At 38.2% G+C, this 71,761-nt stretch overlaps 5 protein-coding genes across 6 annotated transcripts; 3 read left to right on the top strand and 2 right to left on the bottom strand.

Annotated features, from left to right (window-relative positions):
- Window positions 1-35,613: 35,613 nt before the first annotated feature.
- LOC128859852 (uncharacterized protein C7orf50 homolog) lies at window positions 35,614-36,784 on the top strand. 2 transcript variants are annotated; one of them, XM_054096967.1, is made up of 2 exons: window positions 35,614-35,892; window positions 35,951-36,784. In XM_054096967.1, the coding sequence occupies exons 1-2, from the start codon at window positions 35,739-35,741 to the stop codon at window positions 36,529-36,531; spliced, it is 735 nt and encodes a 244-aa protein (XP_053952942.1). In that variant the 5' UTR covers window positions 35,614-35,738; the 3' UTR covers window positions 36,532-36,784. The 2 variants fall into 2 exon arrangements, with proteins under 2 accessions (XP_053952942.1, XP_053952941.1); XM_054096966.1 differs by having other exon boundaries at window positions 35,618-35,892; window positions 35,948-36,784.
- Window positions 36,658-39,680, bottom strand: LOC128859851 (nucleolar MIF4G domain-containing protein 1 homolog). Its single transcript, XM_054096965.1, has 2 exons — window positions 38,497-39,680; window positions 36,658-38,429 (listed from the first exon to the last, which is right to left on the bottom strand). The coding sequence occupies exons 1-2, from the start codon at window positions 39,386-39,388 to the stop codon at window positions 36,748-36,750; spliced, it is 2,574 nt and encodes an 857-aa protein (XP_053952940.1). The 5' UTR covers window positions 39,389-39,680; the 3' UTR covers window positions 36,658-36,747.
- A 97-nt stretch (window positions 39,681-39,777) lies between these two features.
- LOC128859853 (39S ribosomal protein L23, mitochondrial) lies at window positions 39,778-40,477 on the top strand. Its single transcript, XM_054096968.1, has 2 exons — window positions 39,778-40,181; window positions 40,242-40,477. Exons 1-2 carry the CDS (start codon window positions 39,888-39,890, stop codon window positions 40,398-40,400), a joined length of 453 nt encoding a protein of 150 aa, XP_053952943.1. The 5' UTR covers window positions 39,778-39,887; the 3' UTR covers window positions 40,401-40,477.
- A 51-nt stretch (window positions 40,478-40,528) lies between these two features.
- LOC128859854 (thioredoxin, mitochondrial) lies at window positions 40,529-41,333 on the bottom strand. The gene is made up of 2 exons (XM_054096969.1): window positions 40,956-41,333; window positions 40,529-40,888 (listed from the first exon to the last, which is right to left on the bottom strand). Exons 1-2 carry the CDS (start codon window positions 41,144-41,146, stop codon window positions 40,642-40,644), a joined length of 438 nt encoding a protein of 145 aa, XP_053952944.1. The 5' UTR covers window positions 41,147-41,333; the 3' UTR covers window positions 40,529-40,641.
- Window positions 41,334-44,068: 2,735 nt separating this feature from the next.
- On the top strand, window positions 44,069-49,574 carry LOC128859961 (E3 ubiquitin-protein ligase MARCHF6). Its single transcript, XM_054097141.1, has 3 exons — window positions 44,069-46,014; window positions 46,120-46,314; window positions 47,896-49,574. The coding sequence occupies exons 1-3, from the start codon at window positions 44,434-44,436 to the stop codon at window positions 49,351-49,353; spliced, it is 3,234 nt and encodes a 1,077-aa protein (XP_053953116.1). The 5' UTR covers window positions 44,069-44,433; the 3' UTR covers window positions 49,354-49,574.
- Window positions 49,575-71,761: the final 22,187 nt, after the last annotated feature.

Below are 71,761 nucleotides of genomic sequence, written 5' to 3'. Positions count from 1 at the left end.
CACTGACGACATCAAATGGCAGCAGAGCATTTGGATGGATAGGAAAATGTAGTACATAAAAATAATGAAATCGCCAATGAAAGCCGAAGAGCAAAACACACTACGCAGGCGGCAAAAATTCCCGTTTGATCAAGCCATTTGTGCAGTGCATTGGAGATTTTCATGGTTGACAAATCGTCTGACGCGAGTTACATATACAAACAGTTACATTGATTTCAAAGCCAATGTACCTGATAAATTCGAAGAATTTTTAAATAAAATTGACAATAGCAGTAACCAAATATCAATTTCCGCGCGTAAATCGCGCGCTTGAGCAAAAATCAAAATTGTTTGATTTTCTGGCGTCATGTTGAAGTTTGATTAAGCCGCTGGAGTAGGGTAATTCGCACTTCAGCGGTAGATTTGCAGAGCAATATGTCAAATATATCTATATATGCACTTAAAGAAACAAATATAAATATTTAAAATTTCAATTGCTTCTAACGCTCATCAAAGCGCTCCCTTAGAAACGATCAAAGCAATGAAGACTTCTTAGTTTACCTCATAACCACATATACTCATACATGTGTGTGTGTAAATATATGTACATCCCTAATATATGTATATGTGCATACTTAAGTACTTATGTACACGTAAAAGTCATGCCCCATCTTTCTGCATCAGCTAAACTGGGTCAGGAGAGCAACTGCCAAATTCCATGCCGTGACACACGAGCAATAACATTGAAATTAAAACTGATTTATTTGGGTTATATCGCTCCACAACTGTGTCGGCTAGGAAAGCAACTTAGCAAATAAACAAACAGGGGGCGATGAGCAAATTCATTGGATTTGCAATAGCGTTGTGCAGGTGATAAACAGTAGCGTTTTGGCAGCGTTTTTCGTGTGCGTATGCAAATTTTACCTACAAAATGTGTAGAATATTTATTTTGCTATCGAATTTGGTCTGACAAAGAATGAGGATTTACTTTCTTGTGGGTGCTTATTTTTTATCTATATGTACATTTACATATTTATACATACATACATATACCTATAAGAGCAAGTCGAATCTACCAACGATCTAGGGGTACGGACAGTTTCCAAGAAAACCAGATCCAATATAAGCAAAGAAGGAAGACCCTAAAAAAGGCAATTAAAAACAGTAAACGCTTGCGTTTCCTCCAGCTATGCGACGATGCCGCTAATGATCCTTGGCGCATCGGTTACAGGCTTGTTATGAAAAAATTTAAAGTCTTTAACCCACTCCCAACAACATGCCCAGCTACACTGGTAATGTAGTAAAAACTCTGTTCCCCGTACAAGACACTATACGAGACAACGAATTGGTAAGATCCTGTGAAGGCAACCAAAATTTGCAGCTAACAAACAAAGAAGAACTCCTGATGATCATAAAACGGATCAAAAGTAATAAAGCTCTAGGACCGGATGGAATCCCCAACGAGGCCTTAAGGGGTTATACGCAGTTATGAAGCAAATAAAAGACGGGTTGTCAAGGATTTATCCTGAAGAAACTTCAGAATATTTTAATTTGAAAATTTTTGGCGGTTATAAAAGCATCCTTCAAGAACGTAACAAAATTTTTTATTTATGAAAATGTTGATTATAGAGCGCGCTGCAGGCGATTTCTGGAACCTCCTTTAAAAAAAGACGATTTACGGTGTACATCGTAACTCAGGATTGGATTATCTGAAATGAAAAACCAAACAAATTTTGTTAATATGTTAGATTATCTAGTAATTAATCGTTCGGCTAATCAAAATAGTGAATTTTCACAAAATGGCAGCTTTTAAAAGAAATGATTTCGATTTTTACGTTAAAATTTGGCCGTAAATTGATTATAAAATGGAAAATAAGTATCAGATTTACAAAAGGAACGATTAATTACTAGAAAATGTATCTTTAAAGATTGAGTTAAAACGGTTGGCCGATCAAACAAGCCGTTTTCGAGATATCGTGTACACCGACTTGAAAAATGCCGTTTTGAAAAAAACACGTTTAAAGTTTCAATACCTACCTTAAAACGTGCCGAGGCATCTCTACATATTTAGGTATAACTCCGAAAGTATTGCTTAGATCTACTTCAAATTTCGTGCGCATACTTTTGAATATATGTACATTACAAAAATGCAATAAAAAAAATCGATTTTTTGGAAAGTCATAACTGCGTATAACCCCTTAAAAGTTGCTATTGAAAGTCGTACCGGCATTTTTTTAGATCTCTACAATACATGTTTAAAGGAAGGTACAATTCCAACCCGGTGCAAGTTGCAGAAACTGGTTTTAATACCAAAAAGATCCAAGACTGCGGAAGATCCTACAGGCTACCGCCCCCTGTGTATGCTCGACACTGCAGGAAAATTCCAGGAACGACTGATTGCAGTTCGTCTGGAGGCTGCTATAGAAGATGTAGGCGGTCTATCACCCGGACAATTTGGATTCCGGAAAGACCGTTCAACAATAGATGCTGTGTCTGCAGTCAAAACCATTGCACAGAAGGCAATTGAAGGTACTCGATGGCTTTACGGCAGCAAGGAGTATTGCCTAAAAGCACAAACATGTCTTTCTCAGCTGATTGCATTACCAAAATTGTAATTATATGCGCTGCTGTATCACATAGTTTTTCAAACATAATTTAATTCGCGTATATTAAGTGGTTAGGGGTAGTCAGAGGCCCAAAAAAATGATGATTTTCAATAATTTTTTTTGCTAGTCAATTGCTTTATTTTACAAAAATAAAAAATAGAATTAATACATCATCTTTTGACTTGACTTTAGAAAAAATTAAAAAAAAAAAAATAATAATTATAAAAGTTATCGCTGTTTGTGTGGAGCCCGTTTCTCCAGAAGTGCCTTGCGGTGATCATCACAAGTCCTTTGAGATTCATCTAAAATCAATCGGACAAAAGAAATTAGTTTTAATAATACAATAGATAATCTTGAGCCTGATCGAAGATCTTTATTGGGTTTTTCAAAATTATCAATATGGCGGGCTCAGGAAATATTTTTCAGATTTTCGAGAAACGGACCGACAATTAATTATTTAAAAAAAATTGAAATTTTTTAAAAAAAAGAGGTTGTCTGTAAAGTCGGTTTACTGACGATAGTTTAACGTGACTACGTCATAAGAAAATACTGATGTAAGGGTTGCAATTTTCAAAACAAAATTTTAATTTTATTTGTTTGATAGATATTTTGTATGGATATAGAGGAGTAGGTAACTGGAATCGCAATGGAATAGGTCAAGTTACATTTACACAAACGTGAAAAATGACGAAAGATTTATCAAATTCATGGAAGAAATGTTAAATTTCGATTGTGCATCAGACGTTAATAAGTCAACAACACTAAGAGGCACCATCATCGATTTGCCTTTTTCAAGACACTTTACACTCGAAACACTCCCTTTCATTTCCTACTTTTTCTATCATCGTCCTATTCTCAACAGAGAAATGGTTCATTACCAAGCACACAGGAAGAAGGCATATGCAAATAGAAATATGTGAATTTATATACAAATGCGAATATACATATATATACATACATATATTATATATGCCCACTCAAGTAGGAGAGAACAAGATGTCGAACGTTGTGCTCTTTGTCGTTCGTTCCGCGCTTTCGCTTGCAGTTCATGCAAGGTAACGACCATGAGCAAGATAACGACGAATGAGCAAAATAACGACCATTGAGCAAGATAACGACACATTTTTTCGTGCGTGCAGCCGGCTAAATCGAATTATAAGACGTTATCAAAAAATCCACTAGTTTTTTATGTTTATCAAAATCAGTATAAATTTTATTGTAATCTACCAAGCGGTTTTTAAGTTATAATGATCACCAGCTCAAAAACATAGTTTTGAAAAAAACGCGAGCTCAGGAGCGCCCGAGCGCCCTTTGTTAATTGTTAAATAACTCGAAAAGTATTTGTCGGATTCACTTCAAATTTTCACATAATATTATTAAGATATTATACAAAACTTTAAGAAAATTCAAAAAAAATAATTTTAAATTCCGACTACCCCTAACCCCCTTAATGAATTTTTTTTCTTTTTTTTAAGATCAGATAATCTAAAATTTGAATTAGTTTTATTTCAGTTGCTGAATTTTTTCTCATATTAAAAAAAGTTATATTCGAAGTGAATCTCGCGATTCCGGGTTACTTGAAAAATGTGCCCAAAAGTCGGGAATCAAAATGTTCTGTTAATACTGGCATTCCTAGTGCTTATATTGAATTGTTATTAAAATGAAAATATTCCAGATTTCCTAAAACGACAAAAAAAAAACTACATTAAAGAACCAAATTCACAAATACGGCCTTATGGAGCACCCGATACCCAATCATATAATTAGATTTACCTGCACTACATAATTTCAAACATAAAGTCTAATTAAAGTGACTTTTCTATATGTGTATATGCACGTACATACGTATGCTTCTACATGGATACTTTTTAGTATTTTGCCTGACTAACACACTCACACACACACACTCGTACATACATGCCAACTAAGCTCCTAAACTATTTGCTGGATGTGGATAAGTTTACACAATTTCTTGCTTACTGCGCCATTCACTTTATTAAATCAATGCTTTTAATTGTCTACACAATACAGCACACAAGCATAATGCCGATAGTAGTAAACGGCACTGACAGCAACAGTCCGGGCGCCAACGGGCTCCAGTAGGTGCGTGTCTGCGTTGTCACAAAGGCATCAACAACCTGTATTAGTAATGAAGCTAAATGCGTGCGTACCGACGGTTTAGTTTTACTATTGACGATTTGTAATTAGGTTGTTGTTGTTGTTGGTGTTAACGGCTTATCGGCCACGAACAGCTGCTGCCTGTGTCAATTGGAGTATATCCAAGCCAAGGCATTTTTATGTAGTACGCGCAGGTAGATTGATTGGGGGAAGGGGGGTGGCTTTAAACTTACTGCCGCATTGAGTAATGGTTGCGAGAGTTGTCAATTGAGGCTTAAACGATGATGAAATATGTTACGATATGTTAGATGTTAGATAAGATATTTTTAACTCTTATAATAATTTAAGTTTTGCGACTTTGCTGGAACAAAATGAACCAGTGATTTTAAAAAAGGTATATAACTTTAAGTTTTAATCGAAATACTGATTGAAAGTATCCCTGTAAGAGGTAGTTATTATGAAAAAAATGAAGAACATTTAATTTAGCTATTGATTTTTTTTTTTTTTTTTGCATTATCCATTTGTAAGTTACAGTGCACATTTTTCGTTTTGACTTATTTTTGGCGTTTAAATTGAATTTTGTGCTTTGCTGTATTGGAGGACTTATAGTAGAATTTTCTGGTCTATTAAGAGATTTATAGTAGAATAACTCGCTATATTTCTCTGCCGTTCAAATTGTTTACTCTTTCGTGCAAAAGTGACAAAAAGCACCCATTCGTTGAGGCAATAGAGGGTTAAAATGTTCCACAAAAATGTGGACCGTTGTTTTTTTTCATAGAACTATTGAACACTTAATACATCCACAATGTAAGAAACGGATAATTTTCTATGCCGACTTACCATAAGGATAAAAGAAGGTGGTTTTTGGAACGATAGGACATTTGGTCATATATTTGGTGTTATCTTAAACAGCCAAAGGCTTACTAGCAGCCCATCAGAATTTACTACCGCTACTCTAGACTTCAGAATAGAGCTAAAGGTAAAGCTTCCCACGCGAGAGGAATGGGATTTGAATTCAGTGGTCAAAGAGAACTGCACTTTACACTGACGGATCCAAGATGGATTGCGGCGTCGGCGCCGGTGTATATTCGAAAGACCTCGAAACTTCCAAGTCCTTTCGCCTGGGGAACTGGAATAGTATTTTTCAAGCAGAAGTTCTCGGGATAAGAGAAGCTTGAAGGATAATCAAAAACCATCCACAACAAGTATGCATTTTTTAAGATAGTCAAGCAGCCATTTTAGCTTGCACTTCACCTATAACCAATTCAAAAATCATCAGACAATGCAAAGAAGAACTTAATACTTTAGCACACACGACTGAAATCACTCTAATCTGGGTACCTGGCCATAGAAATATAGAAGGAAAAAGAAAGCTGATGAACTGACCCGACACGGGGCATTCTCGAATGAGTTTGAAGCTGTAGAAATAGGCTGTCCCCAAGACGTGTGCAAAAGTGAGATCTTCTCGCTATTTCAGAAGCAGGCCGTTGGCAGATTGACTAACACGGATACCTGCAAAATAACAAAATAAACATGGCCAAATTTCAACAAATCCAGAACTGAAGAGTTGTTAAGAAAGCCACGAGCAGACATTTTCAGAATTACGTCAACAATAATCGGTCACTGTCCTTTTGCAGACCATGCCAGGAAGATAGGGCGGGCGTATAACAATAAATGTAGAAGCTGTAATCAAGAAGAATCTAGAGAAGGAGTTTTTCACTATCTATGTGAGTGCCCAAGCCTGGGTGCTCTACGACAATAAAACGCTGGGAGAATTCTAGCCATCGAGAAAGAAAGAAATTGCAGAAAAGAAAATTGACAACATAAGCAGATTCGTAGTGAAATCAAGATGGTTCAAATACCACGCCACTACCCGAACTGCATCACCGGTTTGGCAACGCTTGATGTACGAAACGCCTTTAACAGCCTACGATGGATAGACATTATAAAAATACTATTAGAAAGGTTTCGAATACCTGCATACCTGCTAAGGATTCTCCAGAGCTACCTGAGAGCGCGTGAACTGCAGTACGACACACCAGATGGTCAGAAAACAAAAGCGATAACGTCTGGCGCTGCTCAAGGATCTATTCTCGGAATGCCAGAAGATAGCGGACGATATAGCAGCGGTCATACCAGCTCGGGACACTGAGGACGCTAGAAGGAAGATGAACCAAGTCATGATAAGGACGCAAATACGGCTTGAGGACCACGGCCTGGAACTCGCCTAGCATAAAACCGAAGTCATCCTTCTGACACGAGGTCACATGCCACTCGAGGTCAGCATGCAAATAGGCGACAGGTCCTTAGTGACCCAAATAGTAGTGAAATACTTAGGTATTCAACTTGACTGCAGACTTACTTTCTGGGCCCAGATACGGCATGCGGCTACCAAAGCAGCAAATGATAAGTAGACACAAGCTCAATTCTCCTGTACGGCAGCGAAGTATGGGGAATTGTGCTAAACTGCAAAGCTAAGCGTTAAGCACTGGAGGCTGTGCAACGAATAGTGGCACTCAGAATTGCCTCAGCCTACCGCACTGTCTCAGGCGGACCTCATGGCCCGGGAACAAATGGATGCGTGACTTCCAAGAAGAAACACGTCATCACTAGCTTCTCAGAACCGCGGTGTCAAATCATGCTGCGCTGACAAAGCCGATGGGACTCTTAACCGAGTAGCGGGTGGACGGCGAAACTTATTCCATCAATTGACAAATGGGTCCAAAGGAACTTCGGGGAAGTGAACTACTTCTTAACTCAGTTCCTCTCGGGTCACGGATACTTCCGGAGAGACCTATACCGCATGGGCAAGGTAACCGATTTCAAGTGCATAAACAGTGCGTAAACCAGCGATGACGCTGAACACATGTTTTTTAGTTGTGACATGTGGCTCGCGGAAAGAGATGCTCTGAGGAAGCGGATGGTCGACATCGCAAGCTGCTTGAACGTGAGGACAACTGGAACGCGGCAAAGAAATACGTACTACGAAAAAACAGATAGACCTCGCTGCAGTACAACAAAGCGAAGCCGCACAAGAAGACGAGCCTATAGCATGAAATCTGGCTACAAATTTGGTCCACCCAGACGTGGGTGAATAGAATTGGTCCTTTATGGATGCCATTCTGGGCTGTCCTGATTCAGTAGGTTCTGGAAGGAGACGAGGGATCGTTTTAGTGACCACATCGCACGACGCAGTAGACGACGGTTGTTGTAAGTGCGAAGGCATTTTGAACCCTACCTCATAATATAATCTGCCCTAACGCTTAAGGTAGTAGTCCGGTGTAACGACCGAAATTTCTACGTTTTTTCATGAATCTTTTTTAAAAAGAAATAAAAAAAATTTAAATAAAAAAAATTTGTTGAAGTTAATTTTATATTAATTTGTTTAAAATGTTTGACGTCAAAGTGGAATCTTTAAAAAAAAGATGAGTTGGTTCGGGGAAACACACAGCCTTCCAAAGTAATTATTCAAAGAGATTATTATTCTGTAGATTTCATTTTAGGTCCCGAACCTAAAATATATTACATAAAAATAAAAAAAACAAAATGACGGACTTGTGAAAAAAGTTTTCAAAATCTAATTTTTTTTCTTCATAAATTGTTTAAATTAAATAGTTTATTATTAAAAAATTAAATGTTTTAAAGGTCCGGGATTTAGATATGTGTGTCTAGAATAACGGGTTCAATTTTTAGCCAAATCGGTTGAATAGTTTTGAGTCAGTGATTCCCCGAAATCTCGAAAACATGGTTTTGAGAAAAAGGCGTTTAAAGACGGTCAGAGCAGCTGCTGCTGGCGTGTCACCGGCTTTCATACACACTACGGCGCGCTCTCTTATTTCAGCTATAACTTTAAAAATAATTAAAATTTCTGTCTGAAATTTTTATAGTATATTTTTAAGATGTTTTTCTTCCAAAAAATGTAAAAAAAGAATTCAATTTTTTGAACCCGTCACACTGGGCTACTACCTTAATGCAATCCCCCACGCGTTGCCAAATTAATGCAAGGAAATTTTATTCTAATTATACCTCAAGAAAATATCAACAAGAAAAAAATAAAGTTCAAGGCACAAAAAAATCGAAATGTCTAAATTATCTGCAAGTTCAAAATCAATCAAATCACCGAATTTTGCAATTCCCTCATAAACACACTTGCCCTACTTTAATTATACACTCCTGGTTCACAAGTACACAAATACATACAAGTGTGTAAATGGGGCGCACATCGTTGTAACCGACCCGTCAAAATGGTTGGCATATTTTCAAATTGAACATGACAAGAGAAATTTTGAGGTTGACGTAACATTTGGTTAGAATTGCTTAGACTGCATAGACTCGCACACCTTTAAGCTATGAAGCATTAAACATTTGGGCGCCCTTGTATATGTAAAGATTTGTATGATTGACAGCAACATTATCTTGGCAAGGGGAGAAAAATACTCGGATATACATTTTAATACTTAGAGTAAAAGGGGCATTAAATTGCATAGAATTGGCGACCATTTTTAGGATTAAATAGGGAAATTCTAAGAATAACTACCAGATGGATGAATTACAGAGGAGTGTACGGCATTTTAGTTGTGAGTGCGCTGTTTATGCGGGCGATCAGAGCTTTCCATACAAAATACAACAAAAATAACAGAAAATTTTACCTTCAAAAATATATATAATAGTTTTGTTGTCTAATCCCGGTGGAATTCGCCACATAAACACCACTTCCCCTCTGGTGAGGGGGTCGGCTTTATTGTCAGTGTGTACACTTCTACCTGCACACTGGAGTACATCCAGCGCTTATTATTTTTAAGCTTGACGATCTTTCACATCTGTCGCACAGATCTCATTAAAAATTGTTAAATTTTGATGAAACTCTCTACAATGTTGTTTTTTTTAACTGAATGCGGTTGTTAACTTCGAAGTGTTTGGAGCAATTTAAGCGAGATCCGAAGGAATTTTCGCGTAGAGTTGTCACCGTTGATGAAACCTGGATTCATCATTACACACCAGAAACTAAGCAACAATAAAAAAAAATAATGGATTTCTCCCGGTGAATCTCCTCCAAAAAAGGCGATGACAGTCCCATTGACCTGATAGATCATGGCGGCGATTTTTTGGGATGCGAACGACGTCATCCTCATGGATTTTTATAAAAAGGAAGAAGTGATCGTTCAGAAGAAGAAGTGATCGATAATACTACGCTGAGTTATTGGACCGCTTTGACGAAAAATTCAAGGAGATACGGACGCATTTGGTGAAAAATAAGATGCTGTTTCCCCACGTTAACGCACCAACACTTTCATCCGGAGTTGTTGCCGCTAAACTGCATGAATTGCGTTATAGATTGCTGCCGCACCCCCGTATTCATCCGATCTGGCTCCCTCCGACTTTTTCGTGTTCCCTAACATGAAGAAATGGCTCACGGTAAAAAATATAGTTCAAACGAGGAAGAAGTGTATATTTCTAAAAGAGAACTATGTTGAAAAATAAAAAACAAAAATTTGTAAAAATATTGTCTTCATTATTAACACGGGTACTCATTGAACAACCCCCCCCCCCCCCCCCCCCCCCCCCCCCCTCGTAATGAGAATAAGCAACATTAATGAAGTATGGAAATCGTAAAGAGATAGTGTTTCATGGGCATAATGATCAGGTCTGCAGTGCCAGCAAAACTGCTCTAAAGACCATAGAAACCGATCGCATCTCTTCAAAAGTAGACCAAGAATGTAAGTTGAGCCTGAGCTCCTGATGAATTAGCAAACTGCGCTTCTAGACCGGAGCCAATTTTAGCGCCAAACATAGCGGGAACCCTCGATCAATCAAAGTTCTCATTGACGAGGCCATAAGAACCTTTGGCGTGCTACTGACTAGAGATTATATTTGAGATTTCAAAATTGCATTATGTACCGAATGCTAAGGTGTGGCCAACATTACTCTCTTAACCCACTCTCAGCGATTTTGAAAAAATCAGCAAATTTGCTCATGCCATGGGGGTTGTGGCGGCGATTTGTTTGCGAAAAAACTGAGATATACTGAAAAACTCAACACAGTCTCCGCTCATAATACTTCGCTGACACCGTCTGAACAACAACTCATTGGGTCAGTGTGTGAATACGTGAGAAATGAGCGGGCAGAATTCTGCTGCCGAGTACGCGGTGACGTTGCAGCCGAAGTTACTCTCACATTTCTACTTCGGATGGCCAAGCCTGTTAAGCTACAATCTCTCTCAAAATTATACTAAGTCACCAAAAAAAACAAATGCAACCTCAATAACCCTAACCAACCCAAAACGAAATATATAGGTAGTGGGAAATGGATATTCGTTGAACTCAAATTAAAGCTTACTGAAATTATTTATTGATGTTGAAATTGTACTAATAATCGAAAATTTATTTAGTTTTGAATCTCTTAAAATTAATTGTACTGAAAAAAGCACTTAAAATGTCAATACTGGTAACAACACCTGCCAAACAACCAAACGTTTGCTGAAAAGACCTAAGAGGGTGGTAGCACAATTTCTTCTCAGGCACAGAGGGTGCACAATTCCATCCCATGAATGCCCCAATATGACCATCTTACGCATCATCGACGATCCTCTCTGTTCTATGGGTGAGTACACAACTTTTTTTTGCTGCTTATAGACCTTCGTCAAACTTAGATGGTCAATTTTTTCAGCCGCACGTGTTGAAAATGGACGAGCTAAATTCATTTGCTAAGATTCATAAGAATTTGCAGAGGTGCATTGCGTACCCACACCAGCTGTCTTTCTCCATACTTCAAATCCGCAATCTCTAGGCCTTAAGTATCATAGTTATCAAGTTATCTGTTCCATTTTTGTCTTAATTTGCAGATTGATCTTTAAAATTTATTAAAATGGATAACTGGGACACGCAAACAAGAATTTGGATAGTCCGCCGCTATCACGCACTGGAGTCCGTAGTTTTGGTACAGAGAGAGTACAGGCGGATGTTTGGCGGCGATCCCCCGAGCAGATGGACCATAATGAGACTGGTGAATAATTTTGCTGAGCAAGGAACAGTCGCAAGAAGGCCTTATCATCGAAACCCACCAGTTCGGACGGAGGAAACGATCGCTGCTGTAGCTGCAGCTATACAAAGCAATCCAAGGGTTTCAACAAGAAGCTTATCTGCTCAACTTGGTGTCAGCCGACAGTCTTTGCAAACAATAATGCACAAAGATTTAGACTTATTTCCCTACAAAATTCAAATGGTTAAAAAACTGAATGTAGCAGACTTGCCGATTCGCTTGGAATTTTGCCAGAAGATCCTGCAAATGGTGGAAGAAGACCAAAACATGTTAAACTGCCTTTTCATGTCTGATGAGGCCCATTTCGATTTAAACGGCAATGCGAACAAACAAAGCCTTATTTTTTTGAAGAAAATGGTCACACCGTTACGGTTACTGGAGACCGTTATTTGAAAATGCTGAAAGAATTTTTCTATCCAGAACTACGCCGAAAGAGAATTCCTTTCAACTCTGTGTGGTTTCAACAAGATGGGGCAACGTCTCACATAGCCCAGACTGCTATGACAGAGTTGCGACGAAAATTTCCCAATAAACTGATTTCAAGAAACTCCGAATTTCGTTGGCCCCCCAGGTCGCCTGACCTTACTGCACCTAACTTTTTCTTGTGGGGTTTATGTAAACAAGAAGTTTATAAAACAAAGCCAACAAATTTTGATGAACTAAAACAATCCGTTCGGGCAACGTTTGCGGCTATTCCTGTCGCAACTCTCAAAGCAGCAATGAACAACTTTTTACTAAGATGCCGCACTTGTGTCAACGAGCATGGGGGGCATTTAAATTCAATTATTTTTAAAACTAGTTAAGCTACATTTAATAAAATTTAATGACCTTCAACTTGAAAAAAAAATAAATGAATTCCATACACTAAAAAAAAAGTTATTTGAGTTTCTTAATGTAGCAAAATTCATCAGCCACCCTGTATAATCGAATCCAGAGATGCTGGACGAGGTGTTTGAAATCAGGCGTTCTTTGATAAAAGCGTGAATAGATATTTACGGGTATGAGTATGGAAGTGTGAAGGTATATCTTACGAGAAATATGAGGATAATTTCAAATTTCTAATTTCATCGGAATCCATCGGTTTCAGTTGGTTTCACTCATCACCATTGCCTACTGGGCATACACAAAATGGTAGTTAAATACTTCTCGGATGTCTTTGCACTAATACTAAAATCATTTGCGCGTAATAGATAGATACAGAAACAACGCAGCAAAACAAATTAGGGAAAAGCCACAATGTTTAACATTGACAACGCAAAATTGTCTGCTGACCCTTAAAAAAGCAATATTTGACATTTGCGCTAGAAACAAATTTCGAATGCGAACCAGAATGAGGAGCGAAAGCAAATGGACAAATTGCAAAAGCAAAAGTATTTTAAAAATTGTATTATTTATGTACACCTATGTTCGCAATAATAGCAGCGCGGCATATATATTGCAAAGTTTTAACTATTCCTTTATTTTTTATTGAACTTTTTTTACTTCATTATAAATATATTGTTTATACTACAACAATCATCAGATAATTTGAAGTCTTAAATTCAGTATACAAAATTTGAGAAAAAATTAAAAAATTGTGAAACTTATTAATCACAAAAATTTCAAGCGTGCAGTTTTACATCCCATTGAATTTTGGTATAATAAAATGCAAGTTATAGGTGACTCAAAAATCACTTTGAGTTAAGCACTTTTGGCTTATAAAATAAAATTTCGAGAAAAAAATGCATAGCATCGTCAGCAAAAAAAATTATCAAAAATCAACGCGAAATTTGAGCCACTTTAGGTGCAGTTAGGTTAAAGCGGTTGTCCACTGTGGGACACACTCAGGCACATAGCCCATTGTGATGCGGCGTGAGCATTCTGAAAATTCTAACAGAATCCTAAATAACAAAAACTGACAAAAAATAGTTGAATTAAAAACAAAAAACAAATCGTGCTGCCATTTTTTTAATCACAGGTGTATGTATGTGCATACAGTACCTGACCATTGAATTGTCCGATGTCACCGATGTCATTTTTCTGAAAACTTCAAATAACAGGTCAAATTTTCAATCTAATTTGGGCCTTTCCAAATAAAAAAGGGTATTAAGGGGTTTTTAACCCGTTCTTAGATGTTTTTAAGAATTTCCGGTCAATTGGCCAGCGACGATTAGAAAAGGATCAGTTTTTTTGCTTATAAGTGAAAAGTTAAGTGTGCAAGTGCCAGTGCGAATTAATTCGATTTTGTGTGAGGAGCATAAAAAAACTAATTGAGATCGTCTAAAAAGTGAAAGAATTGAATAGTGAATATTCATATATCTAAAATATAGCAACAGTTAGTACAAAATATACATATCTTTTGAATTTGTCACGTGGATTGCCCTTTTTTTTATTTAAACAGTTTTTTTAGAAAATGGGCCGAAAGTCGGATTTGACATCGGGACAAAAGCAACAAATTGGAGTTCTTTTGAAAGCCAAGAACCTGAGCTATGCAGACATAGCAAGAACCGTTGGAATATCCAAGGCGTCTGTGGTAAATGTTGCCAAAAAGTTGAAAAATACCAACAACGTTTTAGCGATAACTTCAAACAATCGCCAAAATTGTCGTCGAGAACGCATCACCTCAACCAGGCAGGATCGCAAAATCATCCAAACAGTTCTCTGGAACAGAAATACTTCAAGTCGGCTGATTTTAAGAGAGGTTCAGGCATCTGGAGTAAATATTTCGGAAAGAACGTTAGACCAGCAAAAAAGCCAAAACTGACACCCTGTATGCGAAATCGGCGGAAACTTTGGGCACAACTTCACAGAGACTTCGACGCGGAATATTGGAAAAAAAGTAAGTTTAAAAAAAACATTTTTTTCCTTTGTCAAATAGTAGTAGTAAGAAGATGTGAATATTCACACTTTTTTGTGGTTGAGTTTTGCATCTTACAGATCATCTTCAGCGATGAATGCCGATTGGAAGCGGTCACAAAAACAGCAAATTTTGTTCGCAGAAGAGCCGAAGAACGATATTCGGAAGATTGTGTGCTTCCAAGGGTCAAACACCCCCCCTGTGTTATGGTTTGGGGTTGTATAACCTCAGAGCGACCAGGTCCGCTACATTTTGTTGAGGGAACAATGCGCTCTGTCCAGTACGTGGAGGTGCTGAAAAACGTTTTGATGCCATATTTAGAAACCCTGAAGTGCCCGACAGACGAATACACCTTTATGCAAAATGGAGCTCCATGTCACACATCCAGGATGAGCATGAATTGTCTGAATTCAATGGAAATAATGGTTTTACCATAGCCTGGCAATTCACCGGACCTTAACCCCATCGAAAATTGTTGGGCATACCTGAAATCGACAGTATACCAGCGGAGTAATACCACAATACAACAGCTTAAGGAAAACATCGAAGATGTGTGGTATAATGACCAAAATCTTAAGAGGAAGATAACACAGTGCGTAGCCAGTATGCCTCAACGAATTGCGGCCGTCTTAACAGCAAGGGGAGGAGCCATGAAATATTAGTTTAAAATAAATATTTTTAATGCAAAAATGTCAAGAAGCTTTTAATAAAACAAATATTTCAAGTTTTTGAAATGTTTTAAAACCGTTTGCTTTTTATTCGCTCTCAAAGCCATAAATATGTAATTTTTATCAACGGTCATAATTCAATAGCCATGTACTGTACTGTGCATATAAAACAATACAATGCGAATCTGCGCAGAAATATGATATACCATGAAATACCATAGTGCAACATGAGTACAACAAAAACATTAAAAACCTTGCGTGTTTGCGCTGAAGATGTAACGTTTAGTAAAATTTGAGCTTAAGAAAACTGTTGCTTGAAGGCTTGCAAGTGCGTTGCAAATGGGCAGTCGTTTAGTACAAAAAAAACCAAAAACGAGCAGGAATCATCTCATAAAGCAAGAAAATATATGCGGAATTTTAACTGCATATGCACATACTCGAAAATGTAAATATATTTACTTAAAAATAGGCAATGCTGCAAGCGTTAAGTCTGCACAAATTTCCCTTTCCAACAACACCTGGAAGCAATAAAGCATCGTTGTTGCTTTTTCTTATTAACTGCTGCTGGTGCATTTGATGTTGTTGTTAACAAGATCAACAATTCTCTTCGGGAGCCGCAGTTGCACCTATACATACATACTATATAGGAATCCTGAATGAGTAAGTACAGGGCGAACTGGAGTTAAACAAACTTGCACAAAAATATTTTGTGTAACGGGTAACGGGTTACCCTACATCTGCACCTGCTATAGATTGTCGTAAAAAAGCTATGTTAATACAGAACTGTAAGGTGGAGTTGGAGTCTGCGAGTTTCGCTGTTTAAACATATCTGTCTTACCGAACAACAACTCAATTATAACATAATTCTGCCGCTTCATTTGCATGTGCATACACAGCGACTCGATTTGTCTGATGACATTTTGAAAATGAAACGCTAAGACAGCAAGGTGCCCACTTGAGAAAACGGAGCAAAGCTAAACCAGATATTTGACAGATGTTAAAGCACATTTAGTAGAAGGCGGAGACGGGGATGTGGGGTTATGTATGAAATATCACATTATTCAAATGTCCGCCACAGCTTCGCATGATGGCATAGATCCAAGATGCCTAATTTTCAATGACTCTGCTGCATACATCCACCTAATTTGCGCAATGGGCTGCATTCTGTTAACTCTGACCAGCAATTTCATATAACGCCATAAGAAGAAGTCTAGCAGAGCCAAATCACATACCTTTGGTAGCTAATTCAAGTGCCTTCACGAGTGATAAACATACCCTGCATTCCCTTCACGAGAGATAAGCATTGTTTATAATTAAATGTTTTAATTTGTATGCAAGTGCGGTGACTTTTACAACTACTAACCGGCAAAACATAATAGCAACTGCCACAGCCGGTCAACATCGGTCGTCCCTATTAGAAGACCCTTTGCTTGCATATGAGTATATGTGTATATGCATGATAAACGCAACAGTTGTGCGGGCGATAATTTATTCAACACTTGTGATGCATGAATGGAACTTATTTAGTGCTGCACCATTAAAAGCATACAAATTGTTGCAGCCAGTATCTAACACATGGGCTGCCCCAACTACATCATCGATTGCCGACAGTGGCAACGGTTGAAACTCAACAGTGATTGAACTCGAACTGCAAGAGCAAAAGTGGCGTCGAAGCATTTACGAGTATGATGCGCACAATCAGTGACCTACAATGGATGAGAGCAACACCGCACACCAGGAATTTTTTAAAAGAATTACGAAATTACGTATTTTACATATACATACATATGCACCACATATACTCGTACGTACTTATATGCACCTATTAACACGAGAACAACATTTTTGAGGAACACTTGTAAATGGGTTAGACCATCGTCGATTTGCACGAACTGAACTGCTGAATTTAGTTGGTTTTTGACCCGATAGGTGGCGCTGAAATCGAGATATTGCTAAGAGATATTGCTAAGAGACGTTGCTGTTGTTGTTGTTGTACCAATAACTTTGCCCTGTCAGTGTAGCGTTATCACCGGTCGTCTTCGTCTAGCTCATCTAACGGTAGGCCCAGGAAACTAGCTATTTCGACGTGTAGGGTCCAGAGGGAGAGGGGTGTTAGATGAGTGGGTTTAATGGGGCATATGAAAAGGTGGTTAGTGTCGTGCGGGTGCCTTCACACGCTGGACATATGTTTAGTATGTCGGGGTCGATTCTGGATAAGTAGGAGTTTAACCTGCTACAATATCCAGAACGTAATTGTACCAAGGTTACGCGGGACTCTCGGGGAAGTTAGAGCTCTTCGTCTGCGATTGATGGTGGTTGGACTCCGATAACGGCGTTCGGGGATCGGGAGCTTAAAAAGGTGGTGTGAGTCTCCCGATGAATGCCGTTTATGGCCTGTCTGTAGACTGTCCGATCCAGTAGCTGTCTGTCTGTTTTGTCTAGGATCTTGTCCGCGTAGTTGAGGAAATGCCTCCTGATGTGCCTGGGAGGTGGCTCAGGCTCAAGCAGGTGTCTGCATGGGTGAGGCGTGCGGTAACACCCAAACAGAAACTGCTTACTGAGCAATTTGTTATGCTCCTTAACAGACAGCATAAGAGCCTCATCGTGTAGGTGTTGTATCGGTGACATTATAAGACATCCTGTCTCGGTCCTTAATGCAGTGTTTTGGCAGGTCTGAAGCTTCGTCCACTGTGAATCACTGGTTCCAGGCAACCAGACATCCGCAGCATAGTTTAGAACCGGTCAGTCTATTGCTTTGAAAGTCCACAGCAACATTTCCTTGTCTTTGCCCCAAGTGCTGCCGGCAACCGACTTGAGAACCTTGTTGCGATTCTGTACTTTAGTTGCAAAAGCGGTTGTCTGCGCTGAGACGGAGAGGAAGCTGTCAAAGGTAGCTCCCAATATTTTGTTAAGAGACGCATTTATGGTCGGATTTGGTTCATATTCAGTATGCCATATACTCCTATATGGGTTATAAGCGTTTAAGTATTCTCGCAGCAAATGGGACTGCTGAGCAGCACTAGGGCCGAAATCTTGGTTTCCTATATTAGGTCCACTGTGAGACGCATTTGGTGTAAAATGATTGTAAGGAATACAAATTATTTGTCACCATGTCCATGTTTCTAGAGAGCAACACAAATTTTCATGCTCTACTTACATAACTCATGGGCTGAAAAGTCCCGGGCCTAACACATAGATGGCACTAGTTTTACTGCATTTTCCCCCTTTTCAGTTAGTACTAACCTCCCTTGGGGGAGCCTGTTATCCCTAGAGGTCGCGTCCCCAGGTGGTTGATAGGGCAACACCTCCCAGATATGGAAGGTAGGAGAGTAGGTATACCGCGAACCAGACAGGCCGAAGACGTAAACTTCGTTAAAAAAAAACTCCCTCACCCCAAGGTGTGATGCGACCCGTGCCTATTGGCTGGGTTTGGCAGCCGGGGGACTGTCTTCGAACGGAGCCCTCCTGATATCAGGCCGCCTCAGGTTGTAACGGTGCCCTTGCCATGGTATGGGGCGCTGCCATGGTCGACCGGTTATTTACCCTAATTCCTCTTTGGTCATGCGCAGCTCCCTGGGCGGCGCAGGTGACCGTACGAACCAGAATTATGGAAGCAAACAAAAAACAAAAATCGGATAGTGGTACAGAAATCCCTGGACCTTCGTCCATTGTTGAACATCATCAAAATCCGCGATCTGTCATGCTATGGGGTGGAATTTGCGCTAGTGGTAAGACTCCTCTGATTTTCATAGACCAAGGAGTCAAAATCAATAAAGAAGTTTACCGTCAAGACATATTAGAAGCAGTTGTTCTTCCCTGGTCCCAGCAGCACTTTGGCGACGATGAGTGGACGTTTCAACAGGACCCGGCACCAGCCCACAGAGCAAAAACAACCCAAGAGTGGTGCAAAGCCAATTTCGCCTCTTTCATTACTTCCCAAGAATGGCCACCCTATTCACCGGATCCGAATCCGTTAGAATACAGCGTATGGTCGATACGGTCGAAGCAAGGCCTTGTGCAAAACGCCACAAAACTTTGGAGTCCCTGAAGCAAGCATTGCGTCGAGAGTGGGATCGTATAACGGTAGACGAACTACGGCCTATAGATCAAAATTTTTTGAAACGTTTGAGCTTGTGTATTCGTGCTAAAGGTGGCCACTTCGAAACTGGCTGAATATAATGTTACTCAAACATTGTCTATTAAAATTTCACAATTTGTTTTGATATATACAATGATAAATTTTGTTCATTAAACAATGTTGTATACACTTATTTTTTGTCATCCTGTTAACAAGTTTTTTGCTCTAAACTCTAGAAGTTTTACACTGATGGATTTATGGCTTTACTCGGCTTTTTTTTAATACTTTTTTTTACATAATTTTTATTTTTTTTATTTTTGTAATTTACAAAAAAATTGTGTTCAGCAACAATACTGAGCACTTGTTGAGACTATTTAACCGCTGCGTACCCTAATTTTACTTATGTTTATTTCTTTGAATTGATACCCCCAAGACATTATTGAGTACTCGATCTACAGAATTCGTGCAATAAATTTACATATTAAATTTTCTACTAACTAAATATACGTCCCAGCAACAGTTTTTTTTTCAAAACTAATCTTTTATCAAGATAAAATTATTCAAAACTTTTTTCAAAAAAACTTGAAGTTTTTTTCTTTGCATTTTTTTTTAATTTAATAAGATACTAACGCAAAAATGCGAAACAAGTTGAAAAAAAAATGTTTTTTCAATTCCATGTAATAATGTTTAGCCAATGTTTAAAACCAATGCAATTTTTCCTATAATGCTTTTGTTAAACTTTGATCAATCGGTCCGCAAAACGGCTTGATTGATCGATTTAAAAATTTACAGGGTTATTAGTGGAATATTAAACTGTAAAAATCCCTGGAAACATGAGTCCCCACATTAATATTTGTATGTGAGCGGTAGATTTTCTGAAAACCCGTAAAAAGGCGTTTTTTTTGTGTTCACTTCAAGCCAACGTTAAGGGTAAAAAAAAATTTTTCTCAAAAAATTAAATAAGGATCTTATAGGAAATTTATTCTACTTTCCAAAACCATTGTCCTATCTATTGTGGGGTTATTAGCTGCTGAGATATCAATGATCAAAGATAAAATGGTCTTTTTTCGTAAAATGCGGATAGCTCAGAGAGAAATGAGCGTAGCGAGAAGTCAAAAACAGCAAATTGAAGCTAAATAATCAAGCTAGTTGGCTGTATGGCTAGTTTTAGTCGGAAAAATATTTCCAAGCAATAAAAAAAAATGGAAAAAATTTCGAAAATTTTTGCGTCGCTCTTTAAGGGGGGGGGCGAGCCTGGTTTATAAGGTCAAAAAAATCATTTTTCTTTTTTCGTTTTAAGCGATTCCTAATATATTTCAGAATATTCACACAAAGTTACAGAGCATAATTCTCAATATTTCCGTATATACAAAGCCAAAGGTAGGCGAGCGTTAGGTAGTTACGCTGTGACCGGACAGCTATAGTACAAATTTTATCTTCCTTTCTCGACTTTTCATTTTTATGATTTCTTTGAATTGGCGTACATGAATGAAAAAAAACTAATGAACCTTTTGAAATGAATCATAGCTTGTTCCCTTCAGTATTAAATTCTCTTCTATTTGAACTAACAAAATAGATAAAAAAAAATATTTCAAGATTTTTATACCAAGTTGAAGTGATTTTTTTTTTTATAGAAAGGCATTTTTTTCTTTAAAACCTCCAAAAAGTTGAAATTTTGGAATTTCCCTCAGTTTTCTTAGTTCATCTAGAATAAAAAATCATGATAATTAGAAATCCATTTGAATTTTTTGCTTTAGATAATAATTACGAGCTGTATCTTGTACGCCAGTTGGAAACTCCAGCGTTGCAGCGCTCTACTAATTTCTATGTTAAACATTTTTTTCAACTTATTTTAACCAGTACAAAAAGTTTTTATACTTTTTAAATGTTCATTAAAAGATAGAAAAAACTTTGGAGTGCTAAATTAATTTTTTCCTTAAAAAAAAAAAATCGCAAAGAAATGCAATTTTTAGACCTCATAAACCAGGCTGCCCCCTTAACTGACGATTACAAAATAACCGTTAAATAAAAAAAAAAGTTTGCTCAAAAGTCTTAAAACTAGAGGTCTTAAGCTTCATATTGCTTTTTGTCGGAACTCCGTGCGACCAATTTCCACCGAGATACAGCTGTTCAAAAATCACTAAGACATTTTGGAAATTTTACTGTTCCCCTAATTTTTGTGAGAAGTGTATAATAATAATTTTCATACAAACTTTGTAAATTAGAAATTAATTACAGTTGCTTTTACGAAAAAGTGAGAAACAACAAAGAGCGAGGAGAATTTTCCTTTACGTCAAAATGTTCCACAAGAGAAATGCTTTTTTACCAATGCATTGTAAAATTATTGCTGTCGAAAAAATTTATGTAATATAAATAAATTAAAAACATCGCAAATAAAAAAGAAAAAATACTATTTACAAAAACTCTATACTTGTTTATTTATGTTTCACATCTCAATATTTGAGTGTGTGTCAGTATGTGTATGTACTCACCCAAAATTAGCGTACTGATGCGCAAAACAATCCAATGCAGGCGCCACACAGCTGACGTAAATCTATCCAAAGTCGTTTAAAAACACGCAAAATCTTAAGCTGCAGACACCAGCAAAATCTTTTGCAAGAAGTACGTTTCGTTCTAAAATTTGAATTATTGTCAAAAAATACACAATATTTTTCTGCTTAATTGTGCTTTACGCGATTTTCGTTTAATACACTCATATATTTCCGGTATTCGACTACTGTCTGACAGAATTTTCGCTTTGTTCTGTTGTTGCTCTTTCCTCTACACTCTGCGGCAGCGGAAAGGGGCACGCTTTGTGAGTTGCCAAAGTAACCGTAACGACCGAATGGATCAACAAAAACGTGCGCGCGTGTATGTATGCGTGCGTGAGTTTTTAAGCACAAACAAATCGAAAAGTTGAAGAAAAATGTGTTGAACCTTTGGGAAGGCTTATTGATTATTTGCACTGCGGTTTGTAGTAAACGAACCGTTGATGAAGGCTTTTGTACGGAGTGCCGACGCTGCTAAGTCAATGATTTGTTCGCTATTGCATGCCAATGCAACGCCGCTGCTGTGAGTAAACGCCGCGGCCGGTAGTAATGCAATGCTTTTGTTGTTATTCTAGTTTTCGCTTGTCAACAATCCAATTAGCAACGAGAAAAAGCAAACAGTAACTCACACGCGTGGTTTTGTGTTACCCTCTGCAACTAGCCTTCGTGATTAGTATGCATTTTATTTTAAAAAGTGAGAGCTTTTAATTTCATAAATTCACTAAATTCACTATTTAAACAATATTTAACATTTTCAAAGCTTACGCGGTGTATTTTTTTCATGGCATGCACTTTATTTTTGAAACATAAAGTGACGTTTAAAAGTGACGCACGTTTACCCACGCCATATTACTCATACGCCGGGTGAGCCAATGCAGACATACACTTTCAGATCACGAATCACGCACAGGTGTTTTATGCGGTTATTCACTTTTCTTTCTTGACAATTCACACACTCGATGTAGCTTTTTTCTTTTGCAATATTTACTATTTTACTATTTTTGAACACTGCGTCGATGGTAAAGGTTACTCATACGCACTCGCATGCACGCGGGTGTGTATGTTTGTGTGCAATTTTAAGGAAACTTCCAAATATTTATATGCATATCTTGCAACACAATTATTTACTAAGTATATTTCAAAACTGTATTTTTTTTATTTTTCGCCAGACAGAAAAATTCGAAAAGTGTTAAACCCCGTTAAGAAAAAAATTGAATTCTTAAATCATTCAAACTGCATTAATGCAGCGGCAACAGAGAACTTTTTTAGAACGAACGTGAGAAAATCGTACATTTATAGAACGCGCACAACGCCAGACTGATTTGGAAAATGTACGAGAAATGTTAAGCAACCACCACCGCAGCGTCTGTCGTTTTTGTTTTTATTTTTGTATACTCAATAAGCCGCGTGTGTGTATGTGCGCACCGATATTTGTCCGTTCGCGCATCGCTCACTCTTTGAAGCAAAATGTGCCTGCAGCAACAGCCTTTGCGGGGCAGGAAGCAATATTAAAAATACTACGGACAGATGTATGTGGGTGTAATTATATACATACATACATTAATAAACGTATCACTATAACATTATATATTACTATCACTATTGCATATATACACACATATTTTTAAATTATTTGGTACATAGCGTAAAGTTGCGTACATAAAAATGTGGACAGCAAAGGGATTAAATCTCTTGCTGCATTATTGCTTTCAGGGGGCCACTCCTCTAGGCAACGAGTTTTTCAATCTTTTTAATAGCTGGTATGTTCTAAATACATCTCTGAAATATGCGCCATGTTTTTTTTGAAGGGCCATTTTAGCAAATGTTTGTATCTCCTTAAGGGAACCCGGTGGTCTAGAACACGAAAATTTCACCTATATTCACGATTTTTTTTGCCTTAAAAATTTAAAAAACTATATTTCAACTTTTCGTGTTTATTACTACATCTATTGGGCATGCAAAAAAATTTTTTTTATTTTTTTTATTTTATTTTAACAACAATATTTATTATTATAAAAATGCCGCTGAAGATGACCCTCTCGAAAAATCGGACGCCGACGGCGTAGGTGATTTCGAGACTTCTACTCATCTGAAACACAAAATTCAATAAGATTCTTAATCAGAAAGAGTGCAGTTATGGTCGGACCATCTCTTGTGCGTCTGCCCCGCCTTCGCTCGAATCAGGTTTGAGGTCTTTGGCACTGATGTGTTAAGAAGCGACCACCTTGGCTCCTTGCACCACAAAATCTACTCAGATTTCGTCGGAGGTCGGGTAGATTTGAAGAAAATTAAAAGGGAATCCGAGTGCGGTACAATGGACGTAATTGTGTTCGAGTGCTGTTCTTGCTAGTTGTCCCGACAAAAAAAAAATGGTCGGAAATAGAACAAATCGAAAAAATTAAAAATGTACTATATTGCGCGCTTTTGAAAAAAGGGTATTTTTTTACTAGTTTTTTAGTGTAAGCAATAGGAAATCATTTAAATAAAATTATGATTCTACTACCAACGACATCCATACATTTGGTAAACAACGTAATCAAAATCCAATGTGATTCTGTTGAATTTTTTTTTTTTTTTTCATCCTCGCAGTGCCAAAAAAAGTCGTTTCGAGATAGTGAATGCGTTTAAAGTTTGCAGTACAGGAGCGCGCGGACCGCTCTCTACCTACTTATGGGCTGTAGAAGCTATAATATTGGGAATTACTGCATGAAAATTTCAGAGTATATTTTTAAGATACTATACTTTTGAAATATCGAGAAAACAAAAAATTGATTGTTTGAAATTTCTAGCCCCACCGGGTCTCTTTTAGCAAAATGAACGAAATTCCTACATAAAAAATATATTATTAAATATTATCCCAAATAAATGAATGTAGTTCCCCGAAGTTTTGCTGAAATTATCTGCTCTTCAAATGCTTCTTCCTTTCAGGTATATGGGCAAGCCTCCATATACAGGCCACGGTATAATGAATGGTCGTGCCTATATTCCGTTCGTAAAAAATTAAGTAAAAACGAAACGTGCACGTAAATTCCATAACTGAATATAGTTTTCGAAAAATCATATGTTGCTATGAATTTTATAATAAAATATACAAAGTGCATATTTATATATATATATTTTTTTTTTTTAATTTAAAGTTAAAAAAAAAGTTTTTAAATTTTTTTATCAATATTTGAAAATTCTAACAGAGTGTTAAAACAGACAAAATGGCAACAGAGTGCTAAGAAATCAATTCCTATATTTATATATATCATTTAAATATATTGTAGCAAAACATCTACATACAACTAAATTTGAACTAGATAGAGTAGAGAGAGAGAATATTCGTAACAGGCTTAATGCGTGCAGTTTTATGTCGCCTGAGCGGCAAATGGTTTTTTATGACATTTTCATGGCAGAAATACACTCGGAGGCTTGTCATTGCCTGCCAAAGACTGACCAACTGAAAAATCGTTTTCTATCATTTGGGGTTTCATGCTCGAGGTTTCGAATCTGTGCACTTCTGAATGGTTCTTACGCACTTCGGCTAAATTGTTTTATTTTATGAGCACAATATCCCACTATGCGCTGGTCCTATAGTTTTTTCTAAAGTGGGTCAAAATTTAATGAAAAACCTGTATGAAGGTTGAGTGTTTCTTTAAAAGGGTGTAAAACGGGAACGAAAAAAGATTTCTCATTTTTGTTTTCAGTATTTTGTTTATTGATCTATTGTTAAAAAATAAAAAAAATTGTTTGGCCATACGAGGTTCGTTCAAAAATGTGTCTGCGTTCAAAAAATTATTTTCACAGAAAGAACTTCAAAGCTTCCGTCTTCTATGAACTCTTTCTTCGTTCGAGCTATATAGTCCTTCTGACGCAACTTAAGCCGGTTCTTCTTTTCACACATCTGATATTCTGCAGTAAATATCAAGCGTAGGACGCGAGATTTACTACTGTTTCATTTATTTCCAAAAATTTAAATTTTTTTATAAATCTTGATATATTTTTTGAAATTCTGCAGACTTTAACTCTCACTATCATTACGCAATCACTTTTCACAATACGCAAAAATATATAATAAAAAATAAAATTTTACTAAAAACGTAACCTATGCGCTAAATCTTCGCCCTGTTAGATTTCATAGCCTTTATGATTAGAGTTTTAGTTGCATACATTTTTATGTCCGCAGCTGTTTAAGTACACATACTCGTATACCAAATATAAATATATATATACATGCATACATATATGTTTTCCTATGTAGTCACTTGCGGATGCCGGCAAAAATAGAAATCGTGAAATTTATAAAATTTAAAGACAGCACCTCGATCGACGAGCTCCCCATTCCAAATTGATTTGCTGCACAACAAAGGGAAAGGGAAATGTTTGTATTCGCCCTGCAGAGAAATCCACTGGTATCGAACAGGTGCGCTATAAATGATTTAGGAGCCACAGCTAGTTCGCGTATCTTTGCTTTCCCATGTAACGGCTAGATGAATTTCATAAGTTTGCTTCTTAGGAAATCTCAATTGTTTCTTTTGCTACCGTTTGTCCACGGATAGGAATGAAGTGCATAATACTAAATACCATCGGTGAGTCTTAGGAGGCTTTGCATTCGTTATTCGATTGTTCAATATTCGTCAAAATATGTACTTACAAGTTGGCGTAAAAGGAATCGTACATTTTGTTTTGAATAATTTTTTTACTAAATAAAATAAATTATTTTACCAGGTGTATACCTAGGAAATGAAACTTTCAGCCATTAGTCCATAGATGTCGCTAGGAGTATTTTTAAACCTTCCCAAATGTCTTGTTTTGTTGGTCTGCCATCTGTCAACAACATTCAGTTCATTGTTTGTTACGTTTCATACAACAATGCATTTTTGTCGCTCTTAAAAATGTCGTATTTCGTGTCTTCAATCTACGATTTGTGGACATCGTTGATTTTCTGTTATCAATTGAAGAAAAACGCCTCTCAAGCTCATCAAATACTTATAGAAGCTTATGGTGGACATCCTCTAAGTAGAGCACAGTGTTTCAGGTGGTTTGCAAAATGCCAAAGTGGTGATTTTAGCGTGGAGAACGAGGACCGTGGCTGGCCACCGATAAAGTTTGAGGACGCCGAATTGCAAGTACTGTTGGATGAAGATGATGGTCAAACGCAAGAAATGATGACAGAGCAGTTGGGAGTGACCCAAAACACCGTTTCCAATCGTTTGAAAGACATGAGCATGATTTTAAAGGTCGGAAGATGGGTGCCGCATGAACTGACTTGATGACAATGCACCGCCACATCGACCAAGAGCGACCTGGGAATTGGTGGAGACGTACGATTGGCTCGATGATTGGTTTGCGGCCAAAGACGACCAATTTTTTTGGCGCGGCATCCACAAATTGCCTGAGAGATGGGAAAAATGTGTCGCTAGCGATGGCTATTATTTTGAAAATTAAATTTGTAACCATTTTTTGTTAATAAACTTAAAAAAATGGTAAGTGATGAAAATCTTTATTCCAACCTTTACGCGCTGCTTCTCTGTTTGTGTACTGCAGCTGACTAGTTCAGAAGTATCAAATATGATTAACCTACGACGCCATTTGCAAAAAGTTTAAAAAAATTTCCAATAGAGTGATTAATTTGGCGCCACCTTGTATACCATATCTATGAAACAAAGTTATAGCCGTATTATTTTTTCCATTTCTAAGCTCGTTTCTACGGATAGGATCTGGTTTTTCAATTTTTTTATGCTACATTGGACACTGGATGGACATATCCCTTGGGGGGACATTTTTCCCTATACCAAATTTTAAGTTTAAATTTCGGAACAAATTAATCTCTCTTAAGCGGACATTCTCTTGGCCGGACGTGGACAGTAATTTTCCATAAAATTTACACAAAAACCTCTATTGAGTAGACGCGAACCTCTTATCAAAAGATATTAAGACTTCTTTTCATAACAAATCAAACAAAAACCTCTGTTGAGCGGGCGTGAACTCCTCCTCATTGGCGGACAAAAAATTAAAAATTGAAAAAGGGGACGTCCCGTTTAAAGTGTGACGTTTTTCATGCACACTTTTAGTGTAAATATGGTAGGAAAAAAAGAAAACCCACTTGTTATTGGGAAAGCCGCTCATCCAAGAGAGTTTTCGTCAGTTGATATTAAAAAGCTTCCGATAAATTGACAATCAAATAAGAAGGCACGAATGACAGGTGAAGTGATAGTATAAAGACTGATGGAATTCGACCATCGAAAATTCAGTTGCAAAACTCTTTTATATGCGTTTAAAGAATAACAAAATATATTTTTTTACTTAGTAATATGACTTCACTTTGCCAGTCTTTAGATTAAGGGGTAATTGGAAATCGAAACCTTCAAGTTAAGCATACCTGGGCAAAGGCCATAAAGAACTGCTTCCAAAATGCAGGATTTGACCAGAATAGAAATATGCCGACTAAGTTCGAGCCCGAAGATGATTTTCCGCTAGCAACGCTGGCTTCGTTATTTGAATTATCGAAAACCATTGGGGAATCTAATACAAATCCCGATGAATCTATAACAATTGATAATAATGCATGGACCGAAAACGTTGATTTCGGTTTGGATTTTGTTACTGATGAAAACATGGAAACTATTGACGAAATTAGAACGTACACTGAGAGTATTACCGGAGAATCTAATGAAAATTTCTCAAATGAAACGGCTTTGAATGCAATTTCAAACTTGATTTGGCAGCGATGACTTTACTGTTTTATTAAATTGTTTGTTTGTATGCATTGTCTACTCAAAAATTATACGCAGTTTCGTGGCAAATTTCGTTTGTTAACAATTTAGTGGGGAGCTACGGCAAATCGCATTGCAGTGATTTCCTCACAGAAGTGTGGTGAGATTTACAGATTGCTGAAAAAACTTAATATTTTGAGAATATTTGTTTACCGCACGATAAATCGTCCGCTCAATCCCCAAGCGTCTAAAGTAACAGACAGAAAAAGAAGTGGTCGTCCTCGCGTGCTTCGACCCAGTGCAGCCATAAATGCCATTTGAGAAAGAATTCGCAAAAAATCCTCTTAGAAAGCAGAAAATCATGTGCAGCGAAATGAATGTATCGATCAGATCCATGTCAATACTAATTAGAGATGATCTCCATATGAAAGCCTTCCGTCGCTCAACTGGTCAACGCTCTTGAAGAGAATTATACTCGACAGATGCAGCAGCTTCTTCGATGGCACACAATCAACGGCCATGTAAACATTCTTTCTCAGTGAATAAATTATTCTTTTTTTTTTTTAAATAAGCGAAACGACAAAATCTATGCTAAAACTTCTGAAAACGCAAACAACGTTGTTCAAGGGTTCAGCCTCCGTAATGGTTTGGTGGGGAGTGTCTTGTAAAGGCGTTACATCTCATCATTTCTGCGAAACAGGGGTTAAGACCGGGGCAAAAGTGTACCAGGAGGAAGACTTAGAAGGCGTGGTGAAGCAGTTGAGCAGTACTCTCTTCAACGGAGCGTATTGGATCTTCCAGCAAGACCCCACTCCAGCCGATTTCCAAAGCACTCGAAGCTGTGTGTATTTACACTAATTTCTCTTAGACATTTGACAAAGTGTCGCACGAGATGCTAGTAAACAAGTTAGCTTGTTTGGGTTTTCACTCCAGCTCTCGGCAATGGCTTAAATCCTCCAAGACAGCATCTTAGAGCCACTTATTTCTGTTATTTTTATGAATGACATAAGCAAATCTGATTCCTTTTCGAATTTTTTGCTATTCGCGGATGATTTTAAATTTTTTTCATCTTTTAAAGACTCAGCGTATGCAGAAGCTTCAACTCGACTTGGACAATCTTCATTAATGGTGCACGTAGTCGCCTCTGTCTTTGAATATTAAAAAATGTTTTCTTTTAGCATTTTCGAGGAGCCAATAAATTTTGTAAATATCCTAAACCATTTCTAATAATCTACTACAAAGTATAACAGAGTTGAAGGATCTGGGAATTTTATGCGATACAAAATTTTCTTTCAGTTCTCACATTCATTTTATGCTTTCAAAATCATACTCGATTCTAAGATTCGTTCGTCGCAATGCATCTAAATTTTCTGATCTGTATACCTACATATAAACTGCTGTTTACGGCTCTTGTTCGTTCTCACTGAGAGTACGCTGTTAGCATTTGGAGACCTTTCAGTACGTTCTCACTGAGAGTACGCTGTTGTCATTACCCAAGAATGATAGGATCAAGATTGCGCCCATCAGAGCGTACGTGACGTCACGTTTGCTGAGTTGTGCAGTATTGCCAACTATTTGCTCTTCGCAATAAATTTAGTGCTTTTTTATACCGAAAATGCGAAAATTTTGAAGTTTCGTGTTTGTTTCTTTTTGCGTTTAATTTAAAGCTACCGAAACTGTAAGTTAAAAAAAAACTGTATTATTAAAGAAAGAATGTTATAAAAGGTCACTCTGAGAAGATTTTAGTGCTAATGAAAATTTTTTTACTCTTATAAAATTTGATAATTTGAAAGTGCAAATTTAATTTTTGGCTCCATTTAAGGTTATGCAAAAATATTAAATGCCCCTCTCTCAACTCTTCTTAAGATTAAAAACCTTTTTACACATTTTAAAAAGCCTTTGAATATTTATTGAACGCGAATTAAAACCATAGAGGTGTAATCGTTTCTTTCGGCCATCAATCCTTTGTGGGACATAGGGCATCAAGAGGTGTATTCATTGTAAAAATAAGCCACAAAATATCAGAAAATACTAAAGAAACCATACTGACATTTTTACAAAAATAGTACCTTATCTAGTTACATAACTTCAAATATAGCAAAAAAGTCGTTCCCTTAACAAAGTTCTTTAAGTGATTCAATAAAAATTTGTTGGGTTATTTTCTTTGAATGGGTATTTTAATGCGTTTTTGTATGCAAAGCTAGGCAACACTGCAGTAGAGAGATAGAGATTTGACTGCCGAAAGCAGAAGAATACCTACAACACCTGCAATCGCGGGCAATGCCACCAGATGTTAAAAAAATGTAAAGCTAAATAAAACTGAGTGAATTATTTAACTAATTATTAAAAAATGTATATTTTACAAAATTATAAACATGACATTTTAATTAGAACAGCTAGAAAAATGTCATGAAGAAAGAACTAAAACTCCGAGACTAAATAACAAAAAAAAATGCGAAATCAAGTTACGAAAATGGTAATCTGGCCATACTGGAGCTAAAATCACGTAACTAGTTGTCAAATTCGCTGAGCGCAAAGTAACGGGACCACGATGGGCGCCACCTCATTATTCTTTCCACCATGGTCATTACCAGCTTTCGTTTAATAAAGGGTTTTCCAATAACAGGTGTTATTTTGAATAGGTTTGCGCTATGGCCGGAATTGGATGGTATTGATCTGGACAACGCTTTGTTTTCAACAAGACGGCGCTACCTGCCACACAAGCAACGAAACCATTGATTTTTTACGGGAAAAGTTTCCGAATTGTGAGTTATGTCTCGAAGAGGTGAGCACAATTGGCCACCGAGATCTTGTGATTTAACACCTTGTGACTTTTTTCTTTGGAGCCACGTGAAAGAGAAGGTCTACGCCAACTGCCCAGGGTCGATTCAAGACCTCAAAGATGGAATTCGTGTGGCTATCGAGGACATAGGGCAGCCACTTTGCAATTCGGTTATGGAAAATTTCATGAAAAGGATATTGTCCTGTAAGCGTGGTCGTGGTGGTCATTTGCCTGATGGGATTTTCCACTATTAACGGCATACCTTTCTCTTTATGATGAAATAAACATCCGATAATTTATTCTAAAAAATAGCATTTTCTTTGAATATCAAAATAACACCTCTTATTGGAAAACCCTTTAGAATAGAGAGCGCTCATAGAATATTTTTAAGCAGGCATTACGATTGACAGGATTTGCGTTTCCACGACAGTCGGTTCTACGTTACCGAAACGACCCAGATTTATATCCGTCAAGGACTGTCACTCCAGCAGCATTCCCCGTATGTAAGTATGGGGAATGTTTATGCTGCTACAACAACAACATTGATAGGATTTGAGTCTACTGCTGCATCCTATATATCTAGGCTAAAGCTAATTCATTTATAATCTCTAGAAAAGAGAGGGGCAGTCCTTTCACTTTCGTTTATTTTCAGTGTAGTTAATAGCATCCCTGACTGTCCGGTTGCACTTGAGTGAATAGGCTTTGATGTTCCTCAAATTAGGCTTCGCAGTTATTGGGACAACTTTAAGACTAAATTTGCGACCAATGCGCCCCTTGCTCGCGCACTTAGGAACTATAATTCATTATCTATTTCCAGCCTGCTTGATTTCGCTTTATCTGAATCTAATTTTGAAAAAATTTCAAATTTAGTTGCTTAATATTGTATTTACATATGGTAAATTCCACCTAATACGGCCCTATGCAGAAAAAAATTAATTTAGTTGTTTTTATTTAAATTCAGTCAAATAATGTCTGCCAGAGAATAATATATATGGGAAAATCAAAAACTATATTTTTGCCTTAAGTTTAATAAGTTTGGCAACACTGTGAACTTCGCCTATACTGAAAAGTGAGTTTACATTCTTTTTACGATGTGTCTTTATTTTACATTTTCTTGTTCTTCCTTTATGACTATTGACAAAACCCCGTTATATTTGAATATAATAAGCTATTGCTTCCATTCTTTCAAAGTTTCGACATGGTACATTGTAAAATAAAATTTTTATCCATTTTTTAAAACTTTAAAATTTTCGGTCACACCCGTTCCACTAAAAATTAAAAAAGTCCAATTAAATTGGTACTGTACATTATAATCACTTGATACTTTGCAATGATAACAAAGTATGCGTAGTAAATAGTTTGGTGACATTTTACTAATTTTTTATTCGCGTTTTGGCAATTCAGTAATATAAAATACTTGGTCACACCCGTCACATTAACGCGAAGTGCTTGTTTTTTTAATGGATTCGAAAACCAGAAAGCGAGAACAGAGGAAAAAACTTAAAAACAATAAAGAAAAATATGAACTGCATTTGGCTTTAGAGAGAACAAGAGATAAAAAAAGAAGAGATGCCAAAAAAATTACAATGGATGAAGCGACGTTGGAAGAAAAAAGGAGAAAAGATAAAGAAAGAAAGCGAAAGAGTAGACAACGCAAAAAGGATGAGCAGAAAGTATCAAGTGTTTTGAATACATCTGAAATTGGTAGCTTCAAATCACGTCATTCATTGAAAAAACAGTCACTAAAATTGAGAAAATCCTACCACGTAGTCCATCGAAAAGAATTGCTGTTATTAAACAACTCGCTAAAGACGTTCACAGTGTTTGGGCATTCTTAAAAATGATAACAAGTGACCTTAAGGAAAGGGTTGATTTGAAAGTTGTACACATTTTTTCAGATGGTTGTGCATCTCAATTTAAAAATAGGTACAAATTTTCAACATATGTCATGCTCCTAAGGATTTTGGGTTAGAAGTGACATGGAATTTTTTCGCTACAGGCCATGGTAAAGGCGCAGTAGATGGTATAGGGGCAACAGTAAAAAGAGCATTATGGATAGCCATTAAAGCTAGATAATGTATTATGAAAACACCGCTGGATCGTTTCAAATATCTTGTGGCAAAACACAAATTGAATAAGATCAATGTTTTTTACGCATCAAAAGACGACATCGATTAGAATAGTTCTTTCTTAAACGAAAGATGGGAAAGCGTTAAAATGGTAAAGAACCTTCAAAAAATGCATGCCTTTAAAAGAGAAGATGCGGTCTCTGTATATGCTTCCTATTCATATTTATCTGAATTTAAACAAATTTCCTTGAAAAATACAGGTCTAGAGTATTGTGATGTCAATGATAGCGAATAAAAAAAGGAAATGTTATTTTATGTGTTTTTATTCATAATTCAATAAAAAATTTTAGTTCAGCAAAATTTTTGAATTTTCATACTAGGTCACACTCGTCACATAGAGTGGTCACACCCGTCCCCTAAACTTTTTTTTAAAGAAAAATATGATTTTTTTAGAAAAGTAAGTATGACATACAACCAGAAAGACTTCAAACAATGTGCTCCTCCAACATTTCTATACGCATTCTTTGGGAAATTTTACAAAAACTTCAATGGAAGTAAAATTTTGATGAAAGCTTAAATATGTAAGGTCACACCCGTCACAGTCTTCAAATGGCAGCTATGGTCGGAAATGATGCATTTTTAGTATGTACTTGGTATCAAACAACTTTAATATTCACATGGCAGGGATTAGTGTCCTTTAATTTAAGAAACAGTTTTAAATTCTAAAATTATAACGAAAAATGTCAGTAACACGGTCACACCCGCCACAATGGAAATGACCATATATTGATTGTTAATAAAATTTGTTGCCAAATTTGACTTGTTTTTAATTAGATTTTGTCTAGTATGTAAGGTAATTTCTGCTGTAGTTTATAAAATAAATAAATGCATTTGAGCTCGCGACTTCAAGAGGCGGTAATCGGCAATCGTTTCCACAACAGTCGGTTCTACGTTATCGAAACGCCCCGGATTTATATCCGGCCAAGGACTGTCACTCCAGCAGCATTCCCCGTTTGTAAGTATGGGGAATGTTTATGCTGCTACAACAACAACAAGAAGCGGTAATGCACCATCATTTGGTTACTGGGTTTTCTCGACATAAAATCCCAACAGTGCGATCCCGCTGCTTGGGACTCAAACGCTTAGTCTTATAATAATTAATTAACGAGATAATAAAAACTTTACTAATATTATGCTGGCTACTCACCCTGTGCTTAGGCTTCCGTTGTGATATTCAACTGCAATCGCCGTGTCATGTCCTTAACCGAAAGTCGGGAAGTGCAATGATTTTATCGCAGCAGTTAAAAATTTATTAAGGCACTTATTTTGCGCGACATTTTATCAAACACAACACAGATTGTTTATCAAACTTGGTATGCACGCGAATTCACTTAGGAAAAATAGTAAAAAAAAAGAAAACGCTGCTGGCACCGCCTTTATATACACTTTCAGCTTCACACATTTTCACAAACGCAGCTTGCGCTTCTTCCAATATTACGAAGTAAAGATTAAAACTTACCTTTTTTTTAAATTTAGAATTTGCATTTAGACGATGAGCCGCTGTGATTACAGCTACAATTTAACACACTTTTGCAGACTATCTTAAACTAGAACATTTTCTTTTAATTGATGGTTGATATAGAGACACAACAACTAAATCACATTTGCTAACTAACTACTCTTTGATATGAAAAATACTTAATTTATTGTGCTTTCTTATTTTAGAAGAACTAAGAACACATTTACATTAAAGGCTTGCGGCAATTTTCCAATAAACAAACTGACCCGTACGACTAGCAATTTTTCGCGAAAACAATAACAACAACAGCGATAAGGTTTTCCATGCCTCTTTTCCGACTGTCATTCGTAGTTTATGCATTTTCATTGCATTTGTTTTGGTTATCGAGCGCTCAGCGAGAAGGCAAATTCAACGAAGGTGACACCGGTAGAGCAACAACTGCAATTACATGTACTTTGTTTTTGCAATTTGATAGCTCGAATGTTAAAATCGCAATTAAAATGTAAACAAATAAATAAGGCAGCATTGAAGCAGCAGAGCACTTTGCATACAAACCACCAAATCGCAAGGAAAAATACAAATTAGCTACTATAGCGATGTCACCTTGTGTGGATTCGCCTTGACTCACCAATGGAGTAAAAATTTGACAGGACTTTCCCGCAGTTCTGTGAACGCACAATTATTGGACGTGTACTGTGAGTTGGTGCAATAGAAGAAGAAGCAACACGTGAAATCGTATTGACGTTTGATTTGTTTATAATGAAAAATTATATGTAGAAATAATAAAATTGAAAAATAATGGCAAAAAAAGAGACAAAATCCGAGCATACTCTTAACGGAGCACAGCATAAATCGAAAGCAAAAAAGCGAAAACATGTGTCAAAAGAAAATGAGGAGGAAGTGGCGAGCAAAAGCCTTATCGTGGAATCAACGGAGTGCGCTGCCGTTGGTGGTAAGAAACCGCATTAGAGAAGTGTTCCAGTATAATATTTTATATATTTTCTTAGAAGCTCCGGCTAAAACTCTGAAGCGGAAGAATAAAGAGAAAGGCGTCATTAAGCAGAAACGTAGCAAGCACACAGATGATGGTCAAGATGAAGCAACTGTGGACGAGCCTGTTGAAGAGGAAATGCAGGAACCTACATTGGAAGAGTTGTGCGAAAGTGAAAAACCAGAAAATGTGCTTGCCGTCGTAACAGTACGACAAAAGAAAAAGAAGAAGCATGAGCAACGTCTGCAGACGACCAAGGATCAAACAGTAAGCAAAGAACGTTACCGTAATGAAGAGTACCTACGTAAGTGGAAGAATGCGCGTGCCGAGTGGAAATTCGAAAAATTACGACAAATTTCCATACAGCGAACTGTATTTGAAGAGGAAAAAATTAGCGCAGAAATGTGGCCAATTGCGCTGGAGTACTTGTCAAGCTCGAAAGGTGCAGCTAAGGCACAAGTAATTAAATTAGCCGAAGAATGCATTGATGAACTCGACAAACAATGCGCACAACCAAATAGCAGCGAGGAAGAACGAAAAGCTGTTATTGATTCGTCGCGCTATCAGCGGGCACGTGATTTGTTGCAAAGCTTCGACTAAGCAATTAGCGCAACGGGAGCAGCACAAAATTCAGCAACGCGAAATTGTCAACGATTGCTTTGTATACATAGTATAGACGTAGTTCTAAAAATTTTAGTTTAGTAAAAGATTAAAAGAAACATTGGGTATATCAAAAGTGACTAAGGCTAGTTGCCTTTGATGCTAAGTCTTACGTTTATTTTATTTACATACATTAAATATATATAAAAAGAAAAACTACAAGTCTACATAGGCTAGTATATTGTCGACATAATCTGCTCGCTTTTTCAATACCGCCAATTGATCCTCATGCAATTTTAATTTACTTTCATGCTGCAGCAGAAAATGTTGTGTAAACAAACGCACACTATTTTTGAACGCGCCAAGTTTGGAATTTTTGGCAACACGCTCGAAGGCCTGATAAATTTCGTTCTCCTGCTCGCTCAACAATATGCCAACCATTATTTCCTTCATGAATAGGAAACTTAACTTATCTAGTTGCAGGAAGTTCACCACTTTCAGCACCGTCAATTGCAAGCCGCCTTTTAATATTAAATGTTGCAAGAATTTCGCCAAATTTTTCACCTGAATCTTATTCAACGATTCGATTTCGTTAATGCGATCCCATGTGGCGAACTGAAAGGCCAATTGATACTTGCGGTTATAAAGGCAGAATTTGAGCGCCAAATGTGCATAATACGGATTAGATTGCTTCTCATTTAAACAGCAATGGATAATCACATAGGCAATACTGCGCTGATCCTTCAACGCTAAATGTAGTATCTTTTCAAAAGCGTCCACATAATCTTCAGCACCCATTATAATACAAAATATGTTTCGCCGCTCCTCCGTATTCATTTTCTGGTGTTTTGCCAACTTCAACAGCTTTTCAGAGAAACGCGCACTAGACGCCACACACTCGTCTCTATTTTGCTTCGTAGCAGCGTTGATGTCGTCGATCTTGCCACTCCACGCCGAACCAACCACCCACCATTTGCCCACTTGATCCACACGCAGCAAATCATCCATAGTTATGTTGAGTGTGGTCACATATTTGTCATTGCGCAACATGGCTTTCAAACGTTTACGCAGATCTTCAGCTAATTCGGGATCGAACTGTGGAATTTTATTTATATTGTTATTCTTAACTGCGTTCAATATATCGACCATAAACTTAAGACGTAAATTCTCCTTCAACTCCAATGGCGCTTCAGCGATCTTACGCTGTACGCTTAACATCATCTCCTTGAATGCAAGCGGGTCATCTTTGCGCAATTTGAAGCCCACCGATTGGAAAATGAGTAGTAGGCACTCGATGGATTTCTCGCACAAATTATCGGAAAATCGACTGATTATCTCCAGTAGCAGACGATGTTCATAGATTTTAAAAATATATAGGTAAGCGAGTACTAAAACTAAATTATTCAGTCGCTTATCTTCCACCGCTAGCGTATGAATCTCCTTAACGTATGTGTCGAATTGTTCAATGAACATTTGCAAAAAGTGGGCGCCAATTTCATTGCCCACTTGTGCGTGTAGATATGCCAACAACACCATGTGTTCCTGCACCATACGTTCATTGACCATAGTCTGACCAAGTAAGGCCTCGCGCAAAAGCGCACCTAAAGTTGCATTGATGTTGTAGCGAGAATTCTTCATGTACAACTCCTCAATACCAGTTGCGATCTTGTGTAGATTTGCCTCAGAGAGACGATTAAGCAGTCCCTTGCAGTTTTTTCGCAATCGTTCCAAGATTTGCGATTGTTTGTTGTCATTTTGAGTAGCTGCGTGTAAAGCACGTTGATGGGGTGGTACATATTTTTGGGGCTGCTCAGCACCTGATTCAGACTTGGCCGCTACAGCATCTTTTATAATGTTGCCTTCCTTGTCACGTTTTCTTCCATAAATATCTTCTTTAACTTTACATTGGAAATAAAATGTTTTACTACATTTATTATATTATGTATGATAAATCACTATACTCACACTGCTCTTCCGATTTTTTAGTTTCCAGCCGTAGCTGATCGTCTGCCTCGCTATCTTCGTCGCTATAAGCACTTTGGGTGCCTTTACTACTATCATCAGAGTTCTCGTCCATTTCCTCACCTCCAGAGTCTTCGCCTTCTTCACCGCTAAATGCATCTTCATCGCTCCAGCCGCTCTCATTTTGTCTTTTTTGCTCTTCCTTTCGTTTTTCCTTCAATTCACGCTTGCGCTTTTCTTCTTCGTCATCCAAACAGAACTCCAATGCATAGTCTAAGCCATCGCTAAACATTTTACGTACCAAGCGATTTTTGTCTTTAGTTTTGTTAAGCTTTAACTTTTTTTCCAATTTCGATATTAAACGATCCTCGTCTTCGTTTTCCAGTATAAGCTGCTTGCGTCGGTGCTTTCGTGCCACATTTTCCAAGTCTTTTTGCTGCTTCAATACACGTCGACGTTGCTCCTCAGCATCAGGGCGTGTAGGTTGTTGCTGCTGGCGTTTCTTAGCTTTTTCTGCGTGCGTTGGGAATTCGCGTTTTGCCATCTTTGACGGAATACGCGCATCCACATCGTCATCGGCGAAATCTGATGCAATCGATTCATCGTTGTCCGAATCTACTCTCCCAGAAAGTAGTTCCTCGATTGGAATATCATCGGGTGTTATATTTTTGTTAACATTTTTCGCTTTGCGCTTCTTTACTTTCTTTGATTGTTGCGCATTGGCTGCGGCTGCCTTTGCATCAGCAACCAAGGCCGCACCTTTGGTTTTATTTGAGAAAAACAAGCGCTTGTTCTCTATCTTTTGCTGCTGTTTTAGTTTACGAAGTGCTTTGCGTGTGAGTTTTTCCTTAGGTTGGGATTTTGCTTTACCTTTTTTCTTTGTAATTTTGGCCATTTTAAATTTTCCTCCACCTCAACGAATTGTGAATTTTTTCTGCACGGTATGCAACAGCTGATTAAAGCACGCACGTGCTGGTTAACGTCGGTCAAAATAATCTGATATAATTATAATGTGGAAATGTTAATAATGGCCCGCGCACGTTACTTTATGATTTTAGTATAAATTAAATGTAAGCACTCGATCAAGTATAATCTTTTATTTAGTATCAACATAAATGCGATTAAAAAAATATTGTAGTTCATACAAACAAGATATTCTTTTTATTCCTCTCTTACTTCCAAAACGTAAACAAAGCTGATTGCGCTCTGTTCGTTTTAGAATAGCGAAAGAGAGAGAGAAAATTGACAGCATACATCGTGGAAGGGACTCTCATTTTCCCATGTTTTCAATTTATTTTTACAGCGGCACAGCTGATTCAGAAAGTTATTTGGTGGTGCTTTGTGCAAAGTTATAAGTTTATTTTTACTTAAAATCTTCACTTAAAATTTAGATAATGTCCACACGATGGTATCCAATTTATCAACGGGGAAACCCACAGTTACGAATATTTCTCCCGAACTTCTGGATGAAATTAATTCGTCCCGCAGAGGAACAACCAAAGAACGTCGCCACATTTTCGGTTTCCATTCAGATGACCAAACATGATGTGAAGAATTATTTGGAAAAAATTTATAAACTGCCGGTAGTAGACGTGCGTACTCGTATTGAATTGGGCAAAACAAAACGCGACCCAAGTTTGGGCTATGTAACTAAGGAAGATGATGTTAAGATTGCTTATGTAACATTGGTAATGATTTCATTTTACACACATCAGAAAATATTTAGAAATTGTTAATTTTTAATACAGCCGAAAACTGAGGAGTTCACATTCCCAGATCTATTCGAGAAAAAAGAGGAGCGGAAGAAAGCCGAGGAAAAATCTCTAGAGGATTCGAAACAAGGCTTCAAACGTTTCCTTGATCGCAATAAGAAGCGTCCCGGAACACCCGGCTGGTACTCTATATAGTTCATATGCAATATGTAAATGTAATTTGTATAAAAAAGATAAGTGAGAATATAATCTTTTCTAAATAGCTTGTAAAACTTGTAAGACTTTTTAAATAACTCTTAATTTTCATTCAACACACTTTAAAGTTAATATTTCTCGTACCTTAATAAACCATTTTATTCAATTTCAAACAAAAGTTATTTATGCGATGCTGGGTTACAAAGTTATTTGTTTACATTTAAGGTTATACTTTCTTAAATTATTTGGATTCTTCCACTGCTTTGTCAATCCATGCGCGTATCTTATCCGTATCCTGTAAGCCGACCATACGATTCACCACTTTTCCTTCTTTCATTACTATTAGGACAGGTACCGCAGCAACATCATAATCGAGTGCCAATTCGCTGTGCTCATCAATGTCTACTTTGGCCAATTTTATTGCGCCCGCCTTCTCACCTACCACCGTCTCAATGCGTGGCGTGAGCATTTTACATGGGTTGCACCATCTGTTTTGAAAAATAATGTCGAAACAAATATTAGAATTACATAATTAGGAAATGCGTTTGTACTCACGTTGCAAAAAAATCCACTATTACCAGCTTATCACTTTTCTTAACTTTGCGATCAAAATCTTCGGCGCTTTGCACTTGGAAGATCTCTCGGTTTGTTATAGTGGTACTAACTAGACGAGTTGGATTCTGTGTTGCCCGCAGAGTTGGTTGAATCAGATGGCGTCCCACATTATTCAGTCTGGTTAGATACATTTTGACTTTTTTGATTTTCGATTCCTGTTATTTTTTCAAAAATTTTAAACTAAATTGTAAATTACACAAAAAATTTCTATATACTATTACAGCCGGAAGATATAATGGCGACGAATTTCCGAAAATTCCGCTTTGTAGCGATTTCTTTGCGAAAAAATTAACAGCTGTTCTGGGCTGCCAGGTTTAAGGAAATTAAAGCTTCAGAAGTGAGCTTTTTCACTAATATATGAATATGGAATATATTTGGAGTTGCCAACAGTTGTCAAAACAAACAAACCTATGGCTTCGAAAAAAGAAAAACCGTTACCTGACATACAAATCAGCTGCGTTTCCTTACTTTTCTGACAAACATTTTTAAAATTTCAAAAAAAATAAAGCATAACATTGGGCTTACTCAAGAACAATTGAAAATATGTATGCACTGTGAAAAAGATTAAATATTTTTGCGTAGGCCATGCGCCAGGTAGTTATAAAGTCAATTCACGAAGGGCTGCCTTCTGATGTCCCCTCTACAACACCTACACAACGAGGCGAAGATGCTACCTGTAAAGGAGCACAACAAACTGCTCTGCAAAGAGTTTCTGTTGGGGTGCTACTGTAGGTTTCCCCCATGTAGACACCTGCTTGAGCTTGACCCGCCTCCCAGGCACGTCAGGAGGCACCTCTTCAACTACGCCGACTACGAGATCCAGGGCAAAACGAACCGACAACTACTGGATAGTGTCTAGACATACAGGTTTTTGGCTTTGGATACTATTAAAATCTTTGAAGATCTAATTGTTTGCTAAATTGCATTAATTTAAATAATTATATAATTAACATATTATCAGATCAGTCCATAAGTTCGTGTGATTTTTAAAGCTGGTTTTAAAATTAATAAAAAAGATGTTTAAAGTATTTATTAATCAATAATATATTTTCCTTCATTATTTACAATGGCTTCCCAACGTTCAGGCAAATTTTTAATTCCCTGCTCAAAAAATGTGTTGTACTTGGAGCCAAAATACGCTTCGATATCCCTTTTTATAGCTTCTTTTGAGGAGTAGTTCTTGTGACTCATATGGGATTGAAGTCCACGGAAAAGGTGATAATTACAAGGTGCAATATCAGGAGAGTGTGGTGGATGCGGCATTAGCTCCCATCCGAGCTCGTTCAGCTTGCCTAATGTTTGCCTTGCGGTATGAGGTCTTGCGTTGTCGAGGTGAAACAAAACTTTGCGTCTTTTCAGTAAAGACGGTCGATTTTTTTAAGTGTCTCATTCAGGTTTGATAGCTGATGGGAATAAAAATCAGCAGTTATCGTCTGGTTTGGTTCCAGAAGTTCATAATAAACAATACCGGCCATATCCGACCAAATAGACAGAAGAATTTTCTTGGGGTTAAGGCCCTCTCTAGGGGTCGGTTCTGGTGTTTCATCTTTATCTAACCATTGGCGTTTGCGAACAGGATTATTGTAAAGGACCCATTTTTCAGCACCAGTAAAGATACTGTTCAAGCCGTTGCAGCAGCTGAGAACACACATTCACTCTCTGCTGACGGTTGGCGACGAAAATTCTATGCGGAACCCATTTTCCCAGCTTTGAAACCTTTCCCAACTGAACCAGGTGCCTGTGAACTGTTCCATGCGATGATTTTAACCTCTGAGCTATCATATCGACTGTCAAATTTGGCTCAGCTTACACGAGTTCGAGCAAGGCGTCGCAGTTAAAGACTTTAGGCGACCAGCGCGCGATGGGCATCCTCCACGTCGCAGTTATCACTTCGGAATTTTGAAAACCACTTTTGCGCAATCCTTATACTCACGGCATCCTCTCCGTGAACAGTGTTTATTTCTGCAGCAGAAGTTATTGCATTACCACTTTTATTAAAAAAAAAATACAAAATATGCCTCTCATACGCGTTCGAAGATTCCATTTAATTTTTTATATATATATATTAGGCCGGGTCGATTTGTGGGGAGGCAAATTCCCAGTCGCCCATTGCTCTGTGAAAATCATATTCTAGGGATCAAAATAAGAAACTTTGCCGAAGGAACCATACCTCTAAAACGAATTCTGATGTCCCCCAATTTGGGTCGAACTTTTTAGTTTCTTTTCGCATGTAAAAGCCAAAAATGGTGATATTTTGAAATGATTGTATGGGGAGCCCCCCAGAAGAGTTCCAGGGGGTGTGCCACTGGCATGGGTGGATCGGCCGTCCAAAGTTAGTGGGGGTCGGTCATATGTTTGGACTCGATTGGAGCACTCTAAATGGGTCAAAGTGGGATTTTTCGTTCGACCCAAATTGGGGGACATCAGAATTCGTTTTAGAGGTATGGTTCCTTCGGCAAAGTTTCTTATTTTAATCCCTAGAATACGATTATCACAGATCAATGAGCGATTTTTAAATCGACCCGCCCTAATATATATATATATAATTGGCGCGTACACCCTTTTTGGGTGTTTGGCCGAGGTCCTCCTCCTATTTGTGATGTGCGTCTTGATGTTGTTCCACAAATGGGGGGCCCTACAGTTTTAAGCCGATTCCGAACGGCAGATATTTTTTATGTGGAGCTTTTTTATGGCAGAAATACACTCGGAAGTTTGCCATTGCTTGCCGAGCATAGAAAAATGTTTTTCTTAATTTTGGTGTTTCACCGAGATTCGAACGTACGTTCTCTCTGAGAATTCCGAATGGTAGTCCCGCACCAACCCATTCGGCTACGGCTGCCGAAAATATAAATAGTTTCGTTATATTTGGCGAATAGTTTTTTGTATGCAAAAATCGTACGAAAGTGAAATTATGGGTAAAATACGCACGAACTTATGGACTGACCTGATATTTTATGTATTTACAAACCATTTTTGAAATAGTGTCCAAGAGAAAATATCTAATTATTCGGCCTGTGGCAGCACTATGCTGTCAGAAACTGTGGATGACATTTTAAGGTTGGCGATACTGAAAATTGCAGCTGCTCGACTATTTTCTTCCACAAAAAATTTAACAATTTAGTAATTGGGAAATCTTTGCAAGAGAAAAGTAAAATATAATAAAAAATTGTTCGGAAGGGAGCTGTTTGGTTTACATAAGTTTGTTGACGATATTACCTCTACTGGGTTGGGTTAAAATAAGTTCGATCATAAGGCAAAGTGTCAAATTGCTCAAGTCTAACAAAACAAAGGCATTGACGTGTGCCAACGGTGGTCAATTGCTCTTAATTCATCAGAAATAATATTGGTGGATATAATTTGGCAATGTACAATTTATAGGACCGTAAACGTCAACATTTCTTAATACTAACCGACTGAGATGGATGATAATTCACAAGATATTTGCCGGGTGTGCCGTTGTGAGGCACAATCGGATCGTCCACTCTTCTATCCGTGCATATGCACTGGCAGCATTAAGTACATACATCAGGACTGTTTAATGCAATGGATGCGTTATTCCCACAAAGAATATTGCGAACTATGCGGACATCGCTTCAGTTTCCAACCGATATATTCGCCAGATATGCCGCGTGTACTGCCCTTACGTGATGTGGCAGGTGGCTTATTGTCAGCTGTTACCAAGGCAGCAAAATCGTGGTTCCATTATTCTTTGGTTGGCTTAGCTTGGTTTGGCATAGTTCCGTTGTCAGCATATCGTACATACCGCTACCTGTTTCGTGCTTCGTCTTTCGAATCGATACTATCAGTGCCGTTCGACGTCTTTTCCACGGACAATTTAGCCTCTGATGCGTTCCGTGGATGCTTCGTAGTAACATGCACGTTACTTTCGTTTATTGGCTTAGTTTGGTTACGCGAACAAATACTGCATGGTGGCGGACCGGATTGGCTAGAACGCGATGATGCCCCAGCTGCTGGAAATGATGCCGATGAACAACAGCATCACATCGCCGTAGAGGCAGTCGGTGGTGATGGCGCCAACGGTGAAGGTATTGAAGATGCCGATGTTGCTGACGGCGCTGCTGTACGCAATGCAGATGGTGCTGCTGCTGCTGAGATACCAGCCAACGAGGAGCACGACAGTGAAAATGAAGATGCACCCATTGATATACCGATGAACAATGCTGAACCAGCGGCTGTTAATATAGCGGAAGAGGAAGGTGAAATACCGCTGGAATTTGGACCAAGGCAGCAACCACTACCAGGCGTGGGCAATAACGTCAACGTAGATGGCGAAAATCTTGGCGCAGCTCAAGGTGGCGCGGCTGCAGCTGGTGGTGGGGCCGCTGAAAATGACAACGACAACGATGAACCAAATTGGAATCCAATGGAGTGGGATCGCGCTGCTGAAGAACTGACTTGGGAACGCCTACTTGGTTTGGATGGTTCTTTGATTTTCCTGGAACACGTGTTTTGGATTATCTCGCTGAATACGCTGTTCATTGTTACATTTGCTTTTTGTCCCTATTGTATTGGAAATTTCATACTAAGCTCCCTTGACTTGCTGCAGCCGGATAAACCATTACTGCATTTTCATGGCCTAATTACCACACTCTTTGGCTACTGCTTCATCGGCTTAACATTGGTTGTGCTACACTTCTTTGCACGAGTGTTTCGCATGCGTCGCGTGCGTTGGCTTATTGGTCTCTGCTATATAGTAGTTAAAGTGTCTCTGCTATCCGTTGTGGAAATCGGTGTACTGCCATTGGTTTGCGGTTGGTGGTTGGACATATGTTCATTGCCATTGTTTGATGCCAGCATAAAGGATCGTAAAGTAAGCTTTAAGGCGGCACCTGGTACATCGCTCTTTGTGCATTGGATGTTTGGTATGGTGTACGTTTATTATTTCGCTGCTTTTATTTCGTTGCTGAGGGAAGTTCTACGCCCCGGTGTACTCTGGTTCTTAAGAAACTTAAATGATCCGGATTTCAGCCCAATACAGGTGAGTTAGAGAGCTTTTGATTTGCCTTTTAATCTGCAAATTTAAACAACTCCATGACGAAATGCAAGTGACTAATAAGTTTCACTTTTTCTTCTTCTTCTTCAGGAAATGATCCATTTGCCTATCCTACGACATGTACGCCGTCTAATTGCGTCTGCTATGATTTTCGGATCCGCTGTCCTTTTAATGCTTTGGCTACCTATTCGCATGCTCAAAACAATCTGGCCTTCATTTCTACCATATACATTATCCGGAGACTCTGAGGTCAATGAACTTAGTCTACAGCTTCTACTGCTGCAGGTTAGTATGAACCAGTTCAATAATAGGTCTGTTCATGAAGCAAATTATCAAATTTTGGCGTTCATGAACCCAAAAAAACGTGCAAAGTAGGGGAAAGTGAGAGAGTGAAATGACACTTCATTTTGAGGGGAAGTTGCAAGTTTTTACTGGACAAATTTATACTTGTAAGAATTAAGTAAGTGAGAAAAACTGCTGATCGCTAAGTAAAAATAAACGCTAATTGAAATTTGCGCGTTGCAATTTCTAGCGGAATGTTCTTCATCTGACAGCGATGATGAAATGGAACAAATTATTGTGGACAAAATAAAATCTGTGATTCCGTAGCCCGTTATTTTGCATTTTATTTGTTTTTTTTTTTTTTATATTTCATACGAGGTAGCTCAAGTGAAAAAATGTTTAATTTTTCTGATTTTTCCTGCCAACAATTTAATCAGCTGATCGCAAAGTAAAAATAAACGCGAAACAAAATTTGCGAATTGAGTCAAAGTTCTAAGTTTAAATAAAACTAATAATTAAAATGGAAAATGAAAGTAAATATATTTTAGATAAATGAAGTTTTTTCGTAGTCATACATTAAATAGGAATCGCCCAATGATATAGAGGTACATATGTTCGTTCCCACGACAGTCGGTTCTACGTAGCCAGAACGGCCAAGATTTATATACGACCAAGGACTGTCACTTCAGCAGCATTTCTGTGTATGTATGGAGAATGTTTATGCTGCTACAACAACAGCAGGCACATATGTACTTCTGAACCACAACCTTCAGTCGCCGTTGCTGCAGTTTCCGAAATACAAATCGAAAGCTGGGAGGTATCTTTTGTGAAAATATTTTAAATTTTTGTTGTTGTAGCGGTACCTTTGCCCTGCCAGTGTAGCGTAATCACCGGTCGTCTTCGTAGCTCATCTAACGGTAGGTCTAGGAAACTAGCTGTTTGGACGGGTTGGGTCCAGAGGGAGAGGGGTGTTAGATGAGTGATTTCTCTCGCCAATAATTTAATCAGCTGTTCGTAAAACTTGTAAATCGTTACTGGTTTTGCGTGCATGCAATTTTTTCTATTTGCGAGTGAGTTCTCGGAAATGAAGGGGTTATATACAGTTAGAATTTTAAAAAAATTGATTTTTTTATGTTTTTTTCTTAATGTACATACAATATATTTAAGCATTTACACAGAACATTTAATATCGTTCCGGTGAATATTTTTGAAGTTACACGCAAATTTGAAAAGGCGTTTCAGAGTGCTTGAATGTACAAGGCCAGAGTGGCAGCTCTTGTTTGGGTTTTTAATGTCAGACGATCCAGTTCAGAGATATCGTGGTCACCGCAAAACGTTTTTTTTGTATAGGAGCTCCCGGAGATCAGCTGTAGGTCCTTTCCAAATTAATATTTTTACTAATACTAAGTCTTAAAATACAGTTAAAAGATAACATAATATGTGCACACGTTTTTAGATCAATAAATTTAAGTTTTCTCATAACCCCTTAAGCAAGTTACTGGATAATTTTTACATGAACAGACCTAATATCAGCACTTTGATTATACAAATATACAACATACACTAATTAATCTTATCTTGCAGATAATTCTTCCCGGCTTCTTCGAACAATCACATACACGTATTTGGCTAAAGGGACTGTTACGTATTTGGTGTATTTGTGTTTCTTGGGTACTGGGCATACGCAGCTATTTGCTCGGTTCTGAACAAACTACCGCCGATGCTAATAATGCAGCGAATGGTGCACCTGCAGCAGCTGCCGAAGCTGCTCCTGTTGCTGCAGCACCTCAACAGAATGCAAATAATAATCCGCCAGCTCCTGTTGGACCAGAAGTGGCAAATGCAGTAAACGCGGCCAATGCAGCACCGCGAAATGTGGCTGGGCCTGCCCCTGTATTACCACTACCTCGTGAACGTAATTTGGGCGCCGTACATCAGGCCATTATGCAACGCGATGTACCAGTCGGTTTTCAACCATACGAACGGCCAATATTATTCCCACTACGCTTGTGCGGTCTCCTCTTCTTCATGTGTATTTCGCTAGTAATCGCCTCCGTTATTATATTGACGGTGCCAGTTTGGATTGGTCGTCAAGTAATGGCGTTGTGGTCCGTTGGCGGCCATTTTACAAATCAAGTAGTCGCCCAGACGCCTGAGGTATCGCCGCGTCCACACGAACTTTATACCGCGGCTTTAGGCACTTATCTATGCTGGATTACTTCACGCGGTGTTGCAATTGCAGTGAATCTGCTGCCACAAGGACGTGCAGCAGTCGTAGATAAGATCAAGCACTGGCTGCGTGTGGGCGCTTCTTATGCATTACCTGTGCTAATATTTGTGCTCATGCTGGGCGTTATACCACTTTTGTTTGGGCTACTACTTGAACTAGTGGTGGTTATACCGTTGCGCGTACCCTTTTACCAAACACCCATACACTTTTTGTGGCAAGATTGGGCACTAGGTGTGCTTTATACAAAAATCGCCATTGCCTTGACTCTAATGGGACCCGATTGGCATTTAAAACGAGCACTCGAACGTGCATATCGTGATGGATTGCGTGATATCGATTTGAAATTTTTAATACGTGAGTTGGCCACACCTGTTATCACTTCCTTCGGTTTGGCGCTAGCGATTCCCTACGTAATCGCGCACTCCATTTTGCCCATATTCTTCAAGAATTCGGTAACGCGTTTGGAAATATCGCGTGTTGCGTATCCGGTGTTCTTTATCATTGTGGTGGTAATTGCCTACATTTACTTTGAAATCAAACAATTCAAAAAGTTGTACGTAGCCATCAAAGTAGACAAATATTTGGTGGGCCAACGGCTGGTGAACTACGAACATCGCAAACGAAAGCAAGAAGCCGAAGCAGCAGAAGCGGCTGCAGCAGCTTCGTCGGCAACGGACAACGCGCAAGCGGCTAAAGAGGAGCCAGAGGAGGTGGCAATTAATGCGGCAAGTATATTGGAACGTGAAGAGCTAGAATTGCGGCGGCGAGAAGCAGAACTTGTGCAGGACTTGGTGCGCGATGATTTGTTATAATGTGAACTCTAAATTGCATAATGTCAAAAGATATGAAAAAATTATACTGTTATTAATACATTCATGAAAACCATTTCCAATATGAAATTAGACTCTCGCAAATGAAATGCCACAAACTTCTTCATACCAACAAAAATGTGCATGTAAGAAACGAACAACAAATAAATAAATCGAATTGAGTTAAGAAAATATGGAATATTACCATAGAAAGCTGAGGGGAAGAGAGAGAGTACTTTTAGAAAAAAAAAACAAATATTTTTACAAACTAAATTAGCAGATTTTCGGACAAAGCAGAAAAGTAGGTGAATAGCTGAAGGACCCAAAGTCAAAAAAGTCGAATAGAGCAAAGCAAAGCAAATATGATACAAAAAGATCTTAAGAGCGGATAAACTTTTATCAGTACTGAATAAAAAAATTTTATTAAAATTATGGCTCGACTAATGAGACTTAGTATGCAAGTGGAGTCGAACGTAATTAATTAAACTGAAATCTTTTTTTCATAATTTTTCCCTACATTGACGCGAATCGCAATTTCTAATTTCTATTTGGAAATGGCTTACATGAATAAGAAAAAAATGAAAATGCTTACGAAATACGATTTCCGTTGTGATTTGTTTTGCGTATTTCGTGCGCTAATGGATATGTCTGCGTTAAGGGCGATGGGCGATGGGCGATGGGCGATTTTGGGTTTATAGATTTAATGGGGTGAAAAGAAATCATACAAGTCAAAATAATATTAATAACAACAAAAAAAAAAGAAAAAAAAGAAATACGCCTTCAACCATGCCACTTTAGATTAATTACTTTTTATTTTAATAATTTTGTTATTTACGATTTTTGACACATTTTTTTTATGAAATTGGAAATTGTGGAAAGTATTTACTGCTTGCATTCTCGAACCTACATGGAAAACCTGCATTGGAATGTACAGCAAGTGGAGCCTCCGTTGTTCACTATGGCAATTAATTAATGAAACAAAATTTTTTATGTTTATTAAAAATTGACATACACAATTACGTGCATTCATAAAAAATATTTGGTTAAGTGCATAGAAAAAATTCATTTATTATTTTAGTTAGTCTTTGTTATTTCAAAAAACAAAACACAAAACAAAAACAAAAATGCTGTAGTATTCAAGAAGTAATGTTATGAACTTAATTGTAAAATTTTCAATACAACACTTTTAACCCAATTAAAAAATATAAAAAATATAACAAAAAATGAACTAAGTAAGAATAGTAAATGCGTAATATACACACACACACACACACATACACGTACCTATGTACATATTCGAAAATTTAGTATTCACCAAATTAATGTGTATTTGAAGCGGGCTTTAATTGAATATTACATTCGCAGCCGTTGAAAAAGAACAACAAAAAAGGGGATTTGAAAGTTTTGTTGATTACAATTAAAAAATATACATATGCACATACATATGTAAGCGTAGTTTAAAGTAAGGTGGGGTTAAAGCCGCGAAGGAATAAAATACAAAACAAACAAAAAAAAATACAAATTTAAATTAAACTCTATTTCATGGATCTTTTATTATTATAGGGTTTCTCCATCTCGGTAGGGTTCGCAACTAGCGGAGTTAATATGTGTCCCGGATATCAATATCAATGCGCAGTTGTTTGGTGGTTGATGCTAATAATGCAGCGAGGGGGGGCCAATAAGTCCCGTGTTAGAAATAAATACACCATTTTTTTTTAATTTGTTTCTAATTTTTCAAAAAAAAATTTAAATAAAAAATAAAATCTGAAAACTAAAAAAATTAAAAAAAAAAGTTTCAAAAATAAAAAAATATTTAAAAATAAAAAAAATTTAAAGATAAAAAAAATTCAAAAATAAATAATACAATAAATAAATACATCATTTCTTTTAATTTGTTTTTAATTTTTTTTAATTTGTTTCTAATTTTTCAAAAAAAAAAATTAAATAAAAAAAAATCTGAAAAATAAAAAAAAAATCTGAAAAATAAAAAAATTAAAAAAAAAAAAAAATTTTAAATAAAAAAAATTGAAACATAAAAAAAAATACAAAACTAAATAAAAAACTTTTTAAAACTTTTTTTTATATTTTTTAATTTTTCACTTTTTATTTTATTAAACATTTTTTTTTAAAATTTTTTTTTTTTTGAAATTTATTTTTATTATTTTAAAAATTTTTGTTTTTATTTTCTAATTTTTTTTATTTTTACATTTGTTTTTTTCCATATTTTTCAAATTGTTTTTTTTATATTTTAAAATTTTCTTTTATTTTTCAAATTTTTGTTTTTTAATTCAAATGTTTTGTTTTATTAATTTTTGAATTTTTTTTGTCTTTCCATTATTTTTATTTTTAATTTTTTTTTTATTTGTGAAACTTTTTTTTCAATTTTTTTTTTTATTTTTCAGATTTTTTTATTTAATTTTTTTTTTTAGTTTTTCAATTTATTTTATTTTTGAAATTGTTTTTTTTTTGTTTTGAAATTTATTTTTTTTTATTTTTGAAATTTATTTTTTTTTATTTTTGAAATTTATTTTTATTATTTTAAAAATGTTTGTTTTTATTTTCCAATTCGTTTTTATATTTCCATTTGTTTTTTTTCCAATTTTTTTCAAACTGTTTTCTTTTTTATAATAGGTCTATTTATAAGTTCGTGCGGTTTTACAACAGATGGCGTAACTTGATTATTATTCCATCGATCCACATTTCCAAACATTCATTGGAGAGCTACTGTCGTAAGGCGCAAACGTCAGTATAAGTTTTTTATTTGAAGCGTAAACAACAATATTTTTACCACACTTGAAAATGTCGAATTTCGTGCCAAATAATGTGTTTTTGCGGGGAATTCTTCTTCATTATTTTAATATGAAGAAAAAAGCAGCCGAAAGTCATCGTATCTTGGTGGAAGTTTATGGTGAGCATGCTCTATCTGAGCGAACGTGCCAGAAGTGGTTTGCACGCTTTAAAAGTGGTGATTTTGGCTTGGAAGACGAAGAACGCGAGGGTGCGCCGCCAAAGTTCATGGATACCGAATTGGAGGAATTGCTCGATCAAGATCCGGCTCAAACGCAAGAAGAGGTTGCAAAAACTTTGGGAGTTGATCAATCAACCATTTCCAAACGTTTAAAAGCCATGGGAATGATCCGAAAGGTAGGCCATTGGGTGCCGTATGAATTGAAGCCAAGAGACGTTGAACGCCGTTTTATGGCATGCGAACAACTGCTTCAACGGCACAAAAGAAAGGGTTTTTTGCATCGAATTGTGACTGGCGATGAAAAGTGGGTCCATTACGACGATCCAAAACGTCGGGCAACGTATGGATACCCTGGCCATGCTTCAACATCGACGTCGGCGCAGAATATTCATGGCCTGAAGGTTATGCTGTGTATCTGGTGGGACCAGCTGGGTGTTGTGTATTATGAGCTACTGAAACCGAATGAAACGATTACGGGGGATGTCTACCGACGACAATTGATGCGTTTGAGCCGAGCACTGCGAGAAAAACGGCCGCAATACGCCGATAGACACGACAAAGTTATTTTGCAACATGACAATGCTCGGCCACATGTTGCACAAGTGGTCAAAACATACTTAGAAACGCTCAAATGGGATGTCCTACCCCACCCGCTGTATAGTCCAGACCTTGCGCCATCCGATTACTATCTCTTCCGATCGATGCAACATGGCCTGGCTGACCAGCACTTCCGTAATTACGATGAAGTCAAAAAATGGATCGATTCGTGGATTGCGGCAAAACCGACCGAATTTTTCACAAAGGGAATCCGTGAATTGCCAGAAAGATGAGAAAAAGTAGTATTAAGCGATGGGCAATATTTTGAATATTAAATTTGTAACCATTTTACGTCAATAAAGTTTCAAATTTCGAAAAAAAACCGCACGAACTTATTCATAGTCCTATTATTTAAAAATTTTTAAAAATTTTTGTTTTTTATTTCAAATGTTTTGTTTTATTATTGAAACTTTTTTTTTCAATTTTTTTTTTATATTTCAGATTTTTTTTATTTAAATTATTATTTTTTTTTGAAATTTTGTTTTTTATTTTTGAAATTGTTTTTTTTTTTATCTTTGAAATTTATTTTTATTATTTAAAAAATTTTTGTTTGTATTTTCCAATTTTTTTTTATTTTTCCATTTGTGTTTTTGTTGGTTGGTTGGTTGGTTTAAGGGTGACCCCGCATCGGAGTGCCAGTGTTTCTTTTTTATATTTTTAAACTTTTTTTTTATTTTTCAAATTTTTGTTTTTTATTTAAAACGTTTTGTTTTAATTTTGAAACTTTTTTTTTATTTTTAAATTTTTTTCTATATTTCAGATTCTTTTATTTAATTATTATTTTTTTTATTTTTATAATTGTTTGTTTTTAATTTTTCAAATTGTTGTCGTTTTTTATTCGTCAAATTTTTTTTTCAATTTTTTTTTTTATTTTGGAAATTTTGTTTTTAAATTTTTTTTAACAATTATTTTTGAATATTTTTTATCTCTAAATTTTTTTATTATTAATTTTTTTTTATTTTTGAAACGTTTTTTTTTACATTTTTTTATTTTTCTCATTTTTTCTTAAATTTTTTTATTTTTGAAATATAGTTTTATTATTTATAAATTTATTTTTTCCATTTGTTTTATTTTTTTTTATTTCTCAATTTTTTTTTTTTATTTCAAATGTTTTGTTTAATTTTTGAAACTTTTGTTTTTTAGTTATAATTTTTTTTTTATATTTCAGATTCTTTTTATTTAATTTTTTTTATTTTTATATTTTTTTTATTTTTCAAATTTTTTTTGTTTTTTATTTTTCAAAATGTTTTCTTGTTCTTATTTCTAAAATTTTTTTTTTCAATTTTTTTATTTTTCAAATTTTGTTCTTCAATTTTTATAATTTTTGAAAATTTGTTTTTAAATTTTTTTTATTTTGAAAATTTGTTTTTTTCAATTTTTATTTTTTGAAATATTGTTTTTGATTTGTCAAACTCTCCAAAATACGCCTCTGTCTCGGTGATGACTTCCGCGTTTCAACTATATTTTTTCCCGCGAGCGGAAGGAGCCAGATCGGGTGAATACGGGGGGTGCGGCAGCAATTCTGGACGCAATGCATACAGTTTGGCGGCGACAACTCTGGATGAATATGCTGGTGCTTTATCGTGGGGAAACAGCACCTTCTTTTTCGCCCAATGCGGCCGTGTCTTCCTCAATTTTTGTGAAAGCGGTCCAAGAATTCACCTTAGTATTGTTCACTGATCGCTCTTCCTTTTTTTACAAAATGCCGCCGTTCGCGTCCCAAAATATCGCCGCCATGACCTTTCCGGTCGATGGGACTGTCTTCGCCTTATTTGGAGCAAATTCAGCAGGAGAAATACATTATTTTGATTGTTGCTTAGTTTCTGGTGTGTAATGATGAATCCAGGTTTTATCAACGGGGACAACTCGACGCCGAAATTCCTTCGAATCTCGCTTAAATCGTTCCAAACACTGCTTCGAAGTTAATAGCAACCGTTTGTTGTTACTTATGAGCAATCGCGGACAATTTTTTCATCGTAAAATATAAATTGGCGTCGACACACCTATGGCCTATGTTACTTTCGTTCGTCGATCAGCGAGATTTCCTCGGTAACCACGTCTGCCGGGCGTCCTGGTCGCTCCACATCAAAAACGGATGTTCGACCCCGCTTAAATTCGTTGAACCAATATCTAACTGTGGTCATAGATGGCGAAGAGTGTCCATAGACAGCATCCAACTTTGCTTTATCTCCTCGCATTTTTCCCCATTCCAAAACAAAAAGCGAATTACCAAACGATACTGCTCTTTTTCCATCTTAGAGAAAATCACGAAAGCTTGCACCTCTGTCTTCACTGACGGTTCTAATATGGAATCTGGAGTCGGAGCAGAGGTTTTCATTAAATCAGCCAATTTATCTATCTCCTTTAGACTGCCGAATACTTGCGTTACTGTAGGTATGCAAAATGTTTAGGGAACGCGGGAACGAGGGGATATTACCATTTTCTCCGATAGTCAAGCCGCGATCAAGGCTCTGACTACGCCATGGTGCAAAACCAAACTAGTAAACTCCTGTAAGGAAGAGATTAAATCTCTTGGCTGTGCAGGTAGCATTTCTCTGATCTGAGTTCTAGGACATAGAAACATAGAGTGAAATGATGTGTTAGTCTCAGAGACCTCCTACTCGGTCATCGGCATCCTGCTGACAGTTGTTAAAGGGGAATTGCACAACTTATGTTTCAGAAAAGCGCAGAGAAGATGGAGCTCCATCTCTTCATGTCCTATTTGGAAAATCCTTTTTTGGCCCCAGTGCAATATAGGAAGGACTCAGAAACTCCTGGGAACTCCACGCCATTCAATTTCCAAACTCGTAGCTGTGTTTAGCGGGCATTGGACCATCAGCTCCCACGCGGCAGCCCTTCATAGAAGGAGATTGTTGCGCGCTTGCTCTGTAATACTCCGGGTTTGGCAGCTAGACGATTAAGGTCACTGGGTGTTCCTTCTTTTGACAACCTGGAGCTAGTGAAAAGCTAGTCTCTTTCAGACTAGTCAGCATCTGTAGGTTCAATTCCATTTTCACATATGCGACTCACTTAAAGCATCCTGCATTACCATAAGCAGTGGTCGAATAAGCAACACTACTGACCACCGCCAAAACCAATCAACCAATAAATCAACCTATCAATCAATTAAACCGTTGGCATGTCTAAGCAAGCAGACTTCGACTGGCAAAAAGTGTGATCGAAAAAAGAATGCATTGCAATTTAAGCGAGAGGTGAGAAAAGTGAAATTGTTGAAGGTAATGAATTGGATTTATAGCTGGAAGTGAATTGATGATTGGTGGTTGACATTATCAGGTATTTAAGTGCAAAGATTTACCAACAAAAACAGTGATAAATGTTTAATATGGCAGAAGGGATTTGGAAAATCAATACACATCTTTTTTGTGAGTTTAACTTTGGCAAAATGGGTGATTCGACAATCAATAAGCGGTCGCCATAATTCCATTCTCACAGCTCGCAAAAGAGGTCTATTTTTATATCACGGTTTTTATATACTTGGCGCTTACGCCCGTTTTGAGTGCATGACCGAGCTCATACTCCTATTTGTGGCGTGCGCCTTGGGGTTGGTCCACAATTGGAGGGAGTTTGAAGTCGACTCCGAACGGCAGCTATTTTTTATGAGGAGGTTTCTTATGGTAAAAATAAACTGGAAGGTTTGCCATTGCCTGCCCAGGGACGACCGCTATTAGAAAAAACTTTTTCTGCATTTTGGTGTTTCACGGAGATTCGAACCGACGTTCTTCGAATGGTAGTCACGTATCAATGCTCGGGCATCAGCTGTCTGTTAGTTGGCTAAATGATAGTCCAGAGTATTGTTTACAAACGCGCGGAAGCATTTTGCCGAGAGTAAAGAGAGAGAAAATCAGTAATGGATTTCAAACGTAATAGTGTGGTTCCATTATATTTGGCTGGAAAATCACAATCAGCGATTGTTCGTGAGCTCGGGCACCTTAAAGTAAATAAAGTTTTTCTTTACCGCACCATTACTCGTTAAAATGATACTGGTAGCATCGCGAAACGTCATGGAGGTGGTCATCAAAAGACTGCAACGTCACGTGGAATGGTTCAAAAAGTGAAGAAGCGACTTGAGCGGACTCCCTGACGAAGTGCCAATCAATCCCCTGAAAATTATTTTCAACAAATCTTTATCGTCGGGGTGTTTCATTGACGCATGGAAACTCTCTTTCATTACGCCCTTCTTTAAGAGTGGCAATAAAAATGACGTTAGAAATTATAGACCTATCTCTAAGCTGTCGACCATCTCCAAAATTTTTGAGCATGCGGTCTATGCAAAGCTGAGTTTTGCCGTTAAATCTTTAATTTGCCCTAATCAGCATGGGTTTATTGCTAACAGATCTACAGTATCTAATCTGGCCGTTTTTAGTGAATACTGCATTGATTCTTTCTCCGCTGGCTTCCAGGTCGACTGTATTTACACCGACTTTTCGAAAGCCTTCGACAAAGTTTCTCATAGAATCTTAGTTAAAAAATTAGCTAGTATTGGCTTTCATTCTACATTTCTGCAATGGATAAACTCTTATTTGAGCAATAGACGCTGTGTTGTAACAATCGATGGTATTTCATCTACTTCCTTTGCTGCCATCTCAGGTGTTCCGCAAGGAAGTATCTTGGGACCGCTTTTATTTGTGTTATTTATTAATGACATCAAAAGTTGTTTCACATTTGCTAAATTTTTGCTTTATGCTGATGACCTTAAGATCTTCTCAGCGATCAAGACGCAAGAGGATGCCATTAAACTTCAAGCCGATATGAATAGGCTTTATTTCTGGTGCCAGAATTCACGACTTTCGCTGAACTTATCTAAGTGCTTCCAAATATCGTACTCTAAAACATCTAATATTTTGTGCACTAAGTACAGGATCTCGGCATGTGTCCTGCAGTGTGTTAGTGAGTTTAAGGACCTTGGCGTCATCTTCGATAACAAATTCTCTTTTAATAACCATATAAATTATATTACTTCTAAATCTTTTTCGATGTTGGGCTTCGTCAGACGGAACGCCACTAAGTTCTCTGATCCCTATACCATTAAGTTACTGTATACATCTTTTGTTAGATCTCACTTAGAATATGCTGCTTTTATTTGGAGACCTTGTAGTCAGCAAGCTATTAATAGAATCGAACGTGTGCAAAAAATATTTCTCAAATATGCCCTTCGGTCCCTGAATTTTATTGATGCCATGCCATCATATTCTGCTCGTCTCATGCTTATAAGTCTCAAGTCCTTAGAGATTCGTAGGACTATACTGTGTCTGTCTTTTACTCATAATATTATTACTGGAGTAATTGATTGTCCCTACTTATTGGAAAGGATTCGATTTAATGTTCCCCAGCGATCTCTTAGGAACTTCTACCCTTATTATGGGGGAAACTTTAAAACTACGTATGCCAGCAATGCTCCCATTACTCGTGCTTTACGGGAATTAAATGCCGTTCATAATGATGTTCTTCTTGATTTCTCGCTTTCAAGAACAGCACTTTTAAATCTTTTGAATTCTATATTATAGTTAGTTAGTAGCTAGTATAGTTTTTAAATACATATAATATATTTGTAGCTTAATCTAAGCAACTTTTGTATCATAGTCTGTAAGGATTGTAATTCATAGACTTAAATAAATAAATAAATAAATAAAAATAAATAAATGGCGAAAGAACTGAAAATATCTGACCGTAGTATCCATCGTACACTGAAAAATGCTCTCAAAGTCAAGCCTTACAAGTTCCACTGTCTCAAATTCACCACACGCGAGTCCGATGGATTATTCTCTTTGGGCCATTTTGGAGAGCAAGATCCGAACTAAAAAATTCGCCACTCTCGAGACGCTGAAAAACAAAAAATCCGTTGTCTGCGAGTGGGCCAAAGTACCTACCTGCAAGTCATATTCGAGCAGCTTGCGATTCGTTTCTGGATCGTCTCAAAGCCATAGTCAAGGCAAAAGATGGTAATATCGAGCAAAAGTAAATGGATTCTTCAGTTTTTGTTATTTTCACACATTTTTTTACTTTGAATTGAATATGGACTTTTAAATTTATAGACTTTTTAATTGGTTACGCTTCGAGGGCCGGACCCTGGATATTGCATACATAATAGCTGATCCACTTCATGATTCTTGCAGAACTGATTCCGATTACTGGCTCTGGTCACCGCGGTGTAACCGCACCGATCCACAGTTGACCAGTCCATCGGTAATTTCATTCCAGTGTCCTGGAGCCGATATAAGTATAACAGAATTAAGTTTCTTCTTGCATTCTTGAACAATTTTTGAGGTTTGCTTCGCATTCTTCAGATCCTTCAGTGCACCCTGACTGTTACAAAATACTGCATTCTGTTTCCCACTCCATCTACTCTCAATTATCCATTCTACTACTATCAGAATGGCAAAAATTTCCGTTTGGAAAACAGTTGCCATTCCTCCCATAGCGTAATGATACTTATTACTGTCGTTTAAGTACCAGCCGGCTCCAGAACCCATTTCATTCTTGGACCCATCGGCAAAGAAAATATTTCCTTCCAAATGGAACTATGGGTCGTCCTAAGGTGCCAGAAACAGTGGGTACTGCTCAGATATTAACTTAAAGATTTCCTTGTGTCCCGAAGTTCCGTCTTGGTGCCAGAAACCGTATTTATGGAGCTTACACATTGCTTTTATTACTTCCTTTCCCACTCTTTTGCAGCCCCAAATCATTACTCCGTCTCCGCCCTGTTTCACAGTCACTTTTAAATTTTAAACATCAAGGACGTCTCCTGGTTATCTCCACACTAGTTGTCTACCTTCAATGCTAAAAGTGCAGAACTTACTTTCATCCATGAAAAGCACTTTATTCCAGAACTCTTTGGGCTTATTTACATATTCTTTGGCTAAGGCGAGTCGCTGCTGTCGATTTACTAGGGATACCAATGGCTTTCTTCGTGCAAGGCGGCTATAAAATTTAGCCATTTTCACAGTTCTTCGCACAGTATCTTTGCTAACAGATTTGGAAAACTGTAAATTGACTTTTTCGGCAATTTTCTTGCTGTAACTTTAGGGTTATTTTGTACTTTGCTGCACGATATATCGTTCCTCCCGATTTGTAGGTAGTGGTGGGCTGCCAGTTCGTGGAGGGATACGTAATCTCCACGTTGCTTGAAGTTTTTAATGACTCGCTGGACTGAGGAATGCGGTGTTACGACGGTTGCTTCTATTTCGCGAATACCTCATAACTCCTCCTTCCACAACCTCATAACAATTTTTTTTTCACCCACTTCAATTTCTTTTCTCTTGGCCTCCATGATCCTTTAGGCTCTTTAAAACTCTATAGATGCAATCAAAACTGATTACTTTTGAATAATTTGGGCTAACTTATACTAATTACCAATGACGCACCAACGCTACTTCGGAAAGTACCAAATTACCAATAGATGGTAAGCGTTATCGATATTTATCGATAGCTTAGAGGCAAAAGCTGTAGTTAAGATTATTCTTACTAAGTTAAGTTATTCTTTAAGGCTATTTTTTATTTTAAGTAAGTAAGGATTGAGTTAAATTCGAAAAAGTATTTTGAAAAATTTTGGCAATTTCTCTAACATATGAGTATGTGAGCATAAATGCTAAGGAAATAAGTTTGTACACACACTTTTGCTGCTTTTTTTTTTTTTTTTTTTTTTTTTTTTTTACGAGGAGGAAGCATCGAAAGCCTGTACCCCGTCAGTGTAGGACTTTAACCCAAACTAAACCTCCTACCGTCCATGTACCGATCCCCTCCCGGTACTACCGTTAAGTAAATCGTCGGGAAGGCGGTTGAACTCTAGGCTCTACGTCAGTTACACTTCACATGCAGTCCGTCAAAAGTTGCATGTACTTTAATCCTCCCCCAGTTTTGTTTGTTACCGAAGCAAACCACCCCAGTTGGGCCTGTCCACCCCCTCCCACCATACTTGTCACACGTCGACTTAAGAGTTCGTTCCTTTGTCAAGTATCGTCTGTTTATCTGCCGCTGACCTCGGATATGTCTGCGAGCTTTAATGCATAAATTATTTGGCTAATTGCGGCCGAGATCTTATCCCACGCATACTTTGAAGACATCATGATGTCCACTATGTTTTCTGGTACTATCGGATCATCTGATAGTGAAGCTAAATCCTCTCTGATAGTCACAAATCGCGGGCATACAAAAAATACATGTCTTGCATCTTCCTCTTCATGGCATATTCGACATAAAGGCGAATCACGTATCCTAAGGCGATGTAGATACTTCTGGTAGCAACCATGGCCTGTCAAAAATTGCGTTAGCTGGAAATTAGGCTCACCATAGCTTCTATTTAGCCATTTTTCGATTTTTGGGATTAGTGTATAAGTCCACCTTCCCTTTGTCGCGTTTTCCCAACGCTTCTGCCATTTCAGCATGGATGTAGCCTTCTCTCTTTTTATGATCGCGGATATGTTACTGTGGTCCTGTTCTTTCTGCACGAACACTCTCGCTCTTTCTTCCGCCAATATATCTATCGGAATCATGCCTGCGATCACCATTGCCGCTTCGTCAGAGGTGGTTTTATATGCGCTTATCACCCTCAGTGCGCAAAGTCTGTACATGGCTTCGTACGGTCTTCTATAAGCTTTTACCTTCATGGATTTTGCCCATACTGGTGCTGCATATAGCAGGGTGCATGCGATGACGCTAGATAATAGCCTGCGTTTGCTGCTTCTCGGCCCACCCACATTCGGGAGCATTCTAGAGAGCGCACTGAACATTCTTGATGCTTTGTGGGTTATATATTCCGCATGTGGGCCAAAACTGAGCCGGTCGTCAATTATAACACCCAGATATTTGAGCTGACGAGACGATTTAAATTTATGTGTGCCTATGCTGAAAGAGGCTATCTCTGGTTTCTTGCGGGTACTGATGAGGACCGCTTCCGTTTTCTCCGCTGCAATGGATAAACCTACGCTATCCAGCCAGTTTGTTACGGTAGCAATTGCAGTGTTTGCTTTGACTTCGATATCGCTCACCAGTTTAGCTACTATTACGAGAGCTATGTCATCCGCAAAGCCAACGATGTGTACATCTGTTGGAAATGGGAGTCGGAACACTTCATCATACATAATATTCCAAAGCGTGGGGCCTAGCACTGAGCCCTGTGGCACACCTGCTGTAATCTTATACTTTTTTATTCCACCTTCTGTGTCGTATTCTAAAACTCGATCGCTCAGATAGTTTCTGACAATATTATATATGTATGCCGGAACAGATAGCTTTTTAAGTGCCTTCAGAAGGTGCCCCCAGTCTGCTGAGTTGAAGGCGTTTTTCACATCTAAAGTCACTACTGCGCAGTATTGCTTATCACCGCCTCTCCATCGTTTGCCTGCGATCGCGTCTGTAGCAATCGTGACCACCTTTTGTATTGCCGCTGTAGTAGACCTTCGCTTTCGGAAACCATACTGGTACGGGGATAGTCCCGCCTCGCATTCAGTGTACGGCTGTATTCTGTTATTAATAAGCCGCTCTAAAAGCTTGCCCATCGTGTCAAGGAGGCATAGGGGACGGTAGGATCCTGGTATACCTGGTGGCTTCCCTGGCTTCGGGAGCAGCACTAGTCTTTGCCTCTTCCAGAAATTCGGGAACACGCCTTGCTCGAGACACAATTGCATCACCCTAGCAAATGTCTGGGGATTTTCCAGGATGGCTGTTTTTAATGCTATGTTCGGAATCCCATCCGGGCCGGGAGCTTTGCGATCTCCAATCATTTTTGCTGCTTGTACCACTTCTTCAGGTGTTATATCATCAATGTCATTTATAGATGCTGAAATGTATGACATTGGATCTGTTTTGCGGTGAGGAAACAGGGTCCGAACTATATTATTTAGCAAGTTAGGGCATTTTACTTGCGGCGCTTTAACAATTTTAGACATTACTACTCTGTATGCGTTACCCCATATGTTTTTGTCTGCCTCGTTGCATAACTGATTAAATGAGGCTGCTTTACTTCGCCGGATCTCATTTTTTAGCTGCTTTCGAAAATTTTTAAAATTTGCCAGCCTAATTTGATGCTCCGCAGTATTCCGTAGTCTTTGGCAGATCCTTCTCTCTCTGAAGCATTTCGCCCTTAGTTCTTTGATTGTGTCATTCCACCAGTATACTTGCTTCCGATGACAGCCTTTTACTTTACGGGCCATCGCTGCTTCGCAGGCTACTATAATGTCTTGCACAAGCCTATTTGCTGCCCTTGCTGCTGATTTCTCTTCTTGTACGCGCTCTATGACCTCGTTTAATACAAAGTTGAATAGAGGTTTGTCCAGTGTTGTCAGTCTCCATGCCTGGTGCAGAGAATTACTAGCAGAGATATAATTGTTGTCTTCTTTTCCTTCCGGGATGTCTATAATTAGGGCTTGATGATCGCTGTGGGTATAATGCTCGCTGACCTTCCATTTGACGCATCTAGCCAAGGAGCCACTAGTAAAAGTGATGTCTATTATGGACTCCTTACTATCTCTTTGAAAGGTGGCTGTTCTTCCATCGTTGGCTATGACCAAATCTAGCGGAGCGAGCGCCTCCAATAAAGCCGCGCCTCTGGCGTTCGTTCTCCTACTGCCCCATTCCACTGCCCATGCATTAAAGTCGCCGGCTATGACGACCGGGTGACGACCTCTCGCAGTCTCTACAATATGATCTAGGAACTCCCGGAACTCCTGAATCGTCCAGCTAGGGGGTGCATAGCAGCTGCAAATATGGCAACCTTTGACAAGGACCCAAACGAAGCCCTTTCTCGCATCTACTGGATCCGCTTTCTGAAACGGGTGGGTACCACAAGTCCATATTGCTGCTTTTCGTGTTCTATCTGCTACCCAATCGTTGCGCGAAGGAATCTTGTAGGGCTCTGAGATTATTGCTACGTCAACCTTCATCTCTATCACCGTCTGCTTCAATAAATCTTGAGCCGCCTCACAATGATTTAAATTTAATTGCATACTCCTCATGTTGATGCTTGGCTAAAGCTCTTTTGTAGGCTGGACACCTGCTACTACCAGATATGTGGTCGGATAGCTCTTCCTTGGCTAGTTGACATAGAAGACATTTTGGTGCATTTGTGCAGTCTTTTGCTACATGTCCTTCATTTCCGCATCTCCTACACATCTTGGATCTATCGCAATTCGTACAGTTTTTCGATATATGGCCAAAATCTAGACAACGGAAACATCGCGTTGGATGAATAATCCTCCGCAGGCGGCAGACCACCCATCCAACTTTCAATTTCCCTTTAGAAAGGAGCAAATTTGCAGCGCTTACCGGAAGATTTAGTGTCGCTATTTGCGTATTCCCGTATGATTTACGTAAACTTTTCACTGCCGCTACGTTGATGTTTGGTAAATTGAATTGATCTACTATGGCTTGTACTACATCTTCCCTTGTAGACACTTCATCAAGATCCCTGCACTCTATTGTTAATTCATGAGTCAGAACTCTAACTTCGGCTTTATCGCCAAGAACTTTTTCTACCAAGCCCTGGTATTGCGCATTGTCTGCCTCGCCCCGCGTTTTTAGTTGGAATAACATTTCACCTTTTTGCGTTTTCCTAATTTTTGTCACCATATCGCCGAGTTGTGAGAGGCTTGGCTCCGATTTAATTACACGGAGAATGTCCGCATAAGACCCCTCGCCTTTATTAGAAATAATAAAAGCGTCTGGTCTGGCCCTAATTCGCTGCTTTTCGCCCCCTTGACGCACTATCTCCGAGAAGGTACCGCCGCTTCTGCTTTCTGCCGCTGCCAAAGTCTGCGTAGGTGTTGTGCGACGCTTAGCTCGACGTACTTCCACCCACCCTTCATTCTCATTGGATGTGGGTTTGTTTCCTCTTGGCAGCCTATCATTGGTTCCTTGCTTGCATGTGCCCTCCAAATGTGAAGCCTGCACACTAAGTGAAATGCTTCTCGTACGCTTTCCTATTGGCTGCGGGGAATTTTCAGGAGAGGAATACCCTCTATATTGAGCCCTTGTCCTCTTCCCATTGGATTTAGCATTTTCTGCAAAAGGTGTTTGAGTGGCCTTCTCGACACCTGATTTGGCTTTATTATGCGTAGCTAATTTATTCTGCTCTTGCTTTACTTTTTTGTGTAATGCAGAGATTGATGAGACAACACCTCTCATCTGTTGATTTACATGTCTCTGCAGTACTATCATTTTTGCTAGCTCTTCTATCTTTGCTCCCAGCATGGTAAGAGCGTCGCCATTAGCCGGAGAGGCGAATGCAGGGAGAAAGAGCGACTCACTTAATGTTTCCCTTTGCTTCACAGGGGAACCGCTATCCATCGTCTGCTTATCACCTCCTTCTAAGCTACCAGTAACAGATTCGACAACGTGTGGTGAGGTTGTGCGCTCGGGTGATCTCGCTGTTTTGGAGCAACGCATAAACGGATTCACATTCTCCATTGCACTTACACCTTTTGGTGTGAAGCTCACCGCACTGAACCGTACTCAACGTAGCTGTTTAAATGTTTGTTTTTCTGCTATTCTCTCAATGTTCTCTATTTTCACTTGTTCACTGTACAAGTACAAACCACTTTGCTGAACTCACCCGCTATCAACGTAGCTGTTTAAATTTTTAGTTTTGCTACTTCTCTCTTTTTTTTTTTTTTCTCCACTATTCACTTTTGCTTATCTCGCTCAAAAACAAAACAAAGTTTCCAGCCCAAGAAGCGAAAAGGACTCACCTGTAGGAGCAGAATCGCCCACTTCCAGTGCGCGATCGACTGCTACAGTGGTTATGAGCGTTGTTTCCACTTTCGGTTAAAATTCGTTTTTTTAATTTCACTATATTTGGCACTTTTGACGAGCTGTCCGACAACACGTCTACACTTGACAAAATCAAAGTCAGCACTTTTGCTGCTAAGTGTATGTAATTGGACACGCACAATCTGTCAGAAACATGCAAAAAAAACAAAAACAAAAAGAAAACTTTCCCTTCATAACACATTTTGTTAGTGTAATTTCAGGGAGAGTTTCTCTACAAGTTTTTTCCCATGCCTTTTCCCAAGGCGAATCTATACAAGGTGGGGGCATTAGCGCAAAAACATTAGTTTTCTATTTTAGGACGCCATGGGAAAGAGAATAGAAGAATGGAATGATTGACCAATAGATAAAGTTGGTTTGTCGCGCGTTCACAACACAATAAACTAGCGGTAAAGTTTAAATAGCAAATAGTTAGAAACAATGTGCGAAATACATTGAAATTGACACAGGTAAGTTGAGGTTTGTGTACATCAAATACACTCACTTTCTGTTGACTGATTTATATCAGCATTGGTTCATATCACATTTAACTTCTACAAATTAGGTCCAGAAAGGTTTTTTTTATTGTTTTTTTTTTTTTGTTTTTTGTTTTTTGTTTTTTTTTTTGTTTTTTGTTTTTGGCCTTAGCACCATATACATAGTAACCGTCGCTACTACGTGTGTGGGTGATTCTACTAAAAATATCCCTCCTCTTCTCCTAAGAACAACACTTACTTACTCACCCTGCGCTTCTTTTGAGAAACCTATGCTCAATGCTCTTCAGCATAACTTTCCATTTCGCGCTTCTCTTTTCGGATAATATCCTCCACAAAATTTGCGACGGCATTCCATTTTTCTTCGTCTATCATAATTTTCTCGATAATTTCTTTAGGTGTAAATACACCAATAGCTGGTTGCAGACCTGTTCTCTCTACGTTTCACCTCTCGCATTTCAAGAAGGTGTGCTCCGCATCATCATACTCAGTATCTCCATATATGCAGTTTGGTTGGCTCACTTTTCCCATTCGCCACAAATACTTGCGAAAGGACCCATGTCCGGACAAAAACTGTGTGAGGTAATAGTTTATCGCACCGTGCTTTCCCACTTTTTTAGTTCGGGTATTAGTCTCGCTGTCCATCTACCATACCGTTCAGAGTTCCATCTTGCCTGCCAAAGTGTGAGCGTTTGAACTCTAATATCGGAGAAGCGTGGTACTGGGATTCCTGTGTTTTTTGCCTCCTATCTCCGTTTGCGCTCTTGTGCTAGAATATCTATAGGGATGGTTCCGCTGAATATCTAACACCGCTGCTTCAAATACTGTTCTGTATGACGAACCCACTCTGAGAGCGCAGGTGCGTTGCACAGATTGCAGAGTTCTCCGCCGGCATTGCACCCTCACTTGTTCTGAGCTGGAACTCCAAGGTTTGCCATGAGCTTACTTAACATGCCGCTTACTTTGGCAGCTCTTGTGGTAGCATGGTTTATGTGCGCCCAGTAAGTTAGCCTTGCGTCTAATTGCACTCCTAGGTACTTGACCACTCTTTTTGTCGATAAAGTGGCATCGAGTACTTGTATGTCTACTTCTAATGGGATACGTCTGTTCGTTAGAAGGCTTAGCTCTGTTTTCTCTGTGGCCAGCTTTAATCCATGGTCCTCTAGCCATATCTGAACTCGGATCATCACCTTATTTAACTTCCTTTTGGCTTCGTCAGTGTTTCGGGCGATTATTACAGCTGCAATGTCATCCGCGTATCCCACTAAAAGCACATACTCAGGCATCTCTATTCGAAGGATTTCATCGTAGCTTATATTCCAAAGTTCAGGTCCGAGTATTGATCCTTGGGCCGCACCTGTTGTTATTTGTTTAGTCTTACACCCTTCTCGCGTTTCGTATAAGAGCACGCGATTGCTTAGATAGCTACGAATACTTTTCAATAGATTACTCGGCATCTTGAATTTTACCTTTAAGGCTTCAATTACGTCGTCCCAACTTAAACTGTTGAAAGCATTTCTAATATCCAGTGTGGCTAGTAATACTAAGCGCTTGTAGTACCGATTACCTGCCTGAGCATGTTCTATGCTAGCTATTACATCTTGGATGGCTCCTAAGGTAGATCTGCCACTTCTAAAACCATGCTGCCTGTCGGAGAGGCCGCCACTGTTCTCTATGGCTTCGCTAAGCCTATGCTTTATCAGTTTCTCAAAGAGTTTTCCTGCGCTATCCAGCATACATAACGGCCTATGAGCGGACGCTAATGTTGGGTCTCCCTTTCCCTTACTGATTAGTACTAGTTTTCGTTTTTTCCATATTTCTGGAAAAATTCCTTCTTTTAGGCATGCGTTGTACATGTTTCGCAGCAAAAGAGGGCGTTCGATTGCCAATAGTTTCAATATTTCAGCAACTATGCCATCAGGTCCTGGCGCTTTATTGCATTTCACTGCTTTTGCAGCATCCATAAGTTCTTCTTCTGTGAATGGGACATGTTCCGTTGCTTCATGCTCGAGTTCTTCCCTCTCAGCACAGTGTGTTGTGAAGATTGTGTCGACTATTTTGCTTACCACTTCGGTTTCCATATCAGCAGCAGGGGATTTGGCTCCGAGCTTTTTCATAACGATTTTGTAGCCCAACCCCCATGGGTTATTGTTTAGATCGTTTCGTAGCTCTTCCCATTTGTCTTTTCTGCTTTGGCTTATAGCTTTCCTCAATTATTTTCTGCTCTTTTTGTATTCTTCGGATTCCGCTATCGCCGGACCCATTCTTCTGGCTCTAGTATACTTTCTACGCTTATGGATGCACGTATCTCTAAGTTCTGCGATCTCATATGCCCACCAGTATACAGCATTTCTTTTTTTGTTCTAATCTACATATTTTAGGCATAGATGCGTTGCAGCCTATCGTAATGCATTGCATTGTTGTCTTGACACTATGGAAGCCGCTTGGAAGAATGTACTCATCTGATGTATATCAAGCAACGCAAAGATATCTTAAATTGGGCTAAGTTGGTAGTAGAATATCCAGATATCTGCACCACCAATCGAGAACGCAATGAAACAGGAGATAGTTCACTATTGTCAAATTGGGTGTGTATACGAAAACGGTTCAATAATTCCTCGTGTTTGATGACAGAGGGCATTTCTGAGAGAAGTTGGTGTTAGCTTTGTGTGCTGCCATCTATCCAACGACTGCAAAACTAATTTCAGACTGATTGATAGGTTAGTTTGGATTTGGCAGCTATTTGAGTAAGACGCGTTTCGTGATTTTCGCTAAGATGGAAAAAGAGCAGTATCGTTCGGTAATTCGCTTTTTGTTTTTGGATGAGAAAAGATGCGAAGATATAAAAGCAAAGTTGGATGCTGTATATGGGGACGCTTCGGCATTTACGACCACAGTTAGATATTGGTTCAACGAATTTAAACGTGGGCGAACATCTGTTTTTGATGAGGAGCGACAAGGACGCCCGGCAGACGTGGTTACCGAGGAAATCATTCAAAAAGTCCACGACATCATTCTCGCTGATCGACGACCGCAAGTGCGCGAAATAACAGAGGCCATGGGTGTTCCGACCGGAATGGCAATGAATATTTTAGATGACGAGTTGGGGATGAAAAAATTGTCGGCGCGATGGGTGCCACGATTGCTCACGGTGAACAACAAGCGAAAGCGGCAGTTAACTTCGCAGCAGTGTTTGGAGCAATTTAAGCGAGATTCCAAGGAATTTTGGCGTCACGTTGTCCCCGTTGATGAAACCTGAATTCATCATTACACACCAGAAAATAAGCAACAATAAAAAAAATAAAGGATTTCTCCCGGTGAATCAGCTCCAAAGAAGGCGATGACAGACCCATCGGCCGGATAGATCATGTCGTCGATATTTTGGGATGTAAACGGCGTCATCCTCATGGATTTTTTTAATAAAAAGTAAGAACCATCACTGGACAATACTAAAGTGGGTTATTGGATTGCTTTCAAAAAACTTGAAGGCGACATGACCGCATTTGGCGAAAAAAAGGTGCTGTTTCACCACGATAAAGGACTAGCACTTTCATCCGGAGTTGTTGCCGCCAAACTGCATGAGTTGCGTTGTGAATTGCTGCCGCATCCTCCGTATTTACCCGATCTGGCTGGATCAACCCCTTAAGGGGTGAAATCATCTTCCAACTATCAGGTCAATCCATAAGTTCGTGCGTATTTTACCCATAATTTCACTTTTGTACGATTTTTGCATACAAAAAATTATTCGCGGAATATAACGGCACTATTTATATTTTTTTTGATATATTTGTGCATTTTTTTTTGATATATTTGCGCATTTGCATGGATTTTAATCGCGGCTAGAAGCACGTGTTGTTGAAAAATAAAATGGAATCTGCGAACGCGTATGAGACGCATATTTTGTATTTTTTTTATAAAAGTGGTAAAAATGCAACAACTGCTGCTGCAGAAATTAACACTGTTCACGGAGAGGATACCGTGGGTGTAAGGACTGCGCAAAAGTGGTTTTCAAAATTCCGAAGTAGTAACTGCGACGTGGAGGATGCCCCGCGTGCTGGTCGTCCTGAAGTCTTTAACTCCGATGCCTTGCTCGAACTCGTGGAAGCTGAGCTTAATTTTTCAGACGATATGATAGCTCAGAGGTTAAGTGAATGTGTGTTCTCAGCTGCTGCAACGGCTTGAAAATGAAAGTTTTTTGAACCGTATCGTTTGTGGTGATGAAAAATGGGTCCTTTACAATAATCCTGTTCGCAAACGCCAATGGTTAGAGAAAGATGAAACACCAGAACCGACCCCTAGAGATGGCCTTCACCCCAAGAAGATCCTTCTGTCTATTTGGTGGAATATGACCGGTATTGTTTATTATGAACTTCTGGAACCGAACCAGACGATAACTGCTGATTATTATTCCCATCAGCTATCAAACCTGAATGAGGCACTTAACAAAAATCGATCGTCTTTAGTGAATAGACGCAAAGTTTTGTTTCACCACGACAACGCAAGACCTCATGCCGTAAGGCAAACACTAGGCAAGCTGAACGAGCTCGGATGGGAGCTAATTTCGCATCCACCATACTCTCCACATATTGTACCTTGTTTACCTTTTCCGTGGACTTCAATCCCATATGAGTAACAAGAACTACTCCTCAAAACAAGCTATAAAAAGGGGTATCGAAGCGTATTTTGGTTCCAAGGGCAAACAATTTTTTGAGCAGGGAATTAAAAATTTGTCTAAACGTTGGGAAGACATTGTAAATAATGAAGGAAAATATATATATACAAAACATCGGCCAAATGGCTGCCGCGGCTTCGGCGGCACACCTCCATCCCATGGCCCAAATTTTCGATGACGTTGAGGCATAATTGAGGTTCTATGCTATTAATGTGCCGAATTATCTCATACTTTAGCTCTTGAATTATTGCTGGCTTATCGAAGTATATCTTTTCTTTCAAATAACTCCAAAGAAAGAAGTCCAACGGTGTTAAATCACTTGATCTTGGCGGCCAATTGACATCGCCGCGACTTGAGATTATTCGGCCATCAAATTTTTCGCGCAAAAGAGCCATTGTTTCGTTAGCTGTGTGACAAGTGGCACCGTCCTGTTGAAACCACATATCGTCCACATTCATATCTTTCAATTCGGGCCATAAAAAGTTCGTTATCATCTCACGATAGCGAACAATATTCACAGTAACTGCCTGACTGGCCTCATTTTGGAAAAAATACGGCCCAATGATGCCGCCGGCCCATAAACCGCACCAAACAGTTTCTCTTTGTGGGTGCATTGGTTTTTCGGCAATCACTCTTGGATTATCATTCGCCCAAATGCGGCAATTTTGCTTATTGACGAATGCACTGAAGATGATTTTCTTCGAAAATTGGCCACCATTCTGACCATTGACGACGCTTGAAATGGTCAAGAGGCTTTAGTTCTTGAGTCAGTTGCACCTTATAAGCGTGTAAATGCAAGTCTTTGTGCATAATGTTCATCAACGGCGAGCGTGAGAGGTGCAATTGTTGGGCACGACGACGAGTTGAGGTGGACGGCTCTTCAACCACACTATCGCGAACAGCAGCAATATTTTCTGCAGT

The sequence above is a fragment of the Anastrepha ludens genome, chromosome 4 (assembly GCF_028408465.1).
Source record: "Anastrepha ludens isolate Willacy chromosome 4, idAnaLude1.1, whole genome shotgun sequence".
Taxonomy (NCBI): domain Eukaryota; kingdom Metazoa; phylum Arthropoda; class Insecta; order Diptera; family Tephritidae; genus Anastrepha; species Anastrepha ludens.
Note: the sequence above shows the minus strand (reverse complement) of the source record. Positions and strands in the feature narration are given on the sequence as shown.

Excerpts from the sequence above, each read along its gene's own strand:
- LOC128859961 (XM_054097141.1), top strand. The coding sequence starts at position 44,434 with ATGGATGATAATTCACAAGATATTTGCCGGGTGTGCCGTTGTGAGGCA. Across the intron at positions 46,015-46,119 it reads CGGATTTCAGCCCAATACAG|GAAATGATCCATTTGCCTAT; the intron begins GTGAGTTAGAGA and ends CTTCTTCTTCAG. Across the intron at positions 46,315-47,895 it reads TACAGCTTCTACTGCTGCAG|ATAATTCTTCCCGGCTTCTT; the intron begins GTTAGTATGAAC and ends CTTATCTTGCAG.
- LOC128859854 (XM_054096969.1), bottom strand. The coding sequence starts at position 41,146 with ATGTATCTAACCAGACTGAATAATGTGGGACGCCATCTGATTCAACCA. Across the intron at positions 40,889-40,955 it reads ATAGTGGATTTTTTTGCAAC|ATGGTGCAACCCATGTAAAA; the intron begins GTGAGTACAAAC and ends TTTTCAAAACAG.
- LOC128859853 (XM_054096968.1), top strand. The coding sequence starts at position 39,888 with ATGTCCACACGATGGTATCCAATTTATCAACGGGGAAACCCACAGTTA. Across the intron at positions 40,182-40,241 it reads AGATTGCTTATGTAACATTG|CCGAAAACTGAGGAGTTCAC; the intron begins GTAATGATTTCA and ends TTTTTAATACAG.
- LOC128859851 (XM_054096965.1), bottom strand. The coding sequence starts at position 39,388 with ATGGCCAAAATTACAAAGAAAAAAGGTAAAGCAAAATCCCAACCTAAG. Across the intron at positions 38,430-38,496 it reads TAAAAAATCGGAAGAGCAGT|TTAAAGAAGATATTTATGGA; the intron begins GTGAGTATAGTG and ends TCCAATGTAAAG.
- LOC128859852 (XM_054096966.1), top strand. The coding sequence starts at position 35,739 with ATGGCAAAAAAAGAGACAAAATCCGAGCATACTCTTAACGGAGCACAG. Across the intron at positions 35,893-35,947 it reads GGAGTGCGCTGCCGTTGGTG|AAGCTCCGGCTAAAACTCTG; the intron begins GTAAGAAACCGC and ends ATATTTTCTTAG.